Source organism: Trachemys scripta, chromosome 7, assembly GCF_013100865.1.
Source record: "Trachemys scripta elegans isolate TJP31775 chromosome 7, CAS_Tse_1.0, whole genome shotgun sequence".
NCBI classification, from domain to species: Eukaryota; Metazoa; Chordata; order Testudines; family Emydidae; genus Trachemys; species Trachemys scripta.
Genome location: NC_048304.1, coordinates 18,449,268 through 18,516,884, shown reverse-complemented (window position 1 = coordinate 18,516,884; position 67,617 = coordinate 18,449,268). Strand labels below are relative to the sequence as shown.

The following is a 67,617-nucleotide window of genomic DNA, read 5'->3' as shown; positions in this document are numbered from 1 at the left end:
TAGGGGGGGCTTTTTGGGGTGTGTGTGGAGAAGGTTTTGGGCAGTCAGGGTACAGGTAGGGGGTAGGGTCCTGGGGGGCAGTTGGGGGGGGGTCTTAGGAGGGGGCAGTTAGGGGACAAGTAACAGGGAGGCTTAGGTAGGGGGTAGGGTTCTGGAGGGCAGTTAGGAGGAGGGGTCCCAGGAGGGGGCAGTCAGGGGACAAGGAGCGGGGTGGGGGTGGGGGGTTGGGAGTTCTGGGGGGGAGCTGTCAGGGGGCAGGAGTGGGGAGAGGGATCGGAGCAGTCAGGGGACAGGGAGCAGAGGGGTTTAGATGGGTTGGGAGTTCTGGGGGGGGCTGTCAGGGGGTGGGGAGTGGTTGGATGGGGCATGGGAGTCCCAGGGGTCTGTCTGGGGGTGGGGATAAGGGTTGGGGCAGTCAGGGGACAAGGAAGGGGGGGAGGATTGGGAGTTCTGAGGGGGGCGGGAAGTGGGAGGGGCAGGGGAGGGGCTAGGGCGGGGCTCCTCCCGTCCTCTTTTTTGCTTGCTGAAATATGGTAACCCTACTGAAACCTAAGTGAAACGCAGAAAATTAAACATTGCCTAAAAGATGAGCTTTGAGAAAAAACACCAACAGTTTGTGTCCTGTGATAAAAACAGCAAAAGTTGTCAACACTAGCAAGAAACAGACATTTAAGAAATATTTTATCTGGAAACGTCCCTAAAAATTAAGAAAAATCCTTAATATTAATAGAAAATACATTGTAAAGAGTTTATATAGGTATATTTATTAATATTACCTTATTATAAAAATATTGATTTCGTAAAGCAACATTTTATGCAACCAACAATTAATATTTGAAGCTTTGTTACCTGACAATCTCCCGTGAAGACGCAGGAAAAAAAATGTTAATAAAATGAAAAAAATAAATAAATTAATACAGCCAAAAACGTAGTAATCTGCCCTTGGGTGCCATGTGGCATCAACACTGCAGTATCCGAAACCTGCCACTAGATGGCCCGCAGTTAGTGGTATCAGTACTGGCGGAAGTAGCTTCATTCTCGCTCCTCTGGCTGTTGCCTATGCCATTAACGGAAGTTGCTTGGAGACAGGTCCTGGCAGATTATAGTTGCTATTATTGTAGAAAAACTACGAGTCATTTTAATATCTGTTATTCTCTTAAATAAATACTCTCTGGTCTTCATCTAATCATCGTAGTTACTAGGGTTAGGAGGCTGGTTCAGAGTCCCCCTTTCTGGGTCCTGATCAGGGATCTGGCCTGCCAGGACCTACAGGCGTTACCTCATCAGCCCGCGCGCTCGCCCGTTCTCTCTCTTTCAGCGGCGCTGCCTGTCAGGGTGGCCGCCATTAGGAACTGGTAAGTGCCGCGTCGGTCGGGAATCTGTCGCCATCGGTGCCCGGGGACCCGCTAGCCCGGCCCTACCGGCTCCCAAGGCCCGTTGGCGGCTCCCTCCTTCGGCGCTCCGGGGTATTTCCCGGCGGGGGGGGGGTTATTGTGGCGGCCGAGCCCAGGCCGCGGAGCCGGGGGGTTGCCTGGCGGCCGAGCCGGATTCGGGAGCGGGATGTAGGGAAGGGGGGGTAGGCGAGCTCGGGGATGTGGTGGGCCGCTCCGGGAGGGGCGAGTTCTGGGCTCCCCGACTGAAGGGGTGGATTCATTCGCCGGCCCTGGGAAAGCAGGGGGCAGAGCAGGAGACCCCCTGGCCCCCAGCGCTGGGTGACCGGAGCTTTCTCCTCCCCCCCACCCCCCAGCTCGGACTGCCAGGGGAGGGGGGCGCGGGTCCCGTCTCCGAATGCTGGGGGCGCTGGGGCTGCAGCTGGGGGAAACGGGGCATCGTCCCCCACCCCTGCAGGGGCTGCAGTGTCGCCTCGGCTGTGCGCCTGGAAACCCAGTGGCAAGAGGCCTGCTTGGGGGGAGGAGGGGAGCGTGATCGGAGGGAACCCACTAGGATCCCCCCAAAATGCCCTCCTCATACTGAGTGGTAATTTACTCACACGAGTGATCACGCGGACGTCAGTATCTAATCTCTTTATACTACTGTGCTGAACATCCTAGTATCTGAGCATCGTTCACCTCTAGTCAACCAAGATCGCACTGGAAATCCCAATTTAAAGTGGTTGCATAAGCCACTGTGTTGGCCAGTGGAAGTGGGAGCCTTGCTGTAGGTAAGGGAAAGGCCTTGAGGGTTAATGCTAGAGGGAGTTATTGCATTGCACACGGGAAACCAAAACGTTCTTTAATGGACACACAACTCAAACTGAAATAGCATCTGCTGAGGCGATACTGGAGAGATCTAGCTGGTATCGGGGGTGGGGGCAAGATTATATTTACTTTTCTAGTTTCTATGGAATGGAAACTAGTACATGTTGCAAGGATGGCTTTTTAGACTCAGCTGTTTGGGCACAAACTGGAAGGAGTCTATGAACAGCCACAGAACTGGGAGGATGGGTGGGATCATTTGGGAATTAAGCTTCTAAAAACGTCTTGTGCAAGTTCTATGATACAACTTGCAAAGACACTTTATTCCCAAATAACTTTGACTCGTGTGGGCATAATGGGACCTCCCCAGGACCGCATCTGGAGAGCTTACAGTACTCTTCCAGCTTCGGAAGCAGGAGGGAGAACTACTGCAGAGGAATACCCATTCCATTACTAGCTTTGGAAGTGGTTAGTTAATGGAAGGCAATCTGCTACAGGTTTGAGTGAGATGACTTATTGCCATCTTGTTCTGTGGTCTTTCTTATCCGTGTTTTATCTATCATAGACACCATGCCTGCCCTCAGACCCCTGGTGAAACCTAAGATCGTCAAGAAGAGAACCAAGAAGTTCATCCGCCATCAATCAGATCGCTATGTCAAGATCAAGGTACGCATCCCACTGGAGAAAAAAAAAAACTGGAAAAGTGTCTAAATCTTAAAGCCTCAGAAGTGACTATTTAGTTGCTATGATGAGGTCAAACATAAAAAGTACCTTTAATTATCGAGAATCAGAAATGTGGATTTTCTGTAATAACACCATGGTAGAGGTTCCTTGCAGATGTGCTTATAATGTTGTAGGATGTGAGAAATGTTTGTTTGAAAAAGATCACGTCCACCCTGAATCTTTGGATTTATTCTTCATGATTGTGCAATTGTATTCTTAAAACTTCCTTGCATTTCTGTAGCGCAACTGGCGTAAACCAAGAGGTATCGATAACAGAGCTCGCAGGAGGTTCAAGGGCCAAATCTTGATGCCCAACATTGGTTATGGTAGCAATAGAAAGACGAAACACATGCTGCCCACAGGATTCAAAAAGTTTCTGGTCCACAATGTCAAAGAACTTGAGGTGCTGCTGATGAGTAACAAGTAAGTTGGGAAAGATCTCTTTAAAACTCATTCAAAATGTTTGTCTTAAACTAACCCTGGTATTCTGTGTTGCAGGTTTACACTTCAGTTCTGATGTGATTTTGTGATCAAAATCAAGGTTCTCAGGGGTGGGATGGGGGGGGAGGGCAGGAGTGCAGGGCAAGTTTCAAGGGAAGGGAGAGATCCAGTGAAATGGTTAGAATCTGCTAGATTTTAAGCCCAAGGTGCTCTGTTCTTTTTCTCCTGCCTTTGCCTGTCACTGGAGCTGCTCCCTCTTCTTGCCCATCTATACCATGCTTTGTGCCCAGGAAGTACCATGCCATTATTCAGGGCCTTAGCTCATTGGGGCCTCAGTCATGTTTCTAGGCCTTTGGACACTACTGACATGCATAAGAGGATGAACGTGCAGTCCTGCTTGTCAAAGTATTCAACTTCTTGACATCTCTTAAGTGGAACCTTCCTGGAGCAGAATGTGGGGGGGGATGAACTGAAACTAGCCCTAGCCTGCAACTGCTCTAGCCACCCTTGTACAGCATTCCTATCCCTTCGCAATATCAACTTGCTGACCAGCCTGTACCCTCCAACTCAAACCAAGCCATGGTTTCTTGCTGTTCCTGTAATACCATGTTTTTTTAGGAACAACAAAAGACTGTGAGATGTGACCATAAAGGATTTTGGGAATGGAGGTAAAAAAACAAGGTTGTATTTGAGTTTTGGGGTCCAAGGTGGAGAGAGCTTAAGAACACCTGGCTTAAAAGAACAAAATTAACCATTCTATTTCAGTACAGTGCATTGTCCTGTTCAGCCTTTATGATCAGATCATTTTATGATCAAACATTCAAAGGATAGAAATAATTTTGAACTTTGATTAAACAAACCCTAAACTTTGCTTTGTATAGGTTTTTGTAGATCTTATTCTTGTGATACAGGCTTCCTGAGTAACTACATTATAGAACCATAAAAATGTAGGGCGCAAGGGCCCTGGAGAAGTCATGTCATGTAGTCCTCCTTAACTCTAATGTTGAGCAGGACCAAGTATAACTAGGCCTTTCCTGACTGGTTTGTGTAATCTGTTCTTTAAAACCTCCACTGATGGGGATTCCACAACCTCTCTTTAACTTAAGTATCATGATTGATCTTAATATCACACTAAATTCAGGGTCTGATTTGACAATGTGCTGAATACCTCCATGTCTACAAACTGCTGCAGCAGCATCCTAGAAAATGGTACTAGGCAGATGGATTTGCTTTCATCAACTTGACATTTAGGTGCTATAAGGACAAGGTGGAAACACAATAATGATTTAGGAATAATGTGTTTGCATTTTTCTTAATACCGTATTTGCTAAATTGTATAAGCAAAAGTTCATAGTCATATGTAGTAACTAATAGAGGCTTTATAAAATGACACTTAATTCTTTAAACAGTAACCTTTTATCCTTGTAAATGCATCTGATGACTTGTGTATTGCAGGAAACATATTTGGTCCCTGTTATATTTTGAATTGCATTTTCTAACTACGTGTTACGTTTTGCTGTAACTAAACTGAGCCCCACAAGGAAACTATCAGTGGTAGGGCTTGAGTCACTACTGACATGAGTGGATGCAACCTGGCTGTTTTCATTGGATCTGCGCTGCCTTATTCCAGTAGTAACTCAATCCGAGGATGTTAGAAATAATGCAGAGAAGTGGGGTCAGGAGAGGAAAATGCAGTTGGCATTTGAAGAAGAGAATAGTAGACAGACAGTTCAGTTGCAGGGTAGGGGAGTGTGTTGCTACTTGGGAACAGGAAGCTGGTACTAATATTTTGTGATTTGACACGCTGTCCTACTGCAAGAGTTAATCTTCTACAGCAGTGGGCAGATGAGAAATGGAGAAAGGACATGAAGTGCAAGTGGAATATTTGGGCTGTTAAGCTTTTTTGTAGATTTTGCTAAAATACCAGATTAAAACCTACTCCTCTTTCAACCAACATGGTGTGTTCAGAATTTAGATTTAATGTTTACATTCAAACTTAAGCCTATTTAGTCCTATTTATAAATAGTCCAGAAGAGTGTTGCAGAGGAGTAACTGCTTAAATTAGGAATTCTCATCAGACACCAGCTAATACTATATTTGATTCTTCAAATATTTATTTTAACTTTCTTTCAAAAATACTTTATTAGAGCTGCTTGCTTGTTCTTTCCCTACACAATGCATGCACACTGAGCTCAATATTTCCATTCCTGTGCTGCTTAAAAGGGGGAGACTTTTTCCCCCCTAGGCTGTGAATTGAATCCTGGCCTGCCTTATGCTGCTGAAATACTGATTCTTTATCCATATTAATATTTTAATAGGTCTTATTGTGCAGAGATTGCTCACAACGTTTCCTCCAAGAACCGCAAGGTAATCGTGGAACGAGCAGCTCAGCTTGCGATCAAGATCACCAATCCAAATGCCAGACTGCGCAGTGAGGAAAACGAATAAATGGTCGTCTCCTCTGTGTAACTGTAACTAATAAAATACAAAAAAGCCACAATGTGATGGTACGTGTTGAATGGTTGTATTAAGTCTTCATCAGACCAGACCTCAATGAAGATTTCATCTCCCTATGAAATATTAGTGAAAAAGTGAGACTAAAGGCAGACTGAGTGCCTCAGTTTTCCTTCTGTGCTGTTCTTAAAGGTGGAGGGAAGGAACTGCACTATTGCAATGGTGTGAAATTGCACTGGTACTGAATTAGCTTTCATTTTCCTACTGTAAGTCTTAAGGTCCTTATTTCATGCAGAAGTGTAGAAAGCTTATTGAATTCAAAAGGAGGCCTCTAATGGGGCTACTACAGTGAATGCTGTTACACTTTGTCTAGAGCATTTCTAAGCTGCCTGTTCACTTCCTGTTCCAGTGTGGGGGAACTATATATAGCATGTTTGAATTTAAAGACTCACCATAGGAAGCTGAAAGGGGAATGGGAGTACAGCACCCCTTGAATTGCTCCACTGCTACTTCTGTTAAGGAACACTAATCTTCCAGGAAGTATAGTAGTACACCATGCTGTATGGTTAAGACTAGTATAAATCTTCCTGATGAGGACATTTGCCCACTATTTTAGCAAGTTCTTGTAGTTAAGTGTGGGGTGTGTGTGTGTGGTGAGTGGTTGGTTGGTTGTTTTTTGTTTTTTAATTCAGTGGTGCTGCAACTCAATACTGTGTAGAGATGACTTGCATTAGTTAACAGGTACTATTCTCTGGTAGCAAGTAACTGAGGGGTAGCCGTGTTAGTCTGAATCTGTAAAAAGCACCAGAGGGTCCTGTGGCACCTTTAAGACTAACAGAAGTATTGGGAACATAAGCTTTGCTCCCAATACTTCTGTTAGTCTTAAAGGTGCCACAGGACCCTCTGGTGCTTATTCTCTGGTAGTAGTTAATACCTAATGCTTTAGATAAAGGAAAGATTCTGTGCTATAACTATGGAATTGGAAACCTGCACCTTGCAGTGTTGGAGCATAGCATATGGAATGCAATAGTGGGAGAATTAATAGAAAAAGAATAAAAAAAATGTAATGGTCTTCTGAAACGTCACGAGTATATCTCCCTAAAGTAGTTTAAGGGACGGACTAGGAGCAGCATAGCTGAAATGCTGTGGTTAACCAAATGTGTTTTACTTCTATTAAATATTGGAGCAGATACAGCTTCAAAAATACATCTTTATTTTCCTAAGATGCCACTCATACCAAATGGAAAGGTCTCACACTTTGCACTATAAATAGGACCGTTAAAATGTTTCACACTAACCACTCAGTCAAAAACAGGAAACAACCTGAAATGAAAGCTTACAGACATGGATTTGTAATAAGTGTTATGGCTTCATTCTCTGGTTTACCATTATTCCATCTGTCATTCTTGTCACAGAATTTTCCCTGTGGAGGGCAGGATTTGAGCAAGACAACTATTGACAAGTTCTTGCATGGTGTGCAAAAGAGCTAATTTACATTCATGCAACTTAGTAGTTGCCTTATACTATTTTACTAGATATTTGATATCCGAATACTGAAGGCAGGTCTCTTCTACAGCTGTATTTCTTTAGTTCTAATGACTACAGTTTGGAATACATCAATGCTTTGGTGTCTGACAGTCACAACCAAGAGTCTATAGTTACCCAGTGGAACACTGCTGGCAACTTAATACAGGAAAAGACTGCTGCATATATAAAAAGATTAAAGAAATACTTTTTGGGAAAGATTAAAATCATAATTTAAAACAGATGCCATTCTATTTTGGAAGACACTTGATTTTAGTTACTTTGTACAGTCAAACTTCTTGAGAATGAAAAATCAAGTGAGCTTTGCCTTTTGCTGTTATAAAAATTACTAGAATATCAATAAAATTGTGAATTTAGCTACACTGAAAACCAGTAGAGCTTGAAAGAAATTCTGCTCAAGTGCAGTTTATACTAAACATTAGCTAATATCTTAGGGGGGGGGGGGCGTCTTAATTTTGAAAACAGCTGGGGTACTGCCACTTAACTGGTTCGGAGTTTCAGGACATTTGCTCTTAATTTTAGTGTAGTCTAGTGAAAAGGATAGAAAGACCTTCTGCAGACAAGTTAGTTTGGATAGAAATGCATGTGTAATGGCAAAAATGAAAACTGAGTTGCCTTTAAACTACTGTCCTTATTCAAAATGGCAGTGCAAGAAATGCTACAAAAGTGGGAACGTCCAAGAGACAGTTTCTATTTTTCAGTATTGAATTGTAATAGTAAATTCAGATGGCCTCACTTAAGCCCTTTAATAACATGCTGAATAATTTAATATACTTGTTTTTCACTCCCTCTGCAGCATACAGCCCTTTTAACCTTCGTCTTATTGCCAACTTATTTAATCAGAAGTCTGACTCACATAGCTGAACTAGCGGTCATTTTCTTAAACAGCAAACTTTTTTTTAAGCTGAGGCTAGCTTTGAGACAGTCTTCTACCTGCCTATGCAGCATCTATTTCACTTACGTGTTGTGGGGGGAGGAGGGTAATGGGGGAAGGATAGAGAGGACTTTAATTCATGTCCATTGATTCTGTGGTAGGTAATGAAGCTGAATCCTTCTGAATGCTTTCATAGAGTGAAGCCATTTCAGGATTGGCTCTGATTTGAGAAGAAAATTCAGCCATCACTGGACTTTTCTCTACTTCAGGGATGGTTAGTAGAGCAGCTACCGCCCTCATTGCTGACCGTTTCAGTTCATCCTGCTTTTCAAATTCCTGTTTCACTGAACCAGCTTTTACCTAAAAAATGTAAAACACCGCCCTTAAATGGGATCTGGAAAAGGATGAACATATGCACAGTCGAAGTGGGAGGGAGTCAGAGAGGTGGGATGGTGATTTTTGCTTTTTTTCCAAAAGCAATCCCCATGGACTTAACTGATTCAGAGAGAGCAGAATTAAATGGACACTGAGCATTGTTGAAAATGCCCACAGTAGTCGTATTTCATCATTAAGATGATTATGAACAAGCTAAATTATGTACATGTATTCACAAAAGGCTATTTCTGCCTTGATACCTACACGCATCTCCATTAGCAAGTGCTACATAGATACATCAGTTTAAGTTACACATCTAACATAATAAATTCTAGGTACAGTAAAATACATCTGACCAAACTAATCAACAAAACTAAATTTCCTATTGGCAGCCAAGGTGACTAGGTATTCATGACCTCAATTATAATTGCTCCACCTATATGTGAAGATAATACTATTACATGACATCTAGCAGCTGTGGTTACTTTTTCACTGCTTGGTTTTAATGTCTCTTCACCATAAAGTCTATAATTAGGTTAAAATGGCAACTAAACATTACCCTGCTATATGCACGCTGAATACTTTCCTGAAAATAAATTTGCTTTGTATTAGTTTTTTTTTTTTTACACCTGCAAAGCCCACACAGCTATGGGAGAGGGAGCTGCATTCTATTGTGGCTTGCATATCAACAGAGCTGTTTTAGTTCCTAGTGTAGAAAATATTTGTCACTGGTTGGAACATGCACGGTGACTTTGCAGGGATGGCAGTTTGAAAACCCATCCTTTTATTTAGTAATTGAGCAAGTCTGATATAGAAATATTTCAAAGCCCATAAACATGGAACATCACAACATTATTTTTATAGTCTATTTTTTCAGAGCAGAACCACAATTGAAGTCTCAAAACTCAAATGATCTTGAGTGCTATTTACTGCACGTATGGAAATAAGCAAACTATGATTTAAGTAGGTTGAGTTTAACGTCAAGACCACAGTACCATTTATTACTTTAAATATTTTCTGCAAAGTTTTTAAGAACTTGACAAAAATTCCATTCCATAACAAATATTTTAGATATTGTAGGCCCCAAATTGGCTCATTTTCAGCAAGTTCTGACAAATGGTCTAAGGCCCCATACCTTTCAGAAACATTTAATTTTTGTTTTATTACAAATGTGAAATTCTTGCTTTTACCAGGGATTAAGACCCAGACTGCAGTACCAAAGAGTGGTGCTTGTAGACTTTCCGGATCTTGGAAAATCTCTATTGCACACAGAAGCATAGTACTGACTTTTTTTCCAAAATCGCAGACACTCAACTGAAGCTTTCATTTAATCTTACCTTAGTAGAGCAGGTTGCCTGCAGGGGTTCAATCAATCGCTCTAGCCTTTGTAGAACTGCATTAGGACACAGTGTGGAGAGTCGAGCCAGCATGATGAAAGTCAACATCTAGAGGATTTTTTTTAAAAGACTGATTTAAAATCTCTCAGATCCCCCTCGAACCCAGAACCCTTCTATCAAGTCCCCATGCACTCTATTGCAACAATTTCAGACAAATCACTGCCTCACATTGCATTGTTCTCTGTCGGATGGTTTTCTTTGCACTCATAAAGGGTATGTCTTTTAGACAAAAGAAAGGTTTAGATTCTAGAAAATAAGCATGCATCAAATTCCAAAGCAATACAGAATACACAGGACCCTTCTGAGTATTTAAAAACAGGCCAAATCCTGCAGCCTTTAAGCCTTCTCTCATGCAAAATCTTTTGACGTCAGTGGGTGTTTTGCCCCACTGAGTACTACAGGATCTGGCCCTCAGCAGAAGTCAAATTTGAAGGGGGACAGAGGGAAAAGATAGTACTCTTACAAGCTTTGCCTGTAAGAGATGCCAGTGACAGTAAATTGAGTGTGGACCAACCCTAAAAGAATAATAGAAGGATTGAAAACTGTTCAGAAGTTCATATAGTAAAACTAATGTGGACAGAGCTGAATCAATACACAAGTATTTACATAAGCATAGCTTATTTCTAAAAAGCTGTACCAGTATGAACAATTTATTCTAGTGCAATTGCATCCACACAAAATTCATAGATTTCAAAGCCAGAAGGGACCACTGTGATCATCTACTCCGACCTCCTATATAGCCTAGGCCACGGAACTGCCCCAGAATAATTCCTAACATGTCTCTTTTAGACAAAAACATACAATTCTGATTTAAAATGGTCAGTGAGAGAATCCACCACAACCCTTGGTAAACTGTTCCAATAGTTACTCTCATTGTTAAAAATGTATGCCTTATTTCCAGTCTGAATTTGTCTAGCTTCAACTTTCAGCCACTGGATCTCATGATACCTTTCTCTTGTAGATCAAAGAGCCCATTATCAAATATTTGTTCCCCATGTAGGTACTTATAGACTGTAATCAAGTCACCCATTAACCCTCTCTTTGTTAAACTAAATAGTTTGAACTCCTTGAGTCTGTATCACTATAGGCAGATTTTCTAATCTTTTAATCATTCTCATGTCTCATGGCTCTTCTCTAAATATAAATAAATAAATAACCCAGAGTTCTCTGAACCCTGTCCAATTTTTCAGCATCCTTCTTGAATCGTGGGCACCAAAACAGAACATGGTATTTCAGCAGTGGGTCACACCAGTGACAAATACAGAGATAAAACAACCTCTCTACTCCTACTCAAGATTCCTGTTTATGTATCCAAGGGTCACATTAGCTCTTTTAGCAACAGCTTCACACTGGCAGCTCATGTTCAGCTGATTATCCACCATGACCTCCAAATCTTTTACAGAGTCACTGTTCCCAGGATAGGGTCTCCCGCCCTATAAGTAAGGCCCATATTCTTTGTTCCTAGGTGTATACATTTACATGTAACTGTTTTAAAACACATGTTGTTTACTTGTGTCTAGTTTACCAAGCAACCAAGAGCACTCTGAATCAGTGACCAATCCTCTTCATTATTTACTGCTCCCCCAAATGTCATCTGCAAACTTCATCAGTGATGATTTTATGCTTTCTCTCAGGTCACTGATAAAAGTGTTACACAGAGTAGGGCCAAGAACAGACCCCTCTGGAACCTCCTACTGGAAACACATCCACTCGCCGATTCCGTTTACAGTAATATTTTGAGACCTATCAGTTAGCCAGCTTTTAGTCCATTTAACATGAGCCATTGTTAATTTTATATCGTTACAGTTTTTTAATCAAAATGTAATGCAGTACCAAGTTGAATGCCTTACAAATACTAATTACCTTTATCAACTAAACTTGTAATCTCACTTAAAAAAAAAAAAGGTATCAAGTTAGTTTGACAAGTTCTATTTTCCAGTAATTCCTGTTGATTGACATTAAATTTTATTACTTTCCTTTAATACTTTATTGAGTTCCATATCAGTTGCTCCATTATCTTGCCCAGGATCGATGTCCAAGGCTTATTGAAAATCAACATTACCATCCAGTGAGCTCCACAGCCAGCTCTTTAAAACTCTTGCATACAAGTTATCTGGGCCTGCAGATTTCAAAATGTCTGACTTAAGAAGCTGCTGTTTAACATCCTCCAGCGATACTAGAGGAAGGGAAAGAGTGTCACCATCATCATATGATGAGGCAATCTGTTTTTTTCCTCAGATACAGAACAGAAATATTTAACGCTTCTGCCTTTTCTGCATTATTATTAACTATCATTTCCATCTAGTAATGGACCAGTACTATTGTCAGAATTATTTTTGTTCCTCATATACTTAAAATACGCTCTCTTACTGTCCTTAACTCTGCTGGCAATAGATTTCTCCTGTCCCTTTGCTTCCCTTATACATTTTCTACAATTCCTAGCTTCTGATTTATATGCATTACTATCAAATTCCTTTTTCTTCCATTTCATAACTGCTTTCACTTCCCCTCTAAACCAGATCAGATTTTTAAACCAATATGGCCGCCTTCCTTGACTGTGGCATGTCACAGTTTTCAGAGCCATTGTTTCAGGTTTTGCAAACTGATGCAGACATCAGTACATCAGTTGCACATGGGTTATGTTTTCAAGGCCAGCGCAGCAACTGTAACAGCTAGTAACCTTTTTTTAAAATAAGAGGAAGCCTAAATACTAGAGAACAAGAGCAGCATGAAAAGGGCGCCAGGCACTGAACCATCACACATCGGTGCAATCTGAGCCCTGGCCTTCAGTATAGTAAATAAGATCAAAACCAGTTACTTCCACTACTCTTGAACAGATAAGGAGAGGATGTTACCCTAATGTCATAATGATCCTTAAGTCCATCCTCCACGTGGTTCAAGTATTCATAGATGTCCAGTCGGTCAAGGCAGCTTTCCAACAGTGAGTACATGCATTCAAAGGCAGCTTTCCTCACATCAAGGCCATCATCCACTGTGTGCTTGAACGGTCCCATTTCTACCTTAAAAGGAAAGAATGATACACCTGATCACTATCAGTGAGGAAGGCTCCCTACTGCCATATCTGGGCTACCAACTTAATGCCTACTAGATGTTCTTCTCCCACTCACCTGAGCCCCAAGGGTTCCACCCAACTATTTGCTCATGAGAGCATCATAGCATATTCCTGTCAATTCTATGTTGACCAAGACATTGACATACAGAACCCATGAAGCAGCAGCACTAGTCTACGTACCTCCCGTATCAATTCCCTTCTGATCTTAGTTTCATTGTATAAGTGGGGTAGGACAGTGTTTAGCATGTCTCGGATTAAAGAAGGCTTATTGTGAGCAGCAGAATTAAACATGGCTAAAGCAACACGTCGAACATTCAAGTCAGGATCCTGAAGAGTCTTTAAGAAGTCACCTGCAGGACAATAACATAACATTTGTTTGACAGCATTAAATGCAATGTTTTAGTATTTCTTCAAGATTTATCTACTGCTGATCCTCAGAGTAACATATGATATTTGAAGGAGCCAGGATATGAAGAAATCTTATACACAATTATTAAAAATAATTCTAGAAGCAAAGCTTATACATAGTGATGCATTTAGATCTATTTTCCCTTCCTTTTTCTGGGATAGGATTTAAACTATTTGAGGCAACAGGCTACATCAGGGGTATAGAAATACCAACGTGATGCTAGCCACCAGTGACTTCATCTGAGAGTCCAAGTGGAAGCCTTAGTTTTTGTAGAGGAAGTTTCTTTTCGATGCTCAGCCTAGATGTCTCTGAAGCAGAGTTTTTGCAGTTTCTCTTTGATAGCTCTCAGATGCAGAGACATGGGTGTCCAACCTAAGAAATATTTTACAAGACACTTGTCTGTGAAGCCAGAATCACAGGGGTTTCATTCTCCACTAAATTCATGGTTTCCATTCATGAGTGACACACATACCTGAAGGAGGAAGACCAGAACATATACTAACACTCACTCTGCAACCGCAGCATGGGACTCTAGATCTTTTTCATCTACATTTCTCTGGGGTTAAATTAGTCTCAAATCAATTTGAAAAATATCTTACTTGCAATACAAATAGGGCAGTGGTAGGGCCATTGATAGTGTACCAGACCTCATGTGCAGAGCTCACAAGATTTCGATAGGAATTGAAACTCACCTATGCAACCTTTAAGAAGTAAGTCAATAGGCTGTGGCTGATCTGAAATTGTGAATTTGATTGCAGTTACTACAGTACTTCGTGCATGCGGGGAACCTGCAACAAAGAGGAAACATAGAAAAAGGTGTGTACATTTACACAGTATGCTCTTTACTAGGGCTGTCTATTAATCGCAGTTAACTCACGCGATTAACTCAAAACAATTAATCGCATTAAAAAAATTAGTCATGATTAATCGTAGTTTTAATGATACTGTTAAACAATAGAATACCAATTGAAATTATTAAATCTTTTTGGATGGTTTTCTACATTTTCAAATATATTGATTTCAATTACAATAGTACACAGAGTAGACAATGCTCACTTTATATTGTTATTTTTTATTACAAATATGTGCATGTAAAAATGGCAAAGAAATTGTATTTTTTCAGTTCACCTCAAACAAGTACTGTAGTGCAATCTCTTCATTGTGAAAGTGCAACTTACAAGTGTAGATTTTTTTGTTACATAACTGCACTCAAAAACAAAACAATGTAAAGCTTTAGAGCCTACAAGTCCACTCTGTCCTACCTCTTGTTCAGCCAGTCGGTAAAACAAACAAGTTTGTTTACATTTGCGGGCAATAATGCTGCCCTCTTCTTATTTACAATGTCACCTGAAAGTGAGAGCAGGCGTTCGCATGACACTTTTATAACTGGCATGGCAAGGTATTTACATTCCAGATATGCTAAACATTCATATGCCCCTTCATGCTTCGGCCGCCATTCCAGGGGACATGCTTCCATGCTGATGATGCTCATTAAAAAAATAATTCATTAATTAAATTGTGACTGAACTCCTTGGGGAAGAATTGTATGTCTCCTGCTCTGTTTTACCCGCATTCTGCCATATATTTCATGTTATAGCAGTCTCGCTGATGATCCAGCATGTTGTTCGTTTTAAGAACACTTTCACTGCAGATTTGACAAAAACGCAAAGAAGGTACCAATGTGAGATTTCTACAGATAGCTACAGCACTCGACCCAAAGTTTAAGAATCTGAAGTGCCTTCCAAATTCTGAGAGGGATGAGGTGTGGAGCATGCTTTCAGAAGCTTTAAAAGACCAACATTCCGATGCCGAAACTACAGAACCCGAACCACCAAAAAAGAAAATCAACCTTCTGCTGATGGCATCTGACTCAGATGATGAGAATGAACATGCGTCAGTCCGCACTGCTTTGGATGGTAATCTAGCAGAACCCATTATCAGCATGGAAGCATGTCCTCTGGAATGGTGACTGAAGCCTGAAGGGACATATGAATCTTTAGTGTGTCTGGCACATAAATATCTTGCAACGCCGGCCACAGCAGTGCCATGCGAATGCCTGTTCTCTCTTTCAGGTGATATTGTAAACAAGAAGCAGGCACCATTATCTCCTGCAAATGTTAACAAACTTGTTTGGCTGAGCGATTGGCTGAACAAGAAGTAGGACTGAGTGGACTTGTTGGTTCTAAAGTTTTACATTTCATTCAAAAATAAAACAGGATTTTTTTGTACATGATTCTACATTTGTAAGTTCAACTTTCATGATAAAAAGATTGCACTACAGTACTTGGATTAGGTGAACTGAAAAATATTACAGTACTTTTGTTTTTTTTACAATGCAAATATTTGAAATCAAAAATAAATATAAAGTGAGCACTGTACACTTTGTATTCTGGGTTGTAAGTGAAATCAATATATTTGAATATGTAGAAAATATCCAAAACTACTTAAATAAATGGTTCTCTACTATTGTTTAATCGCACGATTAATTTTGTTAATCGCTTGACAGCCCTACTCTTTACATTGTTTGGATTAGAAACATGCTGCTCAGGGGAAATGTAATAAAGGAATAGAGAATGCCATACTGGATCAGATCACATCACATGTCCAAATCTTGCCTCCAACGCAATCTCTTGTCACGCAGCCCCCTATTCTTGTAACATCCTTGTTAATACCATGCACCACACAACTCTGCACTCCTTCAAAGACACTTCTTTTGGTTAATCTTTCGCTGATCTTCTCTCCAGCCTGGCTTTGCTCCCTCCAACTACAGCTGTACTACATTAAGATATTAAAAGATAGGACTCTACAAGATGTTTACACAGCGAACAAAAACATTTCCCTAGGCCTTTTACCATTCTTATCCTCGTCCTTCCCATTACCTGATGACAGCTGCTTTTTCAGCCTGGGCAGCAGCTGGGATGGATTCACTAGGGCCAGTTTCCCCAAGCATTCGGCAACCACATTTCGTGTCCCCTCCTCTGTGCACTCGCAATGGTTGAAAAGCAGAGCCCAAATATCTTCCACATAAGGTTTGAGGCCATCTGCTGGGGAGGAGCTGATGACTTCTTTTAGAGAATGGAGTAGCAAGTATTGTCTCTTGGGCTGGCTTCCAATTTCCTTCAGCATAAAGGGAAGATATTCCTTAAGATTTCCAGCACTGATGTTCCCCAGAGCATAGGAAGCTGCTGATTTCACCTCTTCGCTGGGAGAAGCAAATGCTTCCAGTATTACGGTTTTGAGCTCCTTCTGAGCACTTAGGTTCATGGTGCGACCCATCTCTGCCAGCGAAAGGAAGGCTAGCATTTTAACAGCAGCACTGGACTTGGGGTTCTTCACATCTTGAATAAACTGGCTCGCTACCCTGGTGGCTTCTTTTGGACATGCTGATGAAAGGGCTGCCACACACTTTGCGACAGAATAATAGGCTTGTTTATGTAAAGTCACAGACGCCCCACCAGGACTTGCATATATGGGGCTTGTTAGCTGTTTCATCAGCTCTGCATAACCCATGTTGGCTGTCTTTGTTATAACCAAAGCTTGAAAGAAGTCTATGATGGCATTCAGTGCTCCTCCTTGTAGCAAAGGGGAGTGGACAAGCTGAAAGAGTTCAGAAAGAACTGAACCACTTATCTTGGATAAGGCAGATGGATAAACCTTAGCTAAGGTAGTAAGGAACACGATAGCCACCTGAGAAACATGCAAATCATTCTCACTAATTAAAGCAGGAAGCTCTGTCAGCACAGACTCAACCATGGCAGGCTTGAGGCTATCGCTGTAGTTCTTAATTAATATGTCCAGAGCTGTCAGAGTACTCAGTTTCAAGGCACGTTGATTCTTTCTCAAGAAGGAAGCTAGAATGGGGAATCCTTCCCCTAGTATAGGTCTTAAGTCTATCTTCAGTGAAGAACTAGCAATTAAGGTTAATGCTTTGACTGTTGTTAGTCTGGTTATTTCATTTTTGAGCCTTTCTAGAAAAATCTTCAAGGTTGGCGGGAGATCACCACTTAAATGGTCTCCAAGATTGCAGACGATCTGTCCCATGCAAGAGATAGCCCGTTCTTTCACCTCCTGATCGATATCAGCAGCTTTCAGTCTCTTTAGAGTACCAGAAAAAAGGTCTTTCACATAGGGCTTGGCATCAAATGCACAAGATTTGTCCAAGGGCCGAATAACTTTCACAAGCTGCTGAGTGACCAGCAAAGCTTCGGATGTGATCTTATAAAAGGGGTCTCCAATACAGGTCACAACTGGAGGTAGCAGTGCCTTAATATGGGGATGAAATACTTCTGGCTGGTGGTTGCAGAGAAGAACATGAAGGAAAGACAGTGTATCAATCCTCATGTTGGAGGAGCTGGATTTATCAGCCAAGGAGAAAATAATACCTGTTCAGGCGAGATATTAACATATATTATCTTATTTCTTCAAATGATTTCACGAAGACTAAAAAACAAATTCTAAAATAGTTGGATACAAATCCAAACAGTTTCCTTTGCTCCACCCCATTGAAACCATATCTACACTAGGAGTGCTTCACCAATACAGGAATCCCAATATACTATATTGACAAAGCACTACTATTGTGGACACAGTTATACCAACAAAGCTTTGCTTTGTACCAGTATAGTAAGCCACCCCCGACACGAAAAACAATCTATACAGGTAGAAGCATAACTATGTCAGTAAGGGATTATACCTCATCACACCCCTGACCAACAGAGCTCTGCTGGCAAAAGCTCCTAATGTAGACATAACTTGATACACACGCATTCTCTCAGTAGCTGTTTATGCTTTCAGCTAAGTGGCAAGTCAGAATATAGCCAGTCCACATGGCTGCACTGGAGAGCTACAAAAGTAGTTTACAAGCACTTTAAATAATTCCTCCCCAGATCACCCTACAAATACTGACAGGTGGTTTTATAGCTATCCAGTTAGTGTGGTACACAGGGTTATAACTAGAAGTAATAAGATTAAATTAAGAAAAGGGAAAATCTAGCTGAACACCAGGAACTCCTACCAGTGAGACATGTCGAGCTGTGGAAATCTCAAAGAAAGGAGTGGAAACTCAACTGCTTGGGCTTTGCAAAATTAGACTGGCCAAAAATGTTAGACAAAATGTACTTTAGAGAATAATCCTGCATTGGCAGAGAGATAGACTGGATGTACTAATGGGTCTTTTCCATATCTAACTTCTATGATTTAGTCTGAAAATTGTTTTTCAGATGAGCCATCAGTAAAGTATTTCCAAGAGTCCCATTTACCACCCCCAACGCAATTTATTGTTCATATTTTCTGTTGTCTTGTGTAAACATACAGGAATTGAAGGTCATGGGATGATCAGGGCCAGGGGGTATTGAAAAGGCAGTTTCCCTAAACATTTACAGTAAGGACAAGCCCAAGGTCTTGGTAAGACCTCAACGTTAGGAGTATGTCAACATTCTTCGATGTGCACCCTTCACTGATTTACAAGGAGGGAAAGTTGGGTGAAAAAACTTGTGGGCCTGCAAATAAAACCCTCCCCCAATAAACATTTTTAAAATGTTCCATGAGATTAAAAGAGAAATAGAAAATGTCACTGCTATGGCCCCAATCCTGAGCTCAAAGTCAATTGACCAGTGGCAGCAGGAGCAGACCCTGTACCTTTTTAGTGTTTATAAACATCCAGACATTTTTTAAAAGGCAGGAAAGAGAAACACACGTAATTTAGAAACCTTATAGCACGGAGACAACCGCTCCCTACCATCTCCCAGCCAACAAACCAGTTTTACCAGGCATTAACGCAGAGATGTGATCTGCCAGGCAGCCAGGAAGAACATTGGCCAGTTCCGTAAGGAGACTGAAGCACCCTTGCCTCGATTTGATGCTTTTCTCTTTGAGCTGCTTGTGCAAGGCCTTGATTATGTTTGGAACCTGCAGTTTTAGAAAGCAAGACGAAAAGGAAAAAAAAAAAAAAAACCCTCATAGGTAACCAAGGCCTTTTCGATACAGAGCTATGCTAGCACAGCAGTTTACCCAGCTTAGCTCTACACACATTAATAATTCAGTGTGAGAAGAGAGAGCGATCAAAAATGAATACGTTCAATGGTTTATTAAAGGGAGACTCTGGACAATAAATTAGGGACTGAGAGAGAGAGAGGGAGAGGGAGTGTGGAATGAAGGGGTGGCAATTTAAACTCTTCTATTCATATATTTTAAGTTTTTTCTTTTGAATTCTATGAAAATATTTTAAGGCAAAGCTTCTCCTCTAGTTGCCACAGTAAAACACAGCAGCATTGCTTAGATGCTTGGATGTGTCTCTAACGAGGAGACGGAAGTGAAACTGACTAGTCAAGTTTCAACTATCTGAGTTGAACAAAGGTGAAGAGTAGGCTAGAAGTTAAATATTAATCCTGAAAGAAATTTAAGGACCTGATCCTGCAATTAGATCTGAACAAGTGGACCTCTGCAGAGCTCCAGCAAAGCCCATCCACACAGAACCAGTCACAGGACGAGGTATAAGTTATTAGCCACATGGATATTTTCTTTTTTAAATATTGACTTTATTTACATCAGTTACTTTAAATGGGCAGAAAACTACATTTTGGAAAGGATATAAATCCTTCTGCTTCAGGGTAAAAGACAACCGCTAACTGATGTGGCTAGCAAGATGTTTTCTCATGAGCACCTTATTCCATAATAACTGACTACAGTATTTCTTTCATCTTCCTCTGAAGCACCTGGGACTGGCCACTATCAGAGACAGGATACTGGCTAGATGGAGCCCTGGTCTGGTCTGGTCATTCCTACATTGCTAAAGTATGTTGACAGTACCCCGTTAGCGTATTTCAGAATTTACAAAATTGGTAAAAAAAAAGCCATGGCTTCTAACGTTTATTTAGTTCAATTAACTGTGAAGTGTGTACCCTGCAGAGTTACAAGAACACAAGCATACAAAGATATTATGAAACACTAGCTAATGGCTCCTGTAATGATCAGAGCCTGATACAGTATTAATGCTCTGCCACACCTATACATTGCATCTGAAATTTATCTGACTTCTGATGGCCTAAATCTGATATGTTTGTGCAGTAATTTATTCAATGGGTTCCTGAACAATGACACGTCTGCTTAACTGGAGCAATTGCTACAACAGCCGATGGATTTTACACAATGACCGAGGTGGTACCCTAGTGTCTGCAAACCCCTTCGCAGCCGGTTGCAGGTATGCCTGGCACAGATTATCCCACTCAGTGGCCCTGGGTTCACTTCAGAACACTCTTTTGGTTTATTGTTGCTGCTACAGGAGTCAAAACAATTATAAACATGCCGCCATGCTACAGCTCTGGCTAATTTTAAAAGTACACATTTCAAGAGTTAACAACATTCTTCCAGCACATTTTCCTCCTGTAAGCTACCAACAGTCATGGTGATCACTAAGGGAGGGCCACACTATGATTAGCTTAGTGTTAACCATCCTGCTGAAACACAGTTGAAATGACTGTTGGTAAAATAGTTCTTAGCATGGCTTCCCTGTCCGGCATGGATTGATATTTTTCTGAGAATCATAGAGTGGGAGTGGGGAAGGTAGGTCAATTAGATAGCTTTCCTAGCACGGATCACATGAGGGAAAGGTCCCTGTCTACAATGGTCAAGGAAACTGTCGCTGAGCATGCTAGCATCAGCCATTTAAACATTGTGGTCCTATCTACGCTATGAAATTAACCAGGTTTAACAACTGTTAAGAAGCTGACATCATGGGGTTCAAAGGTGCTATCATTCTGGGTTGGGTGGCCAGAGCCAAACTGTAGAACCATGCAGACAGTTAACAATGGTTTCAGCACATTGAGTTTTTTGTTTGGTCTAAAAATCTGGTTACACCGGGATTTGCCCCTTCCTCCAAGACCTCATCTACTCCAGTTTTTTTTACTGGGAAACTACTCTTGATGAGGCTTTGGCATTTTGATCACAATGTTTTCTAGACCTGCTCTGAATCATTGCACCAACTCCACTTGCACTCCCATTCTTACTGTCACCTGGGGAGCTGCACTAGAGGGAGAAATGTAGACACAGCCCGGTTGTAAAATGGATCTTTCATCCACGCTTAAGTACAATTCCAGATAACTCAATTGTTTTAAAAAGTCTCACCCTGTTGGCACTGGCCAGACAGTGTCTTAAACTAGTTTAGCTGGAACAGTGCTTGAACCGAATTCAACACCCAGTGTAGCCCAGCTACTAGCATGATTTCAACTGTATCCTACAGTAGATGCTACAGACAGAACTGGGATACATTAGGTATAACCAGGATGTGACATGTACATGGTTACAGCTTGTGTGCGTGATTTGACACATTAAACACACATGTATTTTTCCTGGCGCAACCCGATGAGCCTGTCCCCTCCTACCATCCTGCACAATATGAGCCCATTCTGGGTAAACCTGGGCAGATATCCCATTCTGCCTCTGTTTTTGGCACAACGAACAGAGGATTGTCAATATTTTCACATGGCATAATGCACTTTGGGATGTTCTCCCACACAGTGACCTGAGAGATAAGAGGACTGGCTAACCCTGTTATGCAGACACACAGGTAGGCCATCCCATCTACACAACAAGACCACCATACCAGAACTCAGTTACAGCTTGAAAATTGTGTTACAGTTCTGCCTGTGGTAGAGTACCTCCACATGGCTGGAAAACACATTAACCGTTCCGTGTGTAGACACAGACTATGTGACGTCAACAATTTTACAACCTTACTGAAAATCGGGAGTGGACACAGGACCTGAAAACAACAGATCTTCTGAAATGTGGCTATAAATCCAAAAAAGAACAGGAGTACTTGTGGCATCTTAGAGACTAACAAATTTATTAGAGCATAAGCTTTCGTGGACTACAGCCCACTTCTTCGGATGCATATAGAATGGAACATATATTGAGGAGATATATACACACATACAGAGAGCATGAACAGGTGGGAGTTGTCTTACCAACTCTGAGAGGCCAATTAAGTAAGAGAAAAAAAAAAAAACTTTTGAAGTGATAATCAAGCTAGCCGAGTACAGACAGTGTGATAAGAAGTGTGAGAGTACTTACAAGGGGAGATAGAGTCAACGTTTGTAATGGCTCAGCCATTCCCAGTCCTTATTCAAACCGGAGTTGATTGTGTCTAGTTTGCATATCAATTCTAGCTCTGCAGTCTCTCTTTGGAGTCTGTTTTTGAAGTTTTTCTGTTGTAATATAGCCACCCGCAGGTCTGTCACTGAATGACCAGACAGGTTAAAGTGTTCTCCCACTGGTTTTTGAGTATTTTGATTCCTGATGTCAGATTTGTGTCCATTAATTCTTTTGCGTAGAGACTGTCCGGTTTGGCCAATGTACATGGCAGAGGGGCATTGCTGGCACATGATGGCATATATCACATTGGTAGATGTGCAGGTGAACGAGCCCCTGATGGTATGGCTGATGTGATTAGGTCCTATGATGATGTCACTTGAATAGATATGTGGACAGAGTTGGCATCGGGGTTTGTTACAAGGATAGGTTCCTGGGTTAGTGGTTTTGTTCAGTGATGTGTGGTTGCTGGTGAGTATTTGCTTTAGGTTGGGGGGTTGTCTGTAAGCGAGGACAGGTCTGTCTCCCAAGATCTGTGAGAGTAAAGGATCATCTTTCAGGATAGGTTGTAGATCTCTGATGATGCGCTGGAGAGGTTTTAGTTGGGGGCTGAAGGTGACAGCTAGTGGTGTTCTGTTATTTTCTTTGTTGGGCCTGTCTTGTAGGAGGTGACTTCTGGGTACTCGTCTGGCTCTGTCAATCTGTTTTTTCACTTCAGCAGGTGGGTATTGTAGTTTTAAGAATGCTTGATAGAGATCTTGTAGGTGCTTGTCTCTATCCGAGGGATTGGAGCAAATGCGGTTATATCTTAGAGCTTGGCTGTAGACAATGGATCGTGTGGTGTGTCCTGGATGGAAGCTGGAGGCATGTAGGTAAGTGTAGCGGTCAGTAGGTTTCCGGTATAGGGTGGTATTGATGTGACCATCGCTTATTAGCACAGTAGTGTCCAGGAAATGGACCGCTTGTGTGGATTGATCTAGGCTGAGGTTGATGGTGGGATGGAAATTATTGAAATCATGGTGAAATTCCTCAAGGGCTTCTTTTCCATGGGTCCAGATGATGAAGATGTCATCAATGTAGCGCAAGTAGAGTAGGGGCGTTAGGGGACGAGAGCTAAGGAAGCGTTGTTCTAAGTCAGCCATAAAAATGTTGGCATATTGTGGGGCCATGCGGGTACCCATAGCAGTGCCGCTGACTTGAAGGTATATATTGTCCCCAAATGTGAAATAGTTGTGGGTGAGGACAAAATCACAAAGTTCAGCCACCAGGTTAGCTGTGACATTATCAGGGATACTGTTCCTGATAGCTTGTAGTCCATCTTTGTGTGGAATATTGGTGTAGAGGGCTTCTACGTCCATAGTGGCCAGGATGGTGTTTTCTGGAAGATCACCGATGGATTGTAGTTTCCTCAGGAAGTCAGTGGTGTCTCGAAGATAGCTGGGAGTGCTGGTAGCGTAGGGTCTGAGGAGAGAGTCTACATAACCAGACAAGCCTGATGTTAGGGTGCCAATGCCTGAGATGATGGGGCGTCCAGGATATCCAGGTTTATGGATCTTGGGTAGCAAATAGAATACCCCTGGTCGGGGTTCTAGGCATGTGTCTGTACGGATTTGTTCCTGTGCTTTGTCAGGGAGTTTTTTTAGCAGATGGTGTAGTTTCTTTAGGTAATCCTCAGTGGGATCAGAGGATAATGGCCTGTAGAATGTGGTGTTAGAGAGCTGTCTAGCAGCCTCCTGGTCATATTCCAATTTATTCATGATGACGACAGCACCTCCTTTGTCAGCCTTTTTGATTATGATGTCAGGGTTGTTTCTGAGGCTGTAGATGGCGTTGTGTTCAGCATGGCTGAGGTTATGTGGCAAGTGATGTTGCTTTTCCACAATTTCAGCCTTTGCACGTCGACGGAAGCAATCTATGTAGAAATCCAGTCTGTTGTTTCGACCGTCCGGAGGAGTCCATGCAGAATCCTTTTTTTTGTAGTGCTGGTAGGGAGGATTCTGTGGGTTAGTATGCTGTTCAGAGGTATGTTGGAAATATTCTTTGAGTCGGAGACGTCGAAAGTAGGATTCTAGGTCACCGCAGAACTGTATCATATTCATGGGTCTGGAGGGACAAAAGGAGAGGCCCCGAGATAGGACAGACTCTTCTGCTGGGCTAAGAGTATAGCTGGAAAGATTAACAATATTGCTGGGTGGGTTAAGGGAACTACTGTTGTGGCTGCTTGTGGCATGTAGCAGTTTAGATAGTTTAGTGTCCTTTTTCCTTTGTAGAGAGGCAAAGTTTGTCTTGTAAATGGCTTGTCTAGTTTTTGTAAAGTCTATCCATGAGGAAGTTTGTGTGGAAGGTTGGTTTCTTATGAGAGTATCCAGTTCTGAGAGCTCATTCTTAATCTTTCCCTGTTTGCTGTATAGGATGCTGATCAGGTGGTTTCGCAGTTTCTTTGAGAGTGTGTGACACAGTCTCTCAGCATAGTCTGTGTGATATGTAGATTGTAATGGATTTTTTACCTTTAGTCCTTTTGGTATGATGTCCATCTGCTTGCATTTGGAAAGGAAGATGATGTCTGTCTGTATCTGTACGAGTTTTTTCATGAGGTTGATGGATTTCCATTCCATACGGCTAAATGCAGTGCCTTGCATAATGACAGGTTTCAGAGTAACAGCCGTGTTAGTCTGTATCCGCAAAAAGAAGAACAGGAGTACTTGTGGCACCTTAGAGACTAACAAATTTATTAGAGCATAAGCTTTCGTGGACTACAGCCCACTTCTTCGGATGCATATAGAATGGAACATATATTGAGGAGATATATATACACACATACAGAGAGCATAAACAGGTGGGAGTTGTCTTACCAACTCTGAGAGGCCAATTAATTAAGAGAAAAAAAACTTTTGAAGTGATAATCAAGCTAGCCCAGTACAGACAGTTTGATAAGAAGTGTGAGAATACTTACAAGGGGAGATAGATTCAATGTTTGTAATGGCTCAGCCATTCCCAGTCCTTATTCAAACCGGAGTTGATTGTGTCTAGTTTGCATATCAATTCTAGCTCAGCAGTCTCTCTTTGGAGTCTGTTTTTGAAGTTTTTCTGTTGTAATATAGCCACCCGCAGGTCTGTCACTGAATGACCAGACAGGTTAAAGTGTTCTCCCACTGGTTTTTGAGTATTTTGATTCCTGATGTCAGATTTGTGTCCATTAATTCTTTTGCGTAGAGACTGTCCGGTTTGGCCAATGTACATGGCAGAGGGGCATTGCTGGCACATGATGGCATATATCACATTGGTAGATGTGCAGGTGAACGAGCCCCTGATGGTATGGCTGATGTGATTAGGTCCTATGATGATGTCACTTGAATAGATATGTGGACAGAGTTGGCATCGGGGTTTGTTACAAGGATAGGTTCCTGGGTTAGTGGTTTTGTTCAGTGATGTGTGGTTGCTGGTGAGTATTTGCTTTAGGTTGGGGGGTTGTCTGTAAGCGAGGACAGGTCTGTCTCCCAAGATCTGTGAGAGTAAAGGATCATCTTTCAGGATAGGTTGTAGATCTCTGATGATGCGCTGGAGAGGTTTTAGTTGGGGGCTGAAGGTGACAGCTAGTGGTGTTCTGTTATTTTCTTTGTTGGGCCTGTCTTGTAGGAGGTGACTTCTGGGTACTCGTCTGGCTCTGTCAATCTGTTTTTTCACTTCAGCAGGTGGGTATTGTAGTTTTAAGAATGCTTGATAGAGATCTTGTAGGTGCTTGTCTCTATCCGAGGGATTGGAGCAAATGCGGTTATATCTTAGAGCTTGGCTGTAGACAATGGATCGTGTGGTGTGTCCTGGATGGAAGCTGGAGGCATGTAGGTAAGTGTAGCGGTCAGTAGGTTTCCGGTATAGGGTGGTATTGATGTGACCATCGCTTATTAGCACAGTAGTGTCCAGGAAATGGACCGCTTGTGTGGATTGATCTAGGCTGAGGTTGATGGTGGGATGGAAATTATTGAAATCATGGTGAAATTCCTCAAGGGCTTCTTTTCCATGGGTCCAGATGATGAAGATGTCATCAATGTAGCGCAAGTAGAGTAGGGGCGTTAGGGGACGAGAGCTAAGGAAGCGTTGTTCTAAGTCAGCCATAAAAATGTTGGCATATTGTGGGGCCATGCGGGTACCCATAGCAGTGCCGCTGACTTGAAGGTATATATTGTCCCCAAATGTGAAATAGTTGTGGGTGAGGACAAAATCACAAAGTTCAGCCACCAGGTTAGCTGTGACATTATCAGGGATACTGTTCCTGATAGCTTGTAGTCCATCTTTGTGTGGAATATTGGTGTAGAGGGCTTCTACGTCCATAGTGGCCAGGATGGTGTTTTCTGGAAGATCACCGATGGATTGTAGTTTCCTCAGGAAGTCAGTGGTGTCTCGAAGATAGCTGGGAGTGCTGGTAGCGTAGGGTCTGAGGACAGAGTCTACATAACCAGACAAGCCTGATGTTAGGGTGCCAATGCCTGAGATGATGGGGCGTCCAGGATATCCAGGTTTATGGATCTTGGGTAGCAAATAGAATACCCCTGGTCGGGGTTCTAGGCATGTGTCTGTACGGATTTGTTCCTGTGCTTTGTCAGGGAGTTTTTTTAGCAGATGGTGTAGTTTCTTTAGGTAATCCTCAGTGGGATCAGAGGATAATGGCCTGTAGAATGTGGTGTTAGAGAGCTGTCTAGCAGCCTCCTGGTCATATTCCAATTTATTCATGATGACGACAGCACCTCCTTTGTCAGCCTTTTTGATTATGATGTCAGGGTTGTTTCTGAGGCTGTAGATGGCGTTGTGTTCAGCATGGCTGAGGTTATGTGGCAAGTGATGTTGCTTTTCCACAATTTCAGCCTTTGCACGTCGACGGAAGCAATCTATGTAGAAATCCAGTCTGTTGTTTCGACCGTCCGGAGGAGTCCATGCAGAATCCTTTTTTTTGTAGTGCTGGTAGGGAGGATTCTGTGGGTTAGTATGCTGTTCAGAGGTATGTTGGAAATATTCTTTGAGTCGGAGACGTCGAAAGTAGGATTCTAGGTCACCGCAGAACTGTATCATATTCATGGGTCTGGAGGGACAAAAGGAGAGGCCCCGAGATAGGACAGACTCTTCTGCTGGGCTAAGAGTATAGCTGGAAAGATTAACAATATTGCTGGGTGGGTTAAGGGAACTACTGTTGTGGCTGCTTGTGGCATGTAGCAGTTTAGATAGTTTAGTGTCCTTTTTCCTTTGTAGAGAGGCAAAGTTTGTCTTGTAAATGGCTTGTCTAGTTTTTGTAAAGTCTATCCATGAGGAAGTTTGTGTGGAAGGTTGGTTTCTTATGAGAGTATCCAGTTCTGAGAGCTCATTCTTAATCTTTCCCTGTTTGCTGTATAGGATGCTGATCAGGTGGTTTCGCAGTTTCTTTGAGAGTGTGTGACACAGTCTCTCAGCATAGTCTGTGTGATATGTAGATTGTAATGGATTTTTTACCTTTAGTCCTTTTGGTATGATGTCCATCTGCTTGCATTTGGAAAGGAAGATGATGTCTGTCTGTATCTGTACGAGTTTTTTCATGAGGTTGATGGATTTCCATTCCATACGGCTAAATGCAGTGCCTTGCATAATGACAGGTTTCAGAGTAACAGCCGTGTTAGTCTGTATCCGCAAAAAGAAGAACAGGAGTACTTGTGGCACCTTAGAGACTAACAAATTTATTAGAGCATAAGCTTTCGTGGACTACAGCCCACTTCTTCGGATGTAGTCCACGAAAGCTTATGCTCTAATAAATTTGTTAGTCTCTAAGGTGCCACAAGTACTCCTGTTCTTCTTTTATTTTAGATGCAGAATGTTAGAGGGAGTCATCATGCTTGTGACGAACTGGGACTGTTCTTAATGTGGTCTTTGAATGCTGAGTGGGGAGTGTTGGCCTGGGAAGGCAGGGGAGTGTGGCTAGGATGGTCTGCACTGGGGGATGGAAACCTGGCCTTGAGGGAGGATACCTGAGCATGTAACATGAGAACCCAGGAAGGGGTTAGAGTTCAGGTGACACATTTGCCCGGGAAACTGAACAAAGGCTGGGGGAGGAGACGCTGGAGAGAGGTTCAGGAGTTGGCTGGTAATGGAGGGAGCCCAGACCGGGCTCTGCACCCTCCAATGAGCCTGTGGTGCCCCTGGGACCCCAAGATGGGCCTAACTGAGGGGGTCCTGTTGTCTGTGCCTGAAAGACCTGTCTTGGACTGTGTTCCTGTCGTCTGAATAAACCTTCTGCTTTACTGGCTGGCTGAGAGTCATGGTGAATCGCAGGAAGCCGGGGGTGCAGGGCCTTGGGTCCCCTCACACTCCGTGACGGTGCTCACCATCTTCCATGTAGAGACTAGACTTGGTCTCTTTCCTCTATTACAAAGTAAGGCATCCAATCTGAATAATACGTATCTTGTGCTTTCCATATGGAAAACTTATCAGAATTTAGCAGCTGGCCGGGGAAGGGAGCCGTCTTGCTCAACAGGGTTGTAAAGAAACACTGCCAAGCTGTTATTCCAAGGTAAAAATACATAGATGACCAACCCCCAAAGATTTAACACTCAGCAATAGTAATTCTCTCAATTGGCTACAAACATAACTAAGTGCACGTGGTGAGTGAAAGAGGATTACTTTGCCACAATTTTTGCTATTGTCGATAATACCTGTAAGACAAACTCAGTTTTCAAGAATGCGAATGCTTCATATAAATTGGGACTGGAATTTTAGGCTTAGTATCCTGCATTGTATTATGGTAAAACCGTATGACTGCTGTTTCCTTGGGCCTCTTATCAAAGCCAGTTGTGTATCTAGCTCATGAAGAAAGAGTGCCAATTGTTCCGGAGAGTCCAAAACCCTGTGCAGCACCATGTGGCCTCCATCAACATATCCCAATCTTACTAAAGTTTATTCAGATACACAATCGGAGCCAGATCTGGTTCCCACTGAAGCAACAGCAACATTCCCTTGGATTTCAAAGGCAACGGAATGGGACCCTTAGATTAAGAATTCATCATGTAACAATTTGACTATTAAGAATTTTTATATTAGGAAGTGTCACTGTTATGTATTTTGTTACAATATTTATGACTGTCCATAGCTGATAAAATCCCCTGAAAGCCTAAAAACAAAAAGTATCTTTACCTACAGTGTTTTATCCTTGTCTATTTGGCAAACCTTGTATTTTTCCTTGTTGTGATGCTAATTGTGCAAAATCTGTATGAATCTACATTTATTTCCTTTTTGGTGTATCAGAACCATGACAGAATGGGGCATAGACCTGCTGACAGAATATAGCATTTATTAAAGTTAACACTGTGAGCTCATGTGTAACCTGTTTTTTGGTAGGACCTTTTTTCTTTTAATTCCGTGATCAAGGCAAAAATAGATATTTAGAATCCAAATGATTCTTCTGAAGTACAAAAGTTTGAAAAGTAATATAAGCATTAAGCACTAATGTAAGCACTTTTTGTCCATGAATCTCAAAGTACCTGTTATCCCTATTTTACATATAGCGAAACCAAAACACAGAAATTAAGTGATTTGCCTGGATCAAACAAAAAGTTATGGACGACCCAGGAATAGACGAGAGGTCTCCTGAATCCCAGTCCTGTGCCCTATATAGACCACACCGATCAGATATTGGGCCTAACCAGACTGTCAGCATCCTAAGGAACCTCTTGTTAAAGATACTGACCATGTGATCATAGAATCCTAGAATCGTAGGACTGGAAGGGACTTTGAGCGATCTTCTAGTCCAATCCCCTGTACTCAGGGCAGGACTAAGTATTATCTAGATCAGTGGCTCTCAACCTTTCCAGACTACTGTACCCCTCTCAGGAGTCTGATTTGTCTTGTGTACCCCAAGTTTCACCTCACTTAAAAACTTGGGCTTCAGCCCCACGTGGCGGGCTCAGGCTTTGGCTTTCTGCCCTGGGCACCAGCGAGTCTAACCCTGGTGACCCCATTAAAATGAACTTGCCCACAAGTTTCAGAGAACTGCTGATATAGTATATAGAAAAGTATAAACAAGTCATTGTCTGTATGAAATTTTAGTTTGAACTGACTTTGCTAGTGATTTTTATGTAGCCTAGGCAAATATCTAGATGAGCTGATGTACTCCATGGAAGACCTCTGCGTACCCCCATGAGAATCAGGGATCTAGACCATCCCTGACAGGTGTTTGTCTAACCTGCTCTTTAAAATCTCCAACGATGGAGATTCCACAACCTTCTTAAGCAATTTATTCCATGGCTTAACTACCCTGACAGGAAGTTTTTCCTAATGTCCAACCTCAACTGCCCTTGCTGCAATTTAAGCCCATTGCTTCTTGTCCTATTCTCAGAGATTAATAAGAACGATTTTTCTCCCTCCTCCAGGTAAGCAACCTTTTATGTACTTGAAAACCGTTATGTTCCCCATCAGTCTTTTCTTCCCCAGACTAAACAAACCCAATTTTTTCAATTGTCCTTTATAGGTCATGTTTTCTACACCTTTAATCATTTTTGTTGCTCTTCTCTAGACTTTCTCCAATTTGTCTACATCTTTCCTGAAATGTGTCACCCAGAACTGGACACAATACTCCAGGTGAGGCCTAATCAGTGCAGAGTAGAGTGCAAGAATTACTTCTTCTGTCTTTGTTTACAACACTCCTGCTCATTATTGGTTCTCAAACATTTGTATTGGTGACCCCTTTCAGATAGCAAGCCTCTGAGTGTGACCCCCCTTATAAATTAAAAACACTTTTAAATATATTTAACACCATTATAAATGTTGGAGGCAAAGTGGAGTTTTGGGTGGAGACTGACAACTCGTGACCCCCCCATGTAATAACCTCACGACCCCCTGAGGGGTCCCAACCCCCAGTTTGAGAAGCCCTGTGCTAATACATCCCAGAATGTTTTCTTTTTTTGCAACAGTGTTACACTGTTGACTCATGTTTAGCTTGTGATCCACTGTGACCCCCCAGACCCTTTTCCGCAGTACTCCTTCCTAGGAAGTCATTTAATCCTATCCTCCAAAGCACTTGCAACCCCTCCAAGCTTGGTATCGTTCACAAACTTTTTTTTGATCTGAAGAAATAAAATTTTAAGGATGCAAGTTTAGATATGGCAAAATCTACAATAGAAGCCTTTCAATAGTTTCATCTACTGTTCCTACAAAACTATTATATATTCATCCCTACAATTCACCCCTTTCCACACATCTCTCACCATAACTAGAGACTGTCTTTGCCTTGTATCAGACAGAAAGTATTCATAAGGAAGATTCAAGGAAGTCAGGGCCGGATTAACCTTTTGTGGGCCTGGCATCAAACATATTTGTGGGCCCCCATGGAGGCAATGGAGCATGGTGCAGGGAGGTCAGTCCCCAGACTGAGGGGCCAGTCAGGGGCATTGTAGGGGCGGCCCCGCTCCGCTCCGCCCAGCCCAGCCCAGTGGGAGGGCACTATTTACAAACTGGCAGTTGCCAGACCCACAGTGGCCCTGTGATGCCAGCATGCCCCTTCCCCTCGGGGAGTGGGCCCATGCCATGCCACAGAGCTCCCTGCCCAACACCCACGCCCCCCCCCCCGACTCCCTATGACCAGGGTCCCCCCAGACCCACTATGCCCAGTGCCCCCCCAGACCTTCCCCAGAAATGCACAGCGCCCTGCACAACACCACCCCTGCCCACAGCCCCACCACAACTGCCCAGCACCCCCCACAGAACCTTCACTTCCCCGTCCCCTCAGAGCCCAGCACATGCACACACCCAAACTCCCCAGAAATCCACTCCCCCATGCCCTACCTCCCGGCTGCATTCACTGGCCCTGCTCGGAGGTGACTGTGTCTGGTGGGCTGAGCCAGCAGCGCAGCCAGGGCTGGTCCAGGGGACGGGAATTGCTCTGTCCCTTCAGGAGTGGTGTGATCAGCCAGGCCAAGGACTGCCCCGGCTGGGCTCCCTCAAGACGCACTTGCCTGGAGGGGCCCAGACAAGCCCCCCACATCCTCCAGGCTGAGCCTGGCCAGGCTTCTGCACCAGTCCCAGGCTGCTCAGCTCTGGGGAGACAGGTAGGGCCCCACAGGCCTGGAGCCAGAGGTGCACTGGGGTCCTGCCAGGAGCAAAGAGGATCAGGGGGGTGGGGACAGCGGGCGTAGAGGAATCCTCAGCCAGCCAGCAGGCAGGCCGAGAGGAGCAAGTGGTGCACTGGGGGACAAGCGGGGTCTCGGGACGCAGTGCAAGTGGAGTAGGCCATGGCCCCTTCTGAGCATGGGCCCGGCTCCATGGAGCCACTGGCGCCATTGTAAACCTGGCACTGTGGAAGCTATAAGACACTGTATACCTAGGGCTCTATTCTAAAGAATTTTCTGGATTATTTGAGTTTCATGGCTGATAACGTGTATGTTACCCCATACAGAGGCTCTTACCACTTGACAGCCAAGTTCTGCACCTCCCCGTTTTTGTCCTCAAGCAATTTTAAAAGCATTTTCACAACTTTCTTCTCACTGTCTTCATCCAGCTTTATGGAATCCTTCTGCAGTTCCATCATCAGGTCATTGGTGGCCATAAATCTGAAACAAGGAACATCAACAATAGGTTGACTGGTATGTAAACACAGATACATTTCACAGAGATCAGTATGGAGAATAAAATTTAGTATTCACATGGCACGAATAGGGAAAGCACTTGAACACTAACTAATTAATCCTCACAACCCTCCTGTGAGTTAGTTGAGAAAGTAGTCCCTCCCTTCCCCACCCCGGTTTGGACAAGTAGGGGAACTCAGGCAGAAGAAATTGGTGGCAAAGAATTCAACTAGTTCAGAACTAAGTGAGCCAAGACACAGGAGAATTTTAAGTTATTCTCTCCCCTCAAATCTACTCTGAAACATGACTATAAAAAAATGGTATTGTGGCATTTCACGTGTACTTTGTCTCAATGATTTCAGATTGAATGGTCTCAGGTTACTAGAACAAAATGTGTTTTCTAATTGCCAGTCCTGCAAAAATCAGCTTGGGGTCTGAAAATCCAGATAGGTTCTTTCTAGCTTACACTTAATTACAAGTAATAAAACTTCTGACAGACAGATTCTGCCTTCAGTTACTCTGAGGCACAATTATAAAACTGAGGGCAGAACGTGGTCCAACAACTATACCTTTGCTAACAATTCTGTTGATAATGCACGAGACAAAATAAAATCTAGCTCACTCTCTTGCAAAGTTGACGGGTAAAAACTTATTTTATTCACTCAAACAAGCAGTTAGTATGCGGAGTACACAGAGAGAAAATCTGTTGAGAAAGAAAGTGCCACTTTTACATAATCACTCCTCAGACTAGAAGTGCACTTTAAAGTTATCTAGGCTAGTGTTTCTCAACCTTTTTGATACCAGGGACCAGCTCACTGCCTTCCTAAACTGTGTCAGGGAGATCTCAGGGACTGGCGCCGCATGGACCGGTCATTGAGAAATACTGATCTAGGCTATATTTAAACTTCTATTGTTCAGTCTAGTCATTCCGTTTGTTTATATCCTTCTGGAGTTTCTTGTATTCTTCAAAAATCGGAATGGTTGTATCATCAGCAAATTTAACCTTCTCTCTTGTTTACTTGCTCCTTAGAGGCCTTTCCTATACTGAAAAAATGTGTGTTTTTCTGCACCAGTGTAGCCCCACCAATGCTACTAATATTGAAATTGAAGATGAGAGAATTAGAGGAATTACTGATCTACAATTTAAACAATATTTGACTTTATTTTTGATGATATATTTGATTTTCTATAATGGAAAAATGTGTGTGTTTCTGCACCAGTTTATCCTATCGCAATAGTTTTGCCATGTCTGTGTGTAAGCCTGTGCTTGAGTAGCAAAATAACTACATCTGGGATAAGAGAGGCTGGACTCTTAGATCACCAGCCAGAAATTGAAGATGAGAGAATTAGAGGAATTACTGATCTACAATTTAAATAATATTTGACTTTATTTTTGATTAAGCAAGGACTATTTAGCTCCATTTTAAATTGGAAGTCTGCACAAAGCTGGAAAACACATGTAAACATCCTTACTAAGAGCTAATGAAGCTACTCTATCATCAGCTTCATTAGGGGAAAAAAAAATCTATTTTGTCATAAAAAAAAAGACATATCTTCTAGAAGTTATACTGCTATAAAGAAAAACAGCAATATACTGTTTTATAGGTACTCTTTTATAAAGTACCTCAAACCTTCCTATCTGGCATAAACATTACCCATCCTGGCTGGGGGCAGAGGTACAGTTTGCAGAATCGCAATAGAGTAAAATCTTTCATAGTGAATCAGCAAATTTTTTAAACACGCCTATTACGTTTTATTTATAGAGCACCTTTAATACCACTGACTCCAAAGTCTAACAAGGTTTATTTGCTTTTCCAGAAACATATATACCCAAAAGAATAAAAGCAGTAGAGCATCTTGGTCCATTTAAAGAAGTATTTTGGCAGAAACAAAATATTTCCTCAACATGCCAATATAGTTTAAAAATAAAGGATTTGAGCACAGCAAATATCTGTAATACTGTATCCATATCCTTGGGTACATGTGCTAAACTTTACTGAAATTTCATAAAACACTTTTCAAAGGCAAAATGCTGCACATAAAACATGACAAAAACATGACTAATAAAATTGAAGTACTCCTTAAAGAGGTATTTCAAAATCCAACTGCATGCACGGATGGTAAGAGGATACATACATAGGACAATTAATTTAAAGAACCTCTAATTAAAATAAAATCATTAAAAAAATCTGAATAAGCTACTAGTAATATTTTAGGATCAAATTCTATTTTAAGATCGGTTCTCTGATACTCTAGAACAAATCCCACTGATGCCAACAGAAGTCACTTAGGGCATAGTTTTGGCCCTGAGATTATTAAAATAGAAGTTGTTTTAATTCGCTTATCTCATTATTAAACTATTTGTTCTGTTTAGGCATTTCTCTCCTTTTGGACAATTAAAAGAGACAATTGCATGTTTCCTTCTAGTCAGTTTCACTTAGGGTTCTCTAGCACAATGCTGCAATGTTTAAGTTGCAGATGCATATTTAAAAAAATACTAATTTCTGTTTTTTCTTTGAGCATAAAAATATCTATATTTTGGGCAGGGCCGCCCAGAGGATTCAGGGGGCCTGGGGCAAAGCAATTTCGGGGGTCCCCTCCATAAAAAAAAGTTGCAATACTATAGAATACTATATTCTCATGGTGGCCCCTGTGGGACCCGGGGCAAACTGCCCCACTTGCCCCCCCCCTTCTGGGCAGCCCTGATTTTGGGACCCTAACTACCTGATAATAGTGACCCTTAGTTCCTCTTTAACAGGTTAGGATACCTTTTACTTAATCATTTATTCAGGCCAATAGAAACTACATGTGTTACTCCATATCAACTTTCCCCTTCACTTTCCTGGCTTATGACTGATGCTTCACCTACACCAGAGGTCGGCAACCTTTCAGAAGTGGTGTGCTGAGTCTTCATTTATTCACTCTAATTGAAGGTTTCGTGTGCCGGTAATACATTTTAACGTTTTTAGAAGGTCTCTTTCTACAAGTCTTTAATATATAACTAAACTATTGTTGTATGTAAAGTAAATAAGGTTTTTAAAATGTTTAAGAAGCTTCATTTAAAATTAAATTAAAATGCAGAGCCCCCCGGACCAGTGTCCAGGACCCAGGCAGAGTGAGTGCCACTGAAAATCAGCTCGTGTGCCGCCTTCGGCACGCGTGCCATAGGTTGTCTACCCCTGACCTACACTGAACTCCAAGTGGGTTTCTTCACCTCCCTCCAAACACATACAAATAAACCAGCGATGAAGGACCACCACCATCCAACTTCTTTTAAAAAAAGACCTCATATGCCTTTTTATTTTTCTTGAACAGCACAGAAAACACAGCAGATATTTTCCCAGATAATAGTAGCTGATTAAGATTTTTCTCCCCTAGCTGCTACTGTCCAGTGCCTCTCAGGCCTCACTTCGGGCGGGGGGGTAGGAGGAGAGAGGAGAGAGTACAATAAAAATAAGAGCAAAACCTCTAACCACTTGTAAGATAAACTAAAAAAAAAAATTAGCTTGTTTCCCCACCACCAACCATGGAGCCCTTAGTTTGGGCATTCATGTGTTTACTAATCAATCCCGGAACATGCAGCAGATTCCTGACCCTTTGGGGGGCAGGGGGTTGCGCTGATTGCAGCTGACCCTTAAGGAATTTTGCAATTGGCATCTCCTCTTTTTTAGGGTTTTGTACTAGCTGCAATTAATAAAACAACCCCTCTCTGCTCTAGGAGGGTTGAGCTAGTTGCAGTCAACAAGATCTCTCCCTTGTATGGGTTTGCATATATACACCTTTTTACCCCTAACTAGTGTGTTGCGATTAACAAGATCTCCCCCAAGCTATTCTCAAGCAGCAGCTGGGATCCTACCTAAAATCTTTGTCAGTGGATGTCATCTTCTCCAGGAGGTTAGAGATGTGATAGGACACGTTAGTCATCTTGCCCTGCAGCTCCTGGAAGGTGCTCCCCTTACTATAGCCCGGATTTTTTAGGGGGTGTTGAAGTTTCGTGCTGCTTGCTGGAGATCTGCATGGAGAATATGGCGACAGAAGGGACACAGTGAGGCTGGGGGGGGAGGGAGGGGGGAAGCGTTTCCTCTCTACCCCCCTTTAGAAGTCGCTGGAAAAGCTGAGCCCCTGCACTGTAATCATAGGATATAAATAGCCCGGAGCCCAAGAGGCTGAGCTAAGGGCGCCACCTGCTGACAGTTATTTGTAGCCTCTCAAGTTACAGCAGCAGAGGGTCCTGTAGCACCTTTGAGACTAACAGAAGTATTGGGAGCATAAGCTTTCGTGGGTAAAGAACCTCACTTCTTCAGATGCAAGTAAGTGAGGTTCTTACCCACGAAAGCTTATACTCCCAATACTTCTGTTAGTTTCAAAGGTGCCACAGGACCCTCTGTTGCTTTTTACAGATTCAGACTAACACGGCTACCCCTCTGATAAATTACAGCAGGGAGCGGAATAGGGACAAGGTGCAGAAGCAGCTGCTCTCTCTCTCTCTCTCTCTCTCACACACCCACACACACACTCACACACTCTCTCAACTAATTACTTTTTCTGCGTTCCCTCTCCCAACACTACCGATTGCCAAGCTATTGATAGGTGAACAGAAGCATTCTCCTTTATGATTAACATTCTCCTGCTGGCATTCCTGTTTCATTCATGGCATCCATAATCTTGAGTTTGGTGAAATTATGGTTGCTTTACTGTGCTGAAGTGTGACACTGCACATGCTGTTTTATGTGCTATTATCACTAAATGAACAGGGCTGACTGAGAAAACAGAAGGATTCTGTCTACCTCAACACCTTGGTCTACAGCAAAGAAGAGGCAAGAAAAACTGAAAAATGTACATGATGGTTTAATATGTCCCTTTGTAATCTACTGGTCTATGTGTATTACACAGCCCTCTCCATGCCCAATTCGCAGAGGATATGAGTCTTACAACCCACAGAACCTGGCTCTTTAGCTCAAGCTGTGGTAGCTTTTGCATTTAGTTCTGGAGGTCCTAGTGGTTGGCCAAGCTGGTGGCTGTCACACTAGCACAATATTATAATCTATTCAAGTTTTCATAAGGAGATTGTTTCTTTATTATATTCTATAATCACTTAGAGGTCCCAGCTTGCTTCTCACTTTACTTACACGAAGACAGTTCTGGCCCAAAGAATTCTATAAAGACAACACAGTCAAAGATGGAAAGAAATATTAGTATTTCCATTTTACAGATGTGGAATTGAGGCACAAAATTACTTAGACTTCCCTTGTAACTTTGGCTATGGCAAACATGGGAATTAAACCCACAAGGTCCCAGGCCTTATCCACAAACCATCCTTCCTTCTTTCAGGCTCAGCAACAAATAAAGAATTTAAAAACAGCATTAACAACCTCAGACAAACTTTAGAGCTTTATAAATGCTAATACTATACATGTTAAAGCCTCATGTCAGGTCATTTTAGGCCCGATGTAGGTTTTCTTTACAAACAACAATTTCAATAAAAACTTTTGTCTTCATTTCATGAAAATGTTAAAAGCTTTTAGTTTGGATTTAAACCTTGGACAAACCCAAACACTGTGTTATTGCATGAGAACCAGAAAGAGAAACCTACAAATAGTTTTCATTGTCCAAACTGAGTGAAATGCAAAAAGTAAATAAAATTAATGGTGGAAAAAAAGTTAGTTTAAAATTTTTCACTTATAATCTCAGGTGTTGTTAGTAGCTTAGACAAAGCTATCTGTGCTTTTTTTAAGTCTACATGCTACACAATTATTGTTTATTTGTATTGTGATAATGCCTAGGGATTCCAGTTATGGACCAGGGCCTCACCTGTGCTAGGCATTGTACAAACACACAAAAACCACAACAGACTCAGGTTCACTTTTCCAACCTGTTGTTTTGCTGGTCTCAGAGCACTGCAGAGACAGTGACCTTAGCTCTGGGGATACATGGGTGGGAGTACATGATGAGAAGATTGCCTTTGCAAAGCACACTCAGGTGGCCTTGATGAACTGTACAAGGAGCAAGATCAGTTCTTATAATTCCCTCCTAATAGATCATCTTCACTAGTAAGCTGTCCAGAATGCAGAAGCACTTCTTTCAGCAATCTACAATCATGTTACACTTGCCCTTCAGTCTTCAGGTTGGGTGTCTGTAGGGTTGAAGATTAATGTAAATAGGTCTTTGGGGCTTTTAAAGCTCGTGGGGTACAATATTAGCTCTTAGATAGCAGTTTTCATCTGAAGATCTGAAAGCACTTTACAGAGGAAAATAAGTATCATTCTCAACACTTTACAGATGGAGAAATTGAGACAGAGAAACATTAAATGACTTACCCAAATTCTCCAAATTGATCAGTGCGAATGCCAGAATTAAAAATGCCTAACTCCCAGTCCATGGACCTCTCCACTAGACTGCACTGTCTCCTAGGGGTAAGGGATAACATCGTCTTAAGGTCCCACTGTTGTATCTTAAGTTGTTAAGTAATTGCATCTTACCCCTTCACATCCATCAGAGACCTTCCCTCCTTGTAACTGATAACTCAAAACATTCCCCCTCCCCTACAAAAGGATTTCTGCTATGACCACTATTTGCCCCACATTTATTTCTTCTCCCGTGTATATATTTTTGGTGTTAGATGCCCAGTAACATTATATTTTATTATAGGAGGGAAGTGATTTTATTATATATTATTTCCCTCTTCTTATTATTGCAGTGCTCTGAGCCCTTTGGGAGTAAGGATCAGGATTAAAAATTTAGTTATTATAGCATGACAAATCTGTGACCATCTAGGGTTTCACATTTGCAATTATTCAGCACACAATGGTCACAGAAATCCCAATTATTGATTGGTTTGAGATGCAAAAGGGTAAAAGTCTGTCTTAGGGACCAGCAGACTTTACATTTATTTAGAATCCAGGAGACTTTTCCTCCCGTAAGCTCTGAGCTCTGTGTGGCTGAATGAGCTCTGTGCGGCTGCATGGAAGCTCATTGCAGGATTGGGGCCTTACAGGTAGCAATTTTGAGAAGCTAACCTTTTAGATGCAAACTGTGGTGTCCTAATAACTGGAAGAAACTTTCAACAGTTATTTAAAAAACTGGGAGTTAAGGATCTGGTTATAGTCATGGCTCTCAACCAGTAGTATTAGAGAATAGGGTGACCAGGTGTCCGGTTTTTGACCAGATCACCCAGTTCAAAAGGGATCCTGGTGGCTCTGATCAGCACCACTGACCAGGCTGATAACTGTTTGGTTGGCAGTTCCACACAGGGGGCTGGCAGGGTCCCTGCTAGCCTCCATGCCAGGCGGCTCCTGGGAAACAGCTGGCATGTCCCCCCTCCGGCTGCTTTGTGTAGAGGCAGCCAGGGAGCACTGCACGCTGCCTCAGCCCCAAGCACCACCCCCACTGCTCCCATTGGCCAGGAATCTGCACCTGAGACAGGGCAGCATGCAGAGCTGGTTGGTTGCACCTCCGTGGAGGAGCTGGAGGGGGGACATGCCAGCTTCTTCTGGGAGCTGCTTGAGGTATGGGCTGCCTAGAGCCTGCACCCCAACCCCCTGCCCCAGCCCTGATCCCCCCTTCTGCCCTCCAAACCCCTCGATCCCAGTCTGGAGCACCCTCCTGCAGCCCAAACCCCTCATCCCCAGAACCCATACTCCCAGCCGGAGCCCACCCCCATGCCCCAGCCCTGATCCTCCTCCTGCCCTCCAAACCCCTCAGTCCCAGCCTGGAGCACCCTCCTACACCCCAAACCCCTCATCCCTAGCCCCACCCCAAAGCTCACACCCCCAGCTGGAGCCCTCACCCCCCTGCACCTCAACCCTCTGTCCTATCCCAGAGCCCCCTCCTGCATCCTGAACCCCTCATTTCTGGTCCCACCTCAGAACTCACACCCCCAGCCCAGAGCCCATACCTCCTCCCACACCCCAATCCCCTGCCTCAGCCTGGAGCCCCCTCCCATACTCCGAACCCCTTAGCTCCACCCCCCAGCCCAGAGCCCCCTCCAACACCCCAAACCCATCATCCCTGGCCCCACTCCAGAGCCCTCACCCCCAGCTGGATCCTCACTCCCTCTTGCACTCCAGCCCCCTGAGCCAGCCCAGTGAAAATAAGCAAATGACTGAGGGTGGGGAGAGCGAGTGACAGAGGGAGGGGGGAATGGTGTGAGTGGAGGGTAGGGTCTTGGAGAAGGAGTAGGGCATGGGCAGGGCCTTGGAGGAGGGGCAGGGCAAGGGTGTTCGGTTTTGTGCGAGTAGAAAGCTGGTAATCCTATTAGAGAGGCTAGTGCATGCTGGCCAAAGTTTAGAAATATTTGCAGCTGGGGTTTTGTTTCAGCTGATTATAAAGATGTTTTTAGCCAGATGTGAACTTCCAATAAGTTTGAGACTGTTTCAGTTGAGATTTTGTCCTATCTCAAAGAGTATGGCTGGGCCCTGTTAATTCATGCCAACTCTAACCCACTAGTGCTGCTCTCTCAAAGACATTGAGTTAATGGGAACAGGACAGCAAAACAAGCGCTTTAGGGCTTTCCCACATGTGAAGTTGTTCCTAATTAACTGTTCTATGGTTCAGCGAAACAGGAACGAGGCATTTTTATTCCACCACACCTGGAATAAGTTAATCAGGAACAACTAGGGTGACCAGATGTCCCGATTTTATAGGGACAGTCCCGATTTTTGGTTTTTTTTCTTATATAGGCTCCTATTACCCCCCAACCCTGTCCCGATTTTTCACATTTGCTGTCTGGTCACCCTACCTGTCCTAGGATTGCCACCTGTCTGTTTTTTTGGCTTCTGTGTCTGGGTAACATAGTAGGCAAGCCCTTAATCTGGGTAAAGAGACAGCCGCCTGAGGTGGCTGGTCCATTTTAAAGGAGAAATGGGAAATCCAGCAGGACATGCTATTTGGCCCCCTGGGAAGTTTTAGGTCACTGTGAGGAATGTTTTAGGAATGAGCTTCCCCCCTCCCTTTGTCTCATTAACTTCATATTGGGGAGGCCAATACTCCCCACAGGCTAGGGAACTGGAGCTAGAGGAGCTACGCCTGCCTGCAGGCGGCCCTGGGCTAGGCAGGGCAGTAGTGAAGCAAGGCCTGAGAGGCGGCAGTGGGTAAGGAAGCCAATCCTGCAGGGGGGAGTGACCGCACTGAGCGGGACGTGGGGGGAGCTGGGCCTCAGCGGCAGGCGGAACCTTTGCGTGGCGGGAAGAAGAGCCTGGGGCTCATGTGCCCGACCGGGGCGGCTTCATCGCCGGACCGGGAGCTGCCACGTCTGAGAACCGCCGGTAGCAGCCGCAGGAGCCTGGCCCGGCCTGTCGCCAGAGCAGCCGTAGTGCCGCCGCCATGGTAAGGTTCCCGCGAGCGGCTGATTTCCACCGGGGAGGGAGACAATGACCCAGGGCCTCGAGGGGTCGGGACTCTCCCCGCATCTGCTGCGGCGGCAGATCCACCCCGGGCTTCCCACGGGACGGGCCCTTCTCGCCGCATCCTAGGAGGGGTTTTGTCCCCCCCCCCCCCCTTCACACTGGCCCGAAGCGAGGGCGGGCCCCTCACTTCCTCGTCTGTCGTAGGCTCGCGAGCTCCCACCTGCCGGGCCCTGGCCGGGGGATGTCTCCATGCCCCAGCAGCCCCTTGCTGCTCCAGTTCAGTAGTTCCCCTGCCCCCTTACGCCCCTGTGCTCCTGTTTACCCTGTTGTGTGATTGGCAGCAAATAAAAAAAAAATCGAGGGAGTAGAGTGTAGGATAGAGAAGATAACATAAATCTTTTATTTGAAGAGGAAGCAGAAGCGTAGCCCCAGCGGCTGCTGCTCTTGGCTGTCCCACAAGCTACAGGGCCTCCTTAGAAGATACATAAGCTTTAACAGCCCTATTGAACTTTGTCTTTGACAGGTGATATATGCCTGCTATATACCTAAAGCTTGATCTGCATTATCAAGTTGTGTTGATATAACCATGTCGGTGTGGAAAATCCACATCTCTGAGGCCTTGTCTACACTGTACAGTTGCCAAAACTTTCATCTTTTGTGGGTACTTAAAAAAGCCCTCCCAGCCCCCCCCCCCCCCGCGAAAGACAAAAATTTTGCCGAAGTATTTTGTCGGCAAAAGTGCATTCACACATACTGACTTTTAGCTAGAAGGCTGTGTCGACCCATCCTTGTCGCTAAAAGCTGCGTAGTGTGATAAGCCCTGAGTGACGTAGTCATACCAACCTAACCCCCAATGTAGACAGCCCTATGCCACCAGGAGGGCTTCTCCCATTGACATAGCTACTGCCTTTCACTTAGGTGGATTAACTACGCCAACAGTAGCAGCTCGCCTGTTGGCATAGTCATGTCTTCACTGAAATGCTACAGCTGCACTGGTGCAGCACTGTAAGTGTAGACATGCCCTTATATAGCACTTTACACCCCAGGGATGTTTGGTATCATTAACCCTGTTTCACAGACTGGAGAACTGTATTTTACAGATGAGGTACAGAGAGGTGAAGTGACTTATTTGTGGCCTGTTTGTCTGAACTGGAGTAAAACTCTGGCGTTCCTGCCCCTTATTTTAGCTGCTACCTAGTAGTCTTGTTGCTTTCTTACAAAGGGACTGTTAGCAAGATGCAAAAAGGCTGACCCTGCCAACCAAACAGGACTGCTTGGTATTCTGAAGTGAGCAGTGCCAGGTGAATGAAGTTAGAATGTGGGGAAGTCCTGCATTCTGAATGTCTGGTGAAGATACCCTCTTGTCCTTCATCCCCAAAAAGTTTACTAGGGAGACTGAACAGTTCAAGGGATTGATGGGTAGAATCCTTTACTTCTGCACTGCTATGTCATGTCCAGTCTGGGTAAGGAGCTGATGGCTGTACAGGCCATGGCTGTGAAATGAGTTTGGTTTCAGTTTTCCAAACTCTTGGCACTATGACACAAAGACTAGCCAGGGAGAGCAATCTGTCCTTCCTCCTCTAGACGTGGTTCTTCCAGGACAGAGGCAAAAATATTGGTAGGGTAATGTGGGGAAGCTTGCACTGCCAGAGCCTGGGCTTTATCTCTTTCATTAATAAAAGAGAGGACTTCATTCTCGAGGAGTCAGTGCTAAATTCACACTTACAAAAACCCAGAACAAAACATGCCTATTTGTACTTTCTCCACCTTAACTACAACATTTGCAAAGATAAACTAAGATTGACTTGAGACAAAGTTCTTATTGGATGGAAATGGGTTATATCTTAGTGAAGTATAAGTGAAAACATCTTACCTAGGTATTTTAATATAAAATCGCCTCTGATTAAACTAGGTTAGTTTCTGTCTCCAAGTTGGCATTTGCACTAAATATAAATTATTTCCCCTCTCCAGGTGTCAGTAATTAACACTGTGGACACCTCCCATGAGGACATGATTGTAAGTATTTTATTTTTTTGAAATAAAAGCTGAGGATTTTTTCTTTGGTAAAGCAAAACTTTTTGATTTGTTCTAAGTGTAGTAGTGGGGAAAATGCAGCTCCCATTGCTCCCGTGCAATCCTAGTGACTTCAATGAGGTTATCTTTATGGCACCTCCTAGTGACAGCTTGAGTGAGTGAGTAGTACACACAGGGAGGTAAGGGGATGTGTTACAGCTTTGGATGAAAGAAAGCAAAAGACAGTATGGAAAGCTGTTAAGCCTATTTCATTTGGTGATAACTAGAGAAGTGGAGCTGGCTGAGGAAGGAGAAACAATGTAGAGCTCTCATTGTGATGTCAGGGACTTACTGCTGAGAAACAAACAACAAAACTAACAACCCTAAGAATGTAGGCCATTGCTTAGAGAACTCGGAAGAATGAAATTGAGGAAGATTTAATATGTACATGCATCCTTAGATAAGGAATATAATAGCACTTCAGAACATGAGTCTTCTACCCAAAAGACCAGGGACTTCCCTCGATAACTCTGCACTTCTTTGGTGCTTTATATGGAAGGATCTCAAAATGACTTACAAACATTGATTAATGCAGCCTCTGAGTACACAGGTTAGGTAGGTCAGGATTTTTTTATTTTACAAAGGGAAGCTGAAATAAAGAAAATTAAGTAACTTTGCCCAGCGCTACAGAGTCAGTGGCAGAGATTGGAACTCCAGAGTACCAACTTCCTGTCTCTTCTCTAACTACTAGACACTACTACTTTTTACTGTAGTAGAGTGATATACCCAAGTCAGAGAGAAGTGTAAAATACTTTTAATATCTGTATTTTAATAGCTAACTCTTTTGTGTTTAGTGCAAGAAAATATCTCTGGGGAATGAAATGATTTATGTGAACAAGATAATTTATAAGCTATCTAACCTTTTTATCCTACTGCTCTAATTTGGTAAACAGTTCACAATTGTTACAGCTACTTTTAAAGCATAAAATCTATAATATTTATTAATGCAGCAAGAGTATGCAGATGTTAATGGGAATCTCCATTATCTTCCAGCATGATGCTCAGATGGATTATTATGGTACTCGATTAGCAACCTGCTCCTCTGACAGATCTGTAAAAATCTTTGATGTAAGGAATGGAGGGCAGATCCTCATAGCTGACCTGAGAGGGTGAGTAAGTGAAATGAAAAAGAATCTCATGTAACTAATCAATAGATTATTGGCATGGCAGTGTTTGGTGGGATGATATTGGAATTATTATGATTTATGCAGGATATTATCAAGACACTAATGAACCATAAATTCCTTTATTAAAACAAAAGACCAAATGATATTTATACAGTTGCTCCAAACATGCCTAAAAAGTGTAAATAATGAGCAACTTACCACATCCAAACAGTAACAAAAAGTTTATAAGTGTTTGATCAAAATTCTTACAAATGGGCTAAACCTGGTGGGACTTAGACACATATTGGTTGGCTCCAGCATGGTCAGGCAGGTGTTAGTAATGAACCCTTTGAGTTTACTTTTTATACCCTTTAACAAACAAGAGATGTCATTGCCAATTACTGACTTCAGCTAAAAACCAAATTGAGACAGTTCACCCTTATTTCCAGTCTTAATCCAGATAAGATTTACAGCCTTTCCTCTCTCTACCTCTTCCCACTCCTTTTTGTTGACCAACGGTTTTTTTGTTTTGTTTTCTCCTTTGCACCTGGGTTCACACAGGCCCTAATTTTTGAAATAACATGGCATGTAGGGTGAGAAGATCTGTGTTGGCTCTTTTTAAGACCGATTCTGTTTTGTCTTATTGCAGTCAACCCTACCAGACATCCTCTGCACTTCATTGCTTCTGGCCTTATAATTAATTTTTTTCAAACTCTTTTTTATTTGCTAGTTAAGCCTTTCTTTACAACACATTTCTTTAACCAAGCTTAAACTAACTTTAATTTTCTAATTTTATATTTATTCTACAGGTGAGTTGTTTTTTTTTTTAAAATGTGAATAATTATTCATACCTATACTATGCAGTGTGCACTATAGATTCCTCCTGGGAAGTAGTTACTCTGGCTGGCTGTCTTTAAACTTTCCTTCTATTACTGTGAGTGGAGAAAGCAAGGAAGTTAAAAATAACTTGAAACCTTGACATCTCTGGTAGTCTAGAAATAAATATGCGCTCTTAGTAACAAGTGTGTGAATGAATATTTGGGTTTTTATCTTAACCAAAGCATCCAAGTTGCTCTCCCACTTTCATCTTGACACTACAGAGGTGTCTGGTGGTCATTACTTATGAAAAAAATTTGCTTTGCAATTTGTCTGCTGTGAAAAAGGCAAGATTGAAAGGGGTTTCTCCTCTTCAAATGCCATGCTTTCCTTATCTCTCCCAACTAATGTTGTTTCTTATAGCCATGAAGGTCCTGTGTGGCAGGTTGCCTGGGCTCACCCTATGTATGGAAATATTCTGGCCTCGTGTTCCTACGACAGGAAAGTTATTGTCTGGAAGGAAGAAAATGGCACTTGGGAAAAGACATATGAGTACACTGGGCATGACTCCTCAGGTACGTGGAGTGTTCTAACCGTGCAAATGGGCAGAGGGGATCAAGTTGTATCTTAATTAATCTTTTTGTTCATCTGTCATATAACAATGTGTATGTTCTTTAACCGTCTTGGGTGTTGGAAGGTGACTGGGGTTTCAAATTTTAACATTTTTATTAAATAAGGGGAAAAAAGGACCATTTCATAAAATACCATCTTAAACTGGCATGGAGAAGAGTTATACAATATAGTGCTTCCTTCCCTATGTGGCCAATCTCTGGCTTGATAGTTCATTATATAATTATATATAACATGAACATCCTACGAATGGCATTGTGTGCTATCTGAGATGTCCGGCAACAATGGATCCCTAACTGAACAAGCTTACAGGCAGATCATGCTAGATGGGTATAATACAGCACACTACAAACAGAATGGTATATGGTCACTATAGCAGGAATGCTTTCAGAATAGGTGGGGTTGGTTTACAGTGCTGCTTTTTATAAAGAGGCTGTTCTGTGAGAGTGGCAGGCCTTTCTGGATCATCGTCTCCCTTTTTTAAAAAACCCACAAGACCCTGGGGGTTGCTGTGCTCAGCCTCCTGAGGAAGAGTGGAAAAGATATAGGCGCCCCATCTGCTGCTTCATGCGTTGTCAGTTTAGTTAGAGTAAGGATTGCAGTATCGGGTCGTTGGTGTGTACCTCTCTTTATTGGGCCAACTGAGCTGCTGTTGGATAACATGAAGTACTTGCTTCTAACGCTGAGCCTGACTTGAAGCTTACACTAAAGGTTTAAGATTCCAGCTCATTAACGGAATATGACTGTAGACTTACAAAAACTACAGATAAATGCATTTTGTGGTGTTGGGGGTGGTTTTGGCTGAAGAGGTGTCTGTGCACACATCCATCGCCTCCCTCAAGGGATCATCACAAGAAGTTTGTGGCAAGGGGTCACACTAGTTGTTGTGTGCTGGCCAGAATCTCTCAAGTACTCTTTTCTGCCAACGCTGAACACACAGTCTCTGCATCACTCCCATTCCTGGTAGGAAGGAACAGGATTTTGGAACACTGAAGACCACAGTAGTATGCTGTGCTCCCATTAAGTACTCACCTGGCACAAACAAATATGGTTTAAAGCAAAATAGCTGTTCTGTTTTCCTCTGACTCTGATGTTGATGCCTAAAACGCAGCTCCTGGCTCTGTTCTGGGGTCACAGCTGTCACAGAAGAAACTCAGGATTTCAAACTATTCTTAAAAAAAAATCCCTGCAGTATTTTTATCTTCAATAAGGACCCTTAAGCTGATTTAAAAAGGTAACTTACTTCCTCTTAGTGCCTTACCCTTGGCTTCCAAAGTGTCATACCAGTCAGTCACCAGATAGTAATCCAATCTTCAATATGTTTCTGACAGTGAATTCCGTCTGCTGGGCACCACATGACTATGGCTTGATCCTGGCCTGTGGGAGCTCTGATGGGGCCATTTCATTGTTGAGCTACACCGGCGATGGGCAGTGGGAAATCAAAAAGATCAGCAATGCACATACTGTAAGTTTATTTCTATAGCTCCATGAACATGCATGTTGCTCTATAGGCACACTGTTGCTGCCCCAAAGGGCTTATAGACTCCAAGTCAAGACAGAGAACAGTGAAGTGACACACACCTGGTGAGGAGAGGAGGTTTCCCAAGATGAAACATGGCAGAGTCTTTGTTAAAAGTAAAATATATGCGGGAAGCTATTGTACATTGTGGACCGTAAAATAAAATGGAAATGAGATATGATTTCAGTGCCAGCTCTGCCCAGTGACTTCAAATGCTGCCTTTCACAATAGTCATTCAAAGCTGCACAATGCTGCAGCTTTGACCTTGTCTTAGTAAAAACAGAAGTTGGTTTATCTAGCCACTTCCATGTGAAAGGTGTAGTTTTGTCCACTAACAACCTCCTCCCCGCCCTCCTGGCCATTCCTGGCCTTCTCAGTAACTGTTGTGTTGAGGTTAGACTGTAGCTGGTCTGCTTGCTCATCAGATTTTAATACAGCATTGTGTAGGAAATTTAGATTCAGAAGTCATCCCTGGATACCTGCTCCCCTGGAGCAGTATGGAAGGTAGAACTATTATCTCGTGTAACTCCAGCATCTTTAATTTTAAAGGGTAAGAAATCGAACAGTGAAATTCTCTTCTTGCACAGATCGGCTGTAACGCTGTTAGCTGGGCCCCTGCAGTTGTACCAGGAAGCCTTATAGACCAGCCATCTGGCCAAAAACCAAATTACATCAAAAGATTTGCATCGGGTGGCTGTGACAACCTTATCAAGATTTGGAAGTAAGTATCCCCCCTGTCTGAATTGGAGACTTTCCTCTTCCTGTAAAAGGGAACAGTTGCTTTGCTGATCCCCCCCCCAAATAGACTTTATATGCCATCATTGGTATCTCAATTAATATTTTAAGCAATTCCATATTGCCTTCCATGCTTTAAAAGCTTTTCTCTTAACAGTTCCATGACTTTTGCATCCTATTGCATTATTATGGTTGTTAATACTCAACACAATCCTACTGCACTTTATATAGCGAGAAGCAGATATACTTTGAACTTATTTTTCACTGTCTGTGTCCAAAGTTATTGGAATATAATTCCAACTCTGTTGAGCCAAGAGGTGAACAGACCACGGAAACTGAATTCTCTTCTTGTCCCTAGAGCAACTATCCCTTCAAGTCAGGCCTGTGTTACACTGAGGGGGAGAAGAAAGGGATGTTTATGTTACCAGCATTATGGATAAATCAGACACCCTCTCAGGAGTATTGAATGCATTACAAAATAATACCTTTCAAAATGGGAGATGAAAGGCAGAAGCAGCTGAGAAGTTGGGGATGTTGCCGCTGCTCCTTTCTTTGCATGAATATGTCTTACAATCCCTTCAGAGAGGAAGATGGCCAGTGGAAGGAAGAACAGAAGCTGGAGGCTCACAGTGACTGGGTCCGAGATGTAGCCTGGGCTCCCTCCATAGGTTTGCCAACAAGTACCATTGCCAGCTGTTCACAGGTAAGACTCTCATCCGTGAAAAACATGGTGGCTCCGACAATGCCACCCACTTCAAGATTGCTGTGCTGTATGAAAGGTAATCAAGTAGGAGAGATAAAATAGCTTTTCATCTCTAACCAGTCGTCATGCCAATCCATTGTTCTAGAATGTTGTGCCCCATCAGGACTTAGCTGTCCTAGGCTTCCACTACTTCCCTTAAGAAATTTCTACGGAGTTGAAGAGCTCAGATGCTTAACAGACGTAATAGTTGACAAGAGTGAAGGAGTAGATCAGTGCAGCAAAGACAGTCATTTGATAGAGTAAGGAAGAGTGGGTACAGGAGTCCCATCAGGAAGGGTGGTTCTAAGCTGAAAAGCTCTTACTGACTTGGGATCAAACTTGCCCATTTCACAAATAAAAATATTTCCCCCCTAATTGTTAGCCCTGCAAACAACCTGAGATTTGAGGGTCCAGTCCTCCTTTCAGGTTCCTATACCCTCAGCAGTAATAAAGATTTTCCAACTGGTATTTATTGGACAGTTCCATTGCTGCATGTGCCAGAGAAGAACCAGCTCGCGTTGTAAGATTGGCAGAATAAAAAGTAACAAGAACGTATTTATGGCAGAAAATTCAGCTGATGTGACCCAGAATGCTCAGAGAGCAGAAATCTTGAGGTGGAACATGTCAATAGCTACTTTTCTGACCCGATCAGCATTTTAATATTTCTGCATTTTTCATTTAGACCTCTTTAAAAAAAAAAAAAAAAACTGTCCATAACTATTGTCGTCATGGTGTTTTTAAACAAATGCACATAAAATGACTGTTTTTTCAGATTATGTTATAGCTACTTTTTGAAGTGAGCAGAGTGCAGCTATAAAGCCCAGATAATCTTGTTTCAGTATTGCGATGTGCCACCAGTGGTTCTACAGACTTGTTTTGTTTTTTCCCAGGATGGCAGAGTGTTCATCTGGACATGCGACGATGCCTCTGGAAATTCATGGTCACCAAAATTGCTGCACAAGTTCAATGATGTAGTCTGGCACGTTAGCTGGTCTATTACTGCAAACATTCTTGCTGTGTCAGGAGGAGACAATAAAGTGAGTGCTGTGGCTTGAACTTTATATGTGGCTCGTCTCAGTAGAGCTAACTGATGGAACACAATGCTAACCTAAGCTCTGAACTGTTAGGTACTTTTTCCAAATTTTCAGTTGAGCCATATCAAGAACATGACTTCTGGTGTAGTCTACAGTCCAGCATTAAGGGCTTTCTTCATTCTTGTCTCTACTGGATGTACAAGTCAGTCCTCTTAACAAAATACTTTAAAACCAGTTTGAAAATAAGATTCTCTTTCATTCAGTGAAAGAGTTAAACACCTGATTTTTAAAACACTAGAGAGCTAAATTTTTTGGAGTATTTTGAAAAATACAGCCCTTCCAGTGTACATTCACTTTGAGTAGGGGTGTAATTAGAATTTATTCTGGAGGGAATTGCACTGTCCAGATTCTGCTGGTCAGTTAACCAGCTACCCTGACCTAACTGAGATGGTCAGCAGTAGCATCACACAGAGAGGACTACCTTGATCTGGAAATTCAGTCTCTTGTATTAAGTTTCATTTTTCACATTACCAGTCACACATGAATCTAAGTGAGATGTTTTAAGTCTTTCTTCCGATCTTGGAACCTTCTTATCCTAAGTATTCTAGTGCTACCTATTTATTGTACATTACCTTTCCAACTCTCTTCATCAGAAAGGCCAAACTCCTGTTCAACTACTTAGCACTGCAGTTTGCTGTATTTCCATGCCTAAGAAAGGATTGACATTCTGTGGGATGCAGTATAATTAGAATTGCGGTCCAGTATTGTTTGATGGCAGGTGGAATAAGACTTATACATATAACTTCAGTTAGCGTCTTAGGTAGGATATTAACATACCATCCCTTCCTTGTGCAGTTATAACTGTCAGAACTTATGAATTAAGATGTCCATAGTTGTCTGGGTTGAGAGCATTATGAAGAACCTTTTATCATTAGGCGCAATCATGTGGCTAATTAAGGAGCCATATCAAGAGGTGACCGGAATCAGCAATATGCAGAGAGGTTTTTAAAAAGCGTACGAAAGGATCAGTGGTGGGGAAAGACCATGTGGGGTATAGTGGACTCCAAAAGACAGGAGTGGAAGAGTACTGGTATTTTACTAAGGCTAATACTTCTCCTTCTTGATCTGTTTTCAGGTCACTTTGTGGAAGGAATCAGTAGACGGACTATGGGTGTGCATCAGCGATGTGAATAAGGGCCAAGGAGCAGTGTCTGCTATTACAGAGGGTCAGCAGAACGAACAGTGACAGATGGATTTAATAACACTCTAGTTGCAATGCAAGGAGATTAATCACTTAACATGATTTATATGACCCTTCTAGATATATGAAAATCTGATGAACATCCTGTAACCATTTATGGTAAAAGCTACAAACACAGTATTGATCATCAGCCTTAATGTCAGTTTTCTGAAATTGAAGATGAACTGTATAGCAAAATACTGTGTCCTGTGCTGTTCCTTTCTGATGCGAATTCAGAACCTCCCTTTCCCTGCATGAGCAGGGTCTGACTTGTTCTTTTTGCTGGAGGACTTTGGCTGACTAAACTGAGGACATGACAGATAAGTGCTGAAACTTGAGCTGTGGCTCTCCTGGTGGAAAGGAGCCTCTGACCAAGGCTCAATATCCCCTTCCCCAGAGGAGGGCTGGGAGAGCTTTCATCTTGAGCTGTGCTCTCACCCCTCAAGTACCATAAAGACTTGCCAGAGTCCTTCACCAAAAAAGAATCAGATCCTGATATCTAGTGAAAACAACTTGGGGGTAAGATGAAGGACAGCACAGAGACTACCTTCATATGCAAAGGAGCAGTGAAGCGTACAAAGGTATTATTGCTTTACAATTTGCCTTTAAATTAGGTTGAAAGCTCTTATTTAAAAATTTCCCAAATCTTCAAAGCTATTAATTTTAAACTATTTTTTTTAGACACTTTTGTGTACTGTACCTCAGGTGTTTTTTGGTTTAAATAAAAATGGAATAAAGTCCTATTGGTTACAACGCTGGTGTACTGTGTTAACTCCTGAGAAATAATATGTAGCTCTCATACTCGGCAAATCTCAAAGCTCTTTACAAAGGAGGTCAGAATTATCATCACCATTTTACAAATAGGGAAATAAAGGCACAAGGAGGGGAAGTGACCTGCTCTAGGTCACCCAGTAGCAGAACCAGAAATAGAACCCAGCTCCCTGAGTTGGAGTGCTCTTTTGATTAGGCCACCCAGCTTATCTTTTGCAGTGGTTTTACCATGAGTGTCTATCTAGCATCTAGTTAGCCATTCCCCACTACTGTCCGTCCCTTTTATTGCCAAAAAACTCAGAAATGACCAGCAGTAATATCAGGTAGCTGCTGGAGACCCTTCCTGATGTGCCTTAGGGCATATGCTGTACTGTTCTTAATAACTGGGGGACTGAGGCAGTTTGAATAAAACTTGTTCTCTTGGCACATTCTAGTGCAGCTATCAGCATTGGGTGTCTCGCCCTGCTAGTATTATCTTCTGTGGTCTTCACCTGATGTAATGTGGGTTGTCGGGGGAGAAAGCAGTAAGAAGAAAACTCAGAAACTAAAGCTTGCTCACTTGGCTTTGGTTAAAGCCCTAACCACTAGCTGACTTTCCTGGAGTGAAATATATTTTAGCATCACACAAGTTTCATTATGGATATTTTCAGATGAAAGAGTTGAGAGCAGTTTTCATACCCTTTCTCCATCAGCAAGAGGTGCTGCGCAGGGTCTTTGAGCTGTATTTCTGCTTATAGCAGCCATAATCCTCCTTTCTTTGCTACTCCTTCCCAACTGCACTGAAAAGACAAGGCAGAGAGGGACTTCACACACTTACATAGCTGCACTGAGGTGTGTAACATTCCTGTTGGCATAGGCAAAGAGGAGAAACCGAGTTATCTAAGATCAATATTTGCTGGGACATTACAGATAAACTCTTTTTAGAAACACTATAGCAAGGGAGTATTTCCATTTTTAAACTAACACTGACTTATACCCAAAGCTGACTGGAGTGATATTTTTCCTGTACATGATTTTAAAATACCTTCTTCCTTTTTATGTTGTCTGGTTCTCTGCAAAAACACATGCACTCAGTGTCTGTGCCTCACTCCTCAGGTGTTCAAATGGACTTGTTTTTTAGAAAGCAAACCTTTTTAATCCCATAGCCATCACTTTAGATCCTCTACCATCAATCTTTCCCCACCAGGATTCTCACCTGCCTATTTCAAAAGCATTTTAATCTCTCTCTACCCAAGCCCCTTACATAATTAGTAAGTTATTCAGGACCCTTGCCATGGAAGCTGGCTCCTTACCCAATTATAAGTGAAAATGTACTGGAATATAAAGCTACCAATTGCAAAGTCTCAAACTATTATTTGTGCTGTGGCTGCCACACAAAATCTTCATGGTCCTGAATCATCCAAAGCAGAGAGTTTGGCAGAAGAGGTTCCTAAGAGCTCACAGGTACAAGCACTGAATGAAAGACTATGCCAGGGCACCTCTGATTTTTCCAACACCCCCAGGTTTAGAAATGAAAACGAGTTTGCCTTAGTTAATCTTACCATAATGGGACTTAACAGGCAAGGTGCTTTCTGAGGGAGCTGGGGCCCAGACTGTTTATAGTTTTAAAGGTTACTAGATCTTGAATTGCAAGCACAGGCATTATGTCCCCAACTCAAAGATTGTGGTTAAACTTATGAATTGTAGATAAAATTAAGCACATGTTTAAGTACTTTGCTTGAATGGGAATTTATGGACCAGCTCCTCAAAGGTATTTAGGCACCTAACTCCTATTCCTAAATACCTTTGAAGATGTGTGACTATATGCCAGGGTGATCAAACTTACTGACCCTCTGAGCTGCATATCATAATCTTCAGAAGTTCAAAAGCCACAAGACAGGCACAACCTGCCCTGCAGGGCAGCACCTACTGGGGCACAGGACTGACACCCCACCCCCAATGGGGCTAAAACTGTGAGACACCCCACCCCTCTGCAAGGCAGAAGCCCCTAGCCCCACCACCCTGTTGCAGGGCAGAAGCCTCAAGCTCCCCCACCAGTCTGGTAGATGGAGAATTGGGGGTGTGTGTGGGGGGGTGCCTCAGCAAGCCACACTTTAACTGTAAAAGAGCTGCATGTGGCTCATAAGCTGTGGTTTGGTCACACCTGCTACATGCTTACAGCTTTAAAAATACACAGTTATGTATAGGTGGTTCTAGTTAGAGATGATCAAAAAATGAGGTTTTGTCAAAAAAAAATTTTTTTCCCTAAGACAAATGGCATGATAAAGTTTATCTATGGAAGACTTCACAACAAAATTAAAAAATCCAGAACATGAAAATCAAAATGTTTGAAAACAAATAAATGAAATTAAGAACTTCCATTACTTTATTTTTTACCCTTATCCCTCACTTTCCCACCTTCCCCCTCCTGCAGCAGAATGTGAAAAGGACATTAAAATTAGTTTTGTGCCTTTTATTTGTGATGGCCTGAAAGTTTGTTTTTGTTTTATATTAAAACCATTACTCATTTTACATGTTTTTTGCTGTTGAATTAATGGGGTGACTATTACAAGCAAAACTTAAGCACCTGAGAGAAGAGGTTTTTAAACAGTCTGTTTAAACTTAAGTTTTAGCACCCTATTTCACTCCAGCTTCTGCCAAAACACTTGAGAGAAAAGGTCTCTCTGTGAACATAGGAATTAAGAACATTAAAACTGCCATAGCAGGTCAGACCAATGGCCACCTAGCCCAGTAATGTTTCTGACAGTGGCCAATACCAGAGCTTCAGGGGGAGTGTATAGAACAGGGAAGCTGGAGCAATCCGCCCATCTTCCCCTCCTGGCTTCTGGCAGTCAGAGGTTTAGACACCTGAGCATAGGGTTGCATCCCTGACCATCTGGGATAATAGCCCCTGATGGACCTATCGTCTATGAACTTTTCTAGTTCTTTTTGGAACCCTGTTATACTTTTAGCCATCACAACATCCCATGGCAATGAGTTCCACAGATAGAGGATTGTGTGAAAAAGTATTTCCTCATTTGTATTAAACCTGTTTCTATTAATTTCATCAGGTGACCCCTAGTTATTGTATTATGGGAAGGATAAACATTTCTCTTTTTCCACACCATTCCTGATTTTACCTACCTCTACAATATCCCCCCTTACTCATCTCTTTTCTAAGCAGAGCAGCCCTAATCTTTTTACTCTCTCTTCATATGGAAGCCATTCCAGACCCCTGATCATCTTTGTTCCCCTTCTCTGAACCTTTTCCAGTTTCACTATGTCTTTTGTGAAAGGGGGTGGTGACTAGAACTGGACATAATATTGAACCTGTCATTGGGGAAAAATAATCCTTACTTTATACAATGTGCATTACTTTGCATTTATTTGTATTATCTGCAAATTTGTCACTTCACTGTTCATTCCCTTTTCGAGTTCATTAATGAATATGTAGAACTGCATTGGTCCCAGCAAAGATGCTTGGGGGACCTTACTGTTTCCCTTGTGAAAACTGACTATTTATTCCTACCCTTTATTTCCTGTTTCTAACCAGTTACTGAGCTATGAGAAGACCTCCTCTCCTATCCCATGACTACTTGGTTTCCTTAAGAGCCTTTGCTAAGGGACCTTGGCAAAGGCTTTCTGAAAACCCACCATGGATCAGAATAGCAGTCCACCTAGTCCCGTATCCTATCTCTGACAGGCACCAGAACCCTCCAGAAGGCATCTGGGGAATAATCTACCCCCTACACAGGAGTCACCTTGATCGCTAGAGGTTAGAGATTGGCTTAAGGGCTGAAGCATGAGGTTTAATATCACTTTCAAATTTTTTTGTCACTAATTATGACAACTCTGCCTATTCTTTATCCATATAAATATCCAATCCCTTTATTGAATCTAATTAAATTCTTGACCATAATGACTTCCTGTGTCAGAGAGTTCCAGATTAATTACACATTATGTGAAAAAGTATTTCTTTTTATTGGTTTTGAATATCCCACCTTTAAATTTAATTGAATGTTCTCTAGTTCTTGTGTTAGGAGATAGAACTACAGCTCCAGCTCTGTAGTCTCTAAACCATATGCTTTTATCATCTCCCATTCATCTCCTTTCTCCAGGAGAAACAATCCCAGTCTTCTCAATTTCTCTTCAAGTGAGAGGTTTTTCCCAGCCTTGGATTACTATTGTCCCTCCTCTCCAAATCCCCCTCCCCAGTTTTGCAAAAGTGAAAGAGAAACACACTCACACCCCAGGTACTGAGGGCTGAAAGCCCCTCCAAGTTTGAGCCCTCCACCAAAACAAAGCAAGGCAACATCTGATAAGGTAGAACATAGGCAAAGAACTCTAGGGGGAAATTTTAAAAAACAAAAAAAAAAAACATACACCTCCCCATTTCATTTTCTATTATAGGTCACAAGCATAGCTGCTCTATATCTTAGATACACTCCATTGAATTATACCAGTCCAACTACACGTAAAAGTATTCTTAGGAGAATAAAAAGCAACTATTTAATCTTTAAGTAAATGGAAAAGTCTCTAAATTATGCTCTTATCTTCTTTAAAAAGTCATTACCATACCCCGCAGAAAATCTAATGCAGCAACAGATCTATGCATTATTTTCACTTGTTGTTGATTTTGTCACAATGACATGAGCAGAGCAAGTTTCCAAGGAATTCCAAATACATGTTGGATTGCATTTGAAAAGGTGTTTTAGCACAAAACAAATACTCCAGGCACTATATAAATGCTTTACAGCAGCAGCCATATGATAAACAAGAAATCTCAGGTAGGTAACCTTTGAGCCTGACTTTTTTGTTTTCCTACACACTTCCTCTCTCCTGTCCCCTCTCCTACAGTTTTACATTTTTCTACTTGTGGAGGGAAATAAGGTAAGTTTCATACAATTTTATTTCTTATTAAAGTAATAAACTCACCTATAAAAGCTGGATCTCTGTAAGGCGACCAACTACCTCATATACATCTACCTTTATTAAACATTACAAATATATCTGAAATCAGTTCATGAAAAATTGGGGGTTGAATCTGGACTCAAGGAAATAAAAGAAGTGTTACTAAAAACCATATTATGTTTTCCTATCTTTATTAAGTTTTCAGGTTTGATATAGTCTATGCGCCCAAGACACTCATGTTTCTCAGAAGCACTATGCTGGGAATTCTCCTTATCTGCATTCTCTGGACAGAGACTACTATGGCTGGATCTAGTTTTTTAAGCCCTGAATATCAAAACACACAGGTAAAATTAGGTATATTTTACTTTTCTTCCCTCTTCTTCCAAAACTACTTCTTGAGACATAAAAAATTATTTTAATACTCAGAAAAACCTAACAGACTGCCTCAACTTAAGAAGGTACAAGTTCTGCCAAAGGAGAGGTTTATCCCAATTCCCAGATGAGTAACGTAAACCAATAGGGCTGCATCCACAGTAGGAAAATTAGGACCCACAATTCTGCAGTGGTGACAACAAAGGGGGATGTTGTAACATAGACAGGACTTTGATGACTTTACCACTGTTGTCTGCTTACAGCAAGGTAAGAAAACAGCGTAGACAAAAAACCCTGTCTACACAACAGCTCCCACCTAATGAAGCTGCCCATGTGGTGAATTATGGGCTCTAATTTTCCTATTGTAGACAAGGCCTAATTGTTTGTCTATGGATAGGGTATTTACACTTTGTTTTGGTTACTTTCCAGCAACGAAAGGATCCAAAAAAGCATACAAAGTTAAACCGCCGGGCTGCAGAAGGATTTTTGGATGCAGATGCAAGGCAGGCAGAAGGAGACAACAATGAAATAGAGATTAAGGTTTGTATTTTACAGTCAATGTAATATGAGTTTAAGAGGGTTTGTTTTGTATATGACCACATAATACAAAATGTAATAGACTGTGATACACAAAGGTGGTACAAATCAAAGCTATACTGATATCCGATTTGAGAAGCAGTTAGAAAAAGCACTTGAAAATGGTAACCATAGCTAATCTTTAAAAAAAATCTAAAGCAGTTTAAAATTTATTGCAACTGATCAAACCCCAACCTCCTACTGAAGATTTACTTCCATTTCAAGATACATGTGCAATGAAATTTTACTTTGTAGACTTTCTTCATTAATCTCATATTTTGCTGTACTGTTTTGTTTACAATAGCTATACACAGGGTAATTGCGGTTCCTTGTGTATATAGTTATTTCAATCACAAGTCAGGTGGGTTCTTAGCAGGAACAAGTTTTCCTCATTTTCAGAGAGCTTCGCTAAACACTGTTCCCATCAATGTAATCAGTCTACAAAGCCTGTTTACCCAATAGCAGAAAAGAATTAAACTCTCTTTAAGGAAACTGTTAAACTGAGCTCTTCTGGTTTGGTGTTTTCATTAGCTTAATGTTCCCTTTGAAATTGGTGTCAAGATAACAGAAGACCAGTACCAGGAGTATGGACAAGTGCTGGAGAAGATCCTAGAGGACATTCTTGCAGAGGATACTAAAGGTACTTCTCCCTCCCACATCCCAACTCCTCTGTGCGGGACAGGCGGGTGGAGAAGAGTGTTCCAGCAAAAGTTCTTGGAAGTAAAGGGTATTATCTAACTTAATATATAAAACATTAGGCCAAGATTTCAAGAGCCACTTTGGCTGTCCAACATGACACTATGTAAAGGGACCTGATTTTCAGGTTAGGCAAATAGGATCCCTCAGTGTTTTATTTGAGAATCCAAAAATAGAAGCACCTAACATCATCAATTACTTTTGAAAATCTCAGCATTTTTTATGCCTCCCAAAAGCCAACACCTTCATCTCTCTGGCAGTGAAAGAGACCAAAACCAGGGTGGATAAAAATCAGATTTTATTTAAATCTTTTTTTTTTTTAATAAAATGCTTTTTGAGGAAAAACCTATCTAAAGATAGTTTTAATTAAGATACATTGTAGCTCAAAGATATTTCATCATGGAATAGGGATTATAAATTCTAATTCTATAGTATGAGACAATATACTCATGTAATGTTTAAGAAAAGTTTTGTAAATGAGTTCCAATAGTTCATGGATTAGGGACCCAATCTGATGGGGTTCCACAGGCTTCTGTTTAGATTATTTAGGTTAATATTTCCAATGGGACTCTGTGCTCAGTCTAGAAGATACCATCAGAGATGCTTAGTTTTGCAGTTCTCAAACTGTGGATTTGTGTCTCCAGAGATAATATGCTTGTTAACAGCAAAAATGTTTTAAAATACATAATAATGATTTAATATCAAATCCACCCTGACCAAAACTATGCATTAGCAGTGAAAAGCAAACAAAACTCATTTTAGTTGCCATAGATACTATTTTGCTGTTTCTCCATTCCACCATATCAAGACCAAGTGTCTTATCCTCCCCTTCAAGGCCCTGGTGCTTCTCTCTGCTCTTTTATTGTGTTGGCCCTTCACCCTCTCCACTCTGCCAGCAATGCCAGTTTTGATAGTCTGATTGTCCATTCCCACTACAGATGTCTTTGTGCTTTTTTCTGCATGGCTCCTTAAGCTTGAACGGATGGATCAGCATGGCCACTTATTCTGTCCTCCTCAAAATCCCTTCTCAAGCCTCACTTCTTCCAGGTCTCTTAAAAGAAATCAGCCACTATAATTATCTAATAGCAGCAAGGATGCATAGAACTGTGTTTACGTCTTCCTTTCCCCCACTTTTCACATGCCTCTTAGTAACACATACAATAAACCTTTTTTGACAGGGACTACAACAGGAATTTGATCTTGGTTGAGCCTCTGGGACCTACTCTAATGTAAATATTAAAAACGAATGGAAAAATTAACACATGAATTACATACCCAGCAAAACAGACAGAGGACAAATAGATACTTTTTGGTTACCTTTTATTCAATACTCGGAGTACATTCACGTGCAAAAATCCAGCACGCCTAATTTTTTTGGGAATATTAATATTTTTAGACGTCTGGTCTGTTAAATGAGTAGTCAGAGATTTCACCCAATAAAATCTCTAGAAACTACAACACAGATGTTATGAATCTCACTCTGTAATATGGTAATATCCTGTTAGAGAGATCTGATCACTGTATTCTTGTATGTCTGTCAAAACATTGATTGTTTTGTTTCTGAAAGTTACATGGCAAGGATTTGTAAACCTGTTAATACCTCTTAAATAATTAAAAAGTAAAACAAAAAAAAAAAGGAAAAATTAAAATCCCTACCCTCTTCCCTTTCAGAAACCCGAAATTGGCATGAGTTGAAACATGAAGATGTTACAAACTGATTAGAGTACAACGAAGTTCCACTCATTGGCTTGGATTGCTTTAAATCTTGCTTTACATTGTGCAACAGATGATAATAGCATGTATTAAAAGACAAATGCATGAAGCTGAACAGTTCGCAGTTTTAAAAAAAATGACATTTTGTTGTGCAACAGATCTTTCGATGAGGTTGCAAGTAGTATATGTATGATAGACAGATAACAGCAAGCAAGGTCAAACACTGAAATCTAAATTGTTTTCTTACCTTTCAAAACTATGTGACTGAAGCTACCTGTTCTAAACAAGTGAGGGAAAAACTGTGTTAATTTACCATATGCTTCTTTCAGCAGAAAATAAAGCTAGTGTTGAAACCGCAGTCATTTGTTAATTGATTCTATATACATGTGGCACTAGATGCAAATTTCAGTCTCCTTTATACCCCTATGTATATGATAAAGAGATGTGTATATGAAGTCATCTTTTAATAGCTGAGTTAATTACATAAGGCATAAATTGACATAATTACAAGGGCCCTATCCGGCTCCCACTGAAATAAATGAGAATTTTGCAGTTAATTTCAATAAAGACAATATTGTCTCCTTAGTGGTCCTAAAGAGGAAGGGGAACAGCAAATTATACCCTTTAGAACATGAAAGTTTTTAAACTGTTGCTTTGTCAAAAAGATTAGTAAATTCACATGTGGCAGTGATCCATGAGGGGGGCGGTGGTATAGCCAAACCTACTGAGATATACACTTATGTGGTGGAAATACTGGACAGCTTCACATTCAAATCTTTCAGTCTGTTGATTTAAGACCGGCTATGTGCACTTACATTAATATTTGGAGTAATACTTTTAGAAAATTATGCATTTAAAAATCTTTGTGCAGAACATGAGGCCACAACACCTGCTTGATACTAGCATACAGATGTGGACAATGTACAAAGTGGAAAGGTGTAACTGAACACTTTCACAGTGTCATTTATTAGTTTGGAGGGGTTGCCCGATTGATAAATGGAAGAGTCCCAATATAATAATCTAGGTTTTACAGATAACTAAAATCAATCTACAAAATATTAGCACAGTTCTGTATAAACCAAACAATTTAACAGTATCTCTTTCTCAGAGATCTTTATTTACAAATAAGCTTTAAAAAAGTTTCAACTGTAGTTTCAAGGTACACTAAAAGTAACCTATATTACAGAAAAATTAAGTCATTGTCATTTGTCAAATTGCCCTCTGAAAGACATTAAAACTGGCCTGAAGTAGTTTAAAATTAGACTTACTTTTACAAAAAGCTTATTTTGAGACGTATATTCACCAAAGTGCTTTGCATTTCTGTTACACAGGCATTTTTCTTCATGATAACATAGCTGGGCCACAACCCCACATAAGAACATTCAGGATAGATTTCCACATTCAATTGCATACTACAGGATCCATCAAAAGTGGGATCAGTGGGCTTCTATGTTCATACTCCACTTCAGTTCTCTTAAAGCCTCACTGTAGCCAAAAAAACTGATGTCTTTTTGAGGCTATTCAACACTCTGGTAATTTTAACATTTTGCTGAAAAAATTTAAAAGCTTATTTGGTACCTACATGCTGTATACTTTATCCAAAGAAAGGCACGGGTATACAAACAACACTGTTAACAATTTGGAGTATGTTTTCATTCTGTGGCATGAGGAACTCTGTGCATAGTTATGCATCAAATTCTCTGCTCTGATGCATACTCTTCTCTGTATAGCCTCAGCAATTAGGTGCTTTAAGAAGCCAAGATCATTATCCCCTTTTTGGGCTCTAACTACACCCAAGTAATCCATATCTGCTCAATAATTATAAGCTGTTCACTCTTGAACAGGCTAATACAAATAAAGCTGAATAAAATCCCATAATATTTTCCACAGCAGATTCTCTTTGTCTCCACAAGAAAAACCATTTACCCAACAAAGACCTCAACACCCTTTCTTGTGGCATGCCACAGGGAGACAATGGGCCAGTAGAGAATTAAAAGGGAATGTGTAACTCTTTTGGGAGGAGTGGGGGTGGCAAGTCATGAGTACTTAACACTAACCATCATCTCCAAGTTGGATTGCAGCATAACATTTCGGGGCCACAGAAGACATAATATAGATGTCACTTGAAGGGTTTTTCACCATTTCACAGTAGCTTTCCTGACCTTGCTCTTCTCCACATTTGTTAGCACCATCCTATAGATTGTACACGTGATTGGTGTTCTGCCTTAGAACAGCCAAGGTACGGGAGAGTGGCAGGTCCTTCAGACGGGCAATCTCTCTCACTGTGTGCAGGGCTAATCCTGGGTGAGAATACTGGCAAATGCTTTTGGGAACCTGCACAAACATTAATGAAAGGGAAGAGTTAAGAATGGTGCAGGTCATTTCCTCCTATTCTGTAGTATACAGAACTAGTCAGGAGTTAACACTTAAAGCCTCTAAATATGATCACTGACATTTTTCAGAAAGTGTCTTTTAACAATACTATTTGATGTTCCCAGTGTTTCCTCCATCCCAGAGCTCTTTATAAGGGCAGCAGCAAGCAAACAAACTACACAACAGAGGAGGGAAACTATTGGCAAGAGACATTGGAGTAAACATCTCTCCATTAACGCAAAGCAGAAAGGACCTCAGTTTTTAAAGTCCTATATGTAGAGAATTAAGTATGTTGACCGCAGATAAACAAAGGGATGAGTTGGCCATGCTAAGAGCTGAACCTGTGGTTCTAAACAATTCATAATTTCAAATCTGAGGCTTAGATCACTGCTACTTTGTAAAGGGAACACTTCACCAGATATACCATATTAGAACTCGCTTCCAGATCCACGTGCTTTCTGAATATTTGAAGCAAAACACAGGCCTACAAATGCAATAGTCTAATCCAGAGGTCGGCAACCTTCGGCACACAGCCCACCAGGGTAATCCGCTGGCAGGCCGCGAGACATTTTGTTGACGTTGACCGTCCGCAGTCCCAATGGCCGCAGTTCGCCATTCCCAGCCAATGGGAGCTTCAGGAAGCAGCAGCCAGCATGTCCCTGCAGCTCCCATTGGCCGGGAACGACAAACCGTGGCCACTTGGAGCTGAGGGGAGCCGTGCCTGCGGAAGGTCAATGTAAACAAAATGTCTCGCGGCCTGCCAACGGATTACCCTGATAGGTCGCATGCCGAAGGTTGCCAACCCCGTTCTAATCCATTCCTTCTTGCAGATATCCTATCACACTTCTGATAGAGCAACATTAACAGCATGGGCAGAAAAGAATGTTTTGAGCATTTTTAGAAACATACTTACCTCCTTAGGGAGGAAATAGGGAGCATCCGTTTCGACAATTATTCTGTTCAAAGGAATTTTTCTTATCGTCTCTCTGGCTTCAAAGGCAGATGAGTAAGTCAGCAGTGCAGTGAATCCCACAGAAAGGTTTGGAAAATGCTCTAGCAATGGCTCTATGACATCATAACTACCAGTAAAGCAATGCCTAAAGATAAACAGAAAACTTTGGTCATTCTCCAAGGTAACAGTTTTGCAAATTTCTAATAGGAGACAGACTAAGGGGATAAGAATTCAAGGAATCCAGTTTTCTCAGATTAACCCAATCCTGTCTAAAGTTTCAGTATTTAATGGAGATTGACTCAAAACTGAAGGGGTCAGGAAGGGTGGGATTATTGTAAAAAAGACAGGGAAAAGACTGCAAGGATTGGGGCAGGCAGCACAGCAGTCAAAGCAACAACCAGGAGCTAATGATACTTAACATGGTTGCTGCCACAAGGGTAGAATTCTTCCCAACAATTTAGAATAAAAATATCTGTGTAGATCATTCATTTAGTTCTGTGTAGTGTGCAATGCGTTCCTACAGATCATGCATCATCTGGGGACTTCGAATCACATTAAAATGCAATTTAGATATTCCCAGCATTACAATTCTGGTTTCATTCATGATTTTGAGAGGTTTGACCTCTTATCAAAAAAGCCAGAAAAGTTTTAACAGAAGAGAAGTCTGATCTGTTTCAAATGGATACCATCTATTTAAATAAATTACTTAACTGTAACAATAGTAACACCTAAAATTACTAGAACCAAAAGAGATTAGAGAAAATGGTTTCCTTCCCCCTGGATTTATCTACACTGTGTGTTAAACACAAGTTTGTGTTTAACCAGTTCAATGGTTTCCCCTTTATAGTCTGTTTCCTCTTTTTGGGTAGATCTCTTACACAGTAGTAAGGGGAGGAAACAGATTTTAAAATTAAAAAGGATAGGAAAGTGTGATTGTAAGAGTCACAAGTTGGCAGGTAGAATCAGGGATAGGTGCAATAGCCAACAGTACTTTTACCTCTATTTTCAAATTGACAATGCTCATTCCAGACTCTCAATGTCCCTTTCCAAATATGTCAAATTCACAGCTTCAGAACAAGACAGTTTTTATATATACATATACATATATACATATATATATATATATATATATATATTACACACACACACACACACACACATACATATACACATACATATATATATTAATGGAGATATCCTATCTCCTAGAACTTGAAGGTCATCGAGTCCAGCCCCTGCCTTCATTACCAGGACCAAGTACCGATTTGCCCCAGATCCCTAAGTGGACCCCTCAAGGATTGAACTCTCAGCCCTGGGTTTAAGCAGGCCAATGCTTAAACCACTGAGCTATCCCTTCCCCCTAGATCAGAACAACTTCTGCTGTATCATTTCCTGTCCATCCCTAAGGCATCTTAAGAATTCTTTTAAGAAGCCACAAAACATTACTTCTGCAGTAAAGCTTCCATAATTTTAAGCATTGACGATCCAGCTACCTCCCTATTTCTTTTTCAATTAAAGTATCACCTGGTCTGAACAGTTTCATATATTTCTTGGTTTGTTATTTTACTAATAAGGGGGGGAGGGATAGCTCAGTGGTTTGAGCATTGGCCTACTAAACCCAGGGTTGTAAGTTCAATCCTTGAGGGGGCCACTTGGGGATCTGGGGCAAAATCAGTAGTTGGTCCTGCTAAGGAAGGCAGGGGGCTGGACTCGATGACCTTTCAAGGTCCCTTCCAGTTCTAGGAGATGGGATATCTCCATTATTATTATTTAATGTAGGTATAATTTCTGATTTAATTATATGATCTCCAGCAACGAATGACAGAATTTAATTTAGCAAATACAGCTACCTGTGTATCTTGTAGTCTTTAGGCACAAACTTTTTCATGATCCCCAGCAGATCATCATCAGCCTCTCTGCAGTGTATTACCAAGGGTTTCCTTAAGGACACAGCTAGTTGCAGCTGCTTTTCAAATACCTGAATAAAAGGTAAAATAAGAAATGAGCACTGCCTTAATTTCCACTAGAACTGTTCTAGAAACAAAGGGAATACAATGGGGTGATAGTGAGTGGGGGGTGGAAAAATCTATCCCCTAATTTATGCCAATTTCCTGTAAATCAATTCACGTTTTCAGATGAATTGTTATAGATGACACCCAGGCACTATGGTGATCGGTGCATTAGCTTTCTACACCAATAAATGTATTCATTTCAGTTTTAGTTACTTGGATCAAACTATCACACACCCATAAGTTTATAAAGTCGTATTTTGAAGCACTTTCCAAAACGTGAATAGATATTTTTATTTAACAAATGGGAAAACTGAAGGTGCAGATTTTTCCTAAGTTAAAAAGGAAGTATGTGACAAAGCTGGAAGTAGAGTGGAGTTCTCCTTCCTTTCAGTGTTGTCCATGATGCTCCCCTACAATACTGTATGGTGCTTTTGGCCAACTATCCAGGTATTTGTATTATGCTCATCACTGCCATATCAGAACTCCTGCATTCTAAATATTCATTTCAGAGGCTGCAAGAAAAAATAACTAGAATACACATTTAATATGCTTTGTAACTGGCCAACAATCTCATTTACTTATCCAATGTCTCCAATTCAAATTTGGAAAACTGTTAGGAGGGAAGACACAGTAAGAGTATTCGATGAATGATTTATAAGTCTTCATCTGAAATGGTCTAATTCACACATCACCCTCAGGGTTCTCTCCTATCCCAAAACGAATATAAAAGTGGTAGAAAGCTAAAGTATGTTGTATACAGAGAAAAGGAAAAGTTTAGAATCCATAGGTAGACCTGAAAGAAAAGTTCCAATTAGTACCATACAATTAGAAGCTTAGCTCCTTACCTGGTGTTGCTTGGAGATATCAGTAGAGCAT

At 41.8% G+C, this 67,617-nt stretch overlaps 5 protein-coding genes and 1 non-coding gene across 10 annotated transcripts in view; 4 read left to right on the top strand and 2 right to left on the bottom strand.

The window, feature by feature from the left end:
- The first annotated feature begins 1,197 nt into the window (after positions 1-1,197).
- On the top strand, positions 1,198-5,864 carry RPL32 (ribosomal protein L32). Of its 2 annotated transcripts, XM_034777288.1 has the most exons (5): positions 1,260-1,355; positions 2,052-2,161; positions 2,761-2,861; positions 3,160-3,341; positions 5,678-5,864. In XM_034777288.1, the coding sequence occupies exons 3-5, from the start codon at positions 2,766-2,768 to the stop codon at positions 5,805-5,807; spliced, it is 408 nt and encodes a 135-aa protein (XP_034633179.1). In that variant the 5' UTR covers positions 1,260-1,355; positions 2,052-2,161; positions 2,761-2,765; the 3' UTR covers positions 5,808-5,864. The 2 variants fall into 2 exon arrangements, with proteins under 2 accessions (XP_034633177.1, XP_034633179.1); XM_034777286.1 differs by lacking the exon at positions 2,052-2,161 and having other exon boundaries at positions 1,198-1,355.
- LOC117881129 lies at positions 2,555-2,694 on the top strand. The gene has a single exon (XR_004646703.1). It is a non-coding gene; the product is annotated as a small nucleolar RNA SNORA7 (small nucleolar RNA).
- Positions 5,865-6,957: 1,093 nt separating the features above from the next.
- LOC117879984 (cullin-associated NEDD8-dissociated protein 1-like) lies at positions 6,958-37,199 on the bottom strand. Its single transcript, XM_034775595.1, has 10 exons — positions 37,004-37,199; positions 32,989-33,132; positions 20,352-20,386; positions 19,252-19,440; positions 16,366-17,868; positions 14,179-14,274; positions 13,258-13,427; positions 12,860-13,024; positions 9,945-10,052; positions 6,958-8,592 (listed from the first exon to the last, which is right to left on the bottom strand). Exons 1-10 carry the CDS (start codon positions 37,069-37,071, stop codon positions 8,365-8,367), a joined length of 2,706 nt encoding a protein of 901 aa, XP_034631486.1. The 5' UTR covers positions 37,072-37,199; the 3' UTR covers positions 6,958-8,364.
- Positions 37,200-42,317: 5,118 nt separating this feature from the next.
- SEC13 (SEC13 homolog, nuclear pore and COPII coat complex component) lies at positions 42,318-53,139 on the top strand. The gene is made up of 9 exons (XM_034777285.1): positions 42,318-42,471; positions 44,463-44,507; positions 45,558-45,673; positions 46,910-47,061; positions 48,448-48,581; positions 49,223-49,356; positions 49,953-50,073; positions 51,003-51,149; positions 52,282-53,139. The coding sequence occupies exons 1-9, from the start codon at positions 42,469-42,471 to the stop codon at positions 52,390-52,392; spliced, it is 963 nt and encodes a 320-aa protein (XP_034633176.1). The 5' UTR covers positions 42,318-42,468; the 3' UTR covers positions 52,393-53,139.
- Positions 53,140-57,910: 4,771 nt separating this feature from the next.
- GHRL (ghrelin and obestatin prepropeptide) lies at positions 57,911-61,761 on the top strand. 2 transcript variants are annotated; one of them, XM_034776356.1, is made up of 5 exons: positions 57,911-57,923; positions 58,246-58,391; positions 58,849-58,959; positions 59,557-59,635; positions 61,363-61,761. In XM_034776356.1, exons 2-5 carry the CDS (start codon positions 58,284-58,286, stop codon positions 61,407-61,409), a joined length of 345 nt encoding a protein of 114 aa, XP_034632247.1. In that variant the 5' UTR covers positions 57,911-57,923; positions 58,246-58,283; the 3' UTR covers positions 61,410-61,761. The 2 variants fall into 2 exon arrangements, with proteins under 2 accessions (XP_034632247.1, XP_034632246.1); XM_034776355.1 differs by having other exon boundaries at positions 59,527-59,635.
- Positions 61,762-61,812: 51 nt separating this feature from the next.
- The window catches only part of TATDN2 (TatD DNase domain containing 2), a 14,278-nt gene continuing 8,473 nt past the window's right edge, over positions 61,813-67,617 (bottom strand). For all 3 annotated transcript variants that reach the window (XM_034776353.1, XM_034776351.1, XM_034776354.1), the window contains 4 exons: positions 67,587-67,617; positions 66,580-66,707; positions 64,691-64,874; positions 61,813-63,738 (listed from right to left, as the gene is read on the bottom strand). The exon at positions 67,587-67,617 is cut by the window's right edge and continues 881 nt beyond it. In XM_034776353.1, the coding sequence (XP_034632244.1) occupies positions 63,598-63,738; positions 64,691-64,874; positions 66,580-66,707; positions 67,587-67,617 (484 nt within the window). In that variant the 3' untranslated portion in view covers positions 61,813-63,597. The remainder of the gene's footprint in view (positions 63,739-64,690; positions 64,875-66,579; positions 66,708-67,586) is intronic.

Coding starts and splice junctions, on each gene's coding strand:
- LOC117879984 (XM_034775595.1), bottom strand. CDS start 37,071: ATGACTAACGTGTCCTATCACATCTCTAACCTCCTGGAGAAGATGACA. Junction 33,133..37,003: donor TCCACTGACAAAGATTTTAG/GTAGGATCCCAG, acceptor TCCTTGTTTCAG/ATTTATGGCCACCAATGACC. Junction 10,053..12,859: donor AGGATCATTATGACATTAGG/GTAACATCCTCT, acceptor AAAATCCTCTAG/ATGTTGACTTTCATCATGCT.
- GHRL (XM_034776355.1), top strand. CDS start 58,284: ATGTTTCTCAGAAGCACTATGCTGGGAATTCTCCTTATCTGCATTCTC. Junction 58,392..58,848: donor CTGAATATCAAAACACACAG/GTAAAATTAGGT, acceptor GTTACTTTCCAG/CAACGAAAGGATCCAAAAAA. Junction 59,636..61,362: donor TCTTGCAGAGGATACTAAAG/GTACTTCTCCCT, acceptor CTTCCCTTTCAG/AAACCCGAAATTGGCATGAG.
- SEC13 (XM_034777285.1), top strand. Junction 44,508..45,557: donor CCTCCCATGAGGACATGATT/GTAAGTATTTTA, acceptor ATTATCTTCCAG/CATGATGCTCAGATGGATTA. Junction 50,074..51,002: donor CCATTGCCAGCTGTTCACAG/GTAAGACTCTCA, acceptor GTTTTTTCCCAG/GATGGCAGAGTGTTCATCTG.
- RPL32 (XM_034777286.1), top strand. CDS start 2,766: ATGCCTGCCCTCAGACCCCTGGTGAAACCTAAGATCGTCAAGAAGAGA. Junction 2,862..3,159: donor ATCGCTATGTCAAGATCAAG/GTACGCATCCCA, acceptor GCATTTCTGTAG/CGCAACTGGCGTAAACCAAG. Junction 3,342..5,677: donor GTGCTGCTGATGAGTAACAA/GTAAGTTGGGAA, acceptor ATATTTTAATAG/GTCTTATTGTGCAGAGATTG.